The sequence below is a fragment of the Eptesicus fuscus genome, chromosome 7 (genome assembly GCF_027574615.1).
Source record: "Eptesicus fuscus isolate TK198812 chromosome 7, DD_ASM_mEF_20220401, whole genome shotgun sequence".
Lineage (NCBI taxonomy): Eukaryota > Metazoa > Chordata > Mammalia > Chiroptera > Vespertilionidae > Eptesicus > Eptesicus fuscus.
The window spans coordinates 1,868,793-1,940,881 of record NC_072479.1 but is presented as its reverse complement, the minus strand read 5'-3'; positions in this window follow the sequence as shown (position 1 = coordinate 1,940,881).

Genomic DNA, 72,089 nt, shown 5'->3' with positions numbered 1-72,089 from the left:
TTCTCCAGGAAGGGCCCAGCTCACGCAATTGGGCAAGAGTAAGATCCATGGTACCAGCCACCATGAGGCTTCAACCTCAGTATGAACTGAAAACTCAGGCAACAGCTGTGGGCAATTGGATTGTGAGAAGAGGGTCCTCTTGGCAAAAGGAGCAAGAAAGGCCAATATAGAATGCTCAAATGCTTTCCTAGGGGGCCTTCCACACAGTGGAAGGGATTAAATCCCTTCATGTCCTTATAAATTGCTGCCAAACATTCAAAGAATTAATTTGTAAGTTTGGGATAATTGTACAATATGCTGTTGTAAAGTATCAAAAATTATAATGAAATTGTAAAATATCATGTAAGAATATTCTTTGTTCTAGGCCATGGCAATTCAATCTCAAACTGGTTATTAATTTCTTTTTGTATAGAAAAGGTTTTAACCAGTTAAAGTCTCCTAATAATTTCTAAAAGTTATTTAATCTTTTCTTATCTCTACCTTCTGAGAAGGTATATTGGTTATCAATTACAATCCCTATGATATTTGAAGGAAGCCTCTCTTTATTTCCTTCCAAAATAATTTTCAGGCTATAGAGTTTCACCTAAGAATCTTTGTCTTTCCTTTTATAACAAGCAATCTGTATGTTACAGCTTAAAAGGTAAGCCTCAAGCGACTAGCTAGCTATATTACAAGTACTCTTACAGTAAGGCTGACTACTAATTTACTTTCAGATTTAACATTTTAACAATAATCTTAAGTTTACACTGTAAATACTAGTGAAAGAGAATTTAAAATTTTAAATTTCTCCTTTTTATTAAATTCATAATTATATTTTTAAAGTATCCTCTTAAGCTTATTGGCATATACAGATGGATCATGGGAAGACTTCAGTAACTTTCTTAGAAGATTTATTTAAATTGCTTACAAAGACATTGGCTTATTTAAAGAAAGGGGTTGGCCTTTGTTATTTCAAGATGGCGGGCAGTAACCACATGGCCAGAGGGGTAGGCAAGATGGCGGCTGCCTCACGAGCTGCAAATGTTGCTCCTCCTCTAGCTTAATTAAGAATGCAGGCTACTACGAGTCAGGATTCAACTACTTATAAAAACATTGGCTTCTCATGTAACTTAATTTATATGCGATATTGATTATATTTTAAAAATCCAATTTATAAGGTAACTTAAGTAGGTATCTTTAATTTAAAAAAGCAAAGAAACATTCATTAAACTTATTTGATACTTTATTGGTCTGATCCAAAAGTATAAACACTGTCCCACCTCCAGCCGATTCAAAAATGCAGGCTACTTGAGGCTTTTGTCTTTCTATGAAATTCTACTGTTGTTGAAAATTTTGGCTATATTTAAGAAATATATTGTTTTTACCCTTCTTACAGGCAAAAACTTCCATAACATTTAATATATATCTATGTAAGTAAAATATATTAATTAATTTTTATTTGATAAAGCTCTCCATGTAATTTTAAGTATCAATCGGTTTAATTAAAAAAAATATTTATTTTAAGAGAGAATAGACTTTTGAAATACATTTCAAGGGCCCAATGAAATATCCAAAAGCTACTCTCAAAACCTTGAAATACACTTGGAAAGATCAAACATATAATATATATGATTTAAAGATTATATACTTAAATTATCTTAAAGAATATCAATTAAATTTAAACTATATCACAGAATTCCCTTTTTAAAATCAGACCAAGAAGTAACATATTTTGAATTTCTAATTATTTAAGAGAAAACATTTTATTTTCTCAAAAACACGTTTTTATATTTTAGGTATTATTACCACATTTATATAATTTCTCTCAATTTAATTTGCACTCTAAATTTTCAGAGCTTGCAAGTCAAATATTAGCAGTTCTTTGATTAACAACTCCTTTATATTTTTAATAATAAATTTCTAAAACACAAGACATAATCAAATAGATTCAATTCTGTCTTCTAAATTTTTCATGAAGCAAATTTAGATTAATGTTTTAGCGTTTTTTTTTATTTTAAAATCTCTAGATATTTAATAAACTTTTATTATTTATATAATTAAGTAAACTTTTAAGATTTTTAAGCGCCAAAGCCAAACCTTTTTAAAGATGGCGAAATAGGTTTGGTCTATTCAAATGTAAATGACATTCTTAAAAATGGCTATTGGCGGGAACTTGCCTCCCTGAATGCTGGGGGAAGGGCGACTACACCTTCCTGCATTAACAAGGGCATAGCCAGTCTTTATCTGGGCTACTTTATTTTTATATTTTTCAACAATTTTGAGTTTCAAATCCAATTACAATTGTTTTAAGGCATTTACTTTGGATAAATTTTGTCTTGAAGACCTTAAGGTTAAATTTTTAATATTTTCTATTAGCATTTTAAAAATTACTTTATGGAAATGCCAATCTGCTGCTGGAACTAGCTTGTTTTTTCCTTTTGGTCAAATCCGCCATTTTTCTTAGGAAAAAAGGTTCTGGGTTTTTCATTTTTGTAGCCTTTTCATGGTTAGAAAAGAGACTTAAACTTTCAGAGCTTCAATTTTTCAGGTAGCAAATCAAATACTTAGTATTTCTCAAATCAATAATACTTTTACATTTTTAAGGATACATTTCAAATAAAATATAAGGCATATTCAATTAATAGGTTAACTTACAACATCTAGACTTCATACTAGGCATACTTAGATCAACATTTAAGTATTATCAATTTCAATACATTTAATTTAAATTTATCATTTGCTTTAGTAAACTTCCAAGTTCTTTTAAATTTCCAGCCCATAGGCTTGGCCCAGCCACTAAATTTCAAAAGGTCATAATTTTCCTGCTGGGGAAGTCAAGAAGCAAACTCTCAGCCATTCATATGTAAACTTGACTATTTACTTGCTGATTACCTGCCTTGGGCGGGAAACTTCAAAAGAGCTACCTTAGATCGCCTTGGGGAAGTAGTCTGTATTTCTTTCTCCTGTTCATCTCCGCCATTCTCAAGGCCAAAACAGTCTCGGGTTTTTATTCTGTACACAGCAAAGAGTTAAGTTCAGCTCAAAACTATGCGCACTCGTTTTTAAACTGGCCTTTTCCCCTTACATGTGCACAGAAATCCCGGATGCATTTATGAATTTGTAAAAGCTTTAAGTCATTAGCTGGAAAATAAATAAAGATGGCGAAGATGAGGCCTTTCAAAGTGGCTTTCTTGGGGAGTGGCGTCCATATTGGATCGCCACGTGTCTCCCTTCCCCCACCTCCTTCTTAGGGGGAAGATTCAGTAATGGTCTGGCATCTGTTTTTATTTTATTTATTTTTCAATTTTTATTTTTATTTCTTTATTTATTATTAAGGAAAGAAAAAGATTGGCAGTTGCTGATCTTCCGGGGAGAGTTTATCATCTAAGGGGATCTTATTTAAACCTTTAAGTGAGGGATAGATACCGGGGACCTTAGTGCTAGGGGTAGGATGAGTTTCTTTGATTTCTTCCATAAGATCCTTTTGAGGTGGGTTTTCTGGCATATTTACCGCGACCGACGGACAAGCCGAGGGCGGGCGGGAACTATCTTTTAAGACTGTCTCTCCTGTTTTTATTATATCTTTTATATCAGGATCTAGAGGATGAACTTTAAGAATATCATATATAAGGTTCCAGTAAGAAAGGGCAGAGATAGGGATTTTCTCTGGGCCAAAAGTCTCATAATAATCCTGAAGGGCGTCGCCCACTCTTTTCCATCGCTTTGAATCGATGGTGCCCACTAGTGGAAACCAGGGACATGCCTTTCTTTTTACCCTTACTCCTTGCGTCCTGAGGGACTCCTTGAGCCCACCGAGGAATACCTTGTGAGAACAGAGAGGTGCCCATGTTGATGTGGGAGCTTCTCAATTTTTTGCCTCCTCCGCGTAAGCCTCTGGGACGTATAAACCCCGTGCCAGGTCAGCCCTGAGTTTCCGTTGCCTAGGACAGTTGTCTCGTCAACAATCTCTGTTTGCCCAAAGGCCCCTGCTCGCGTATCATAGGTCGGGATGTATAAGCCCCATGCCAGGTTAGCAACCACTAAGACAAAGCGAGCTCAGGGTTTGCGAGAGACGTGACGAGGAACCGACCAGAGACAAATTACTCCTCAGGGTGATTCAGAGTTCTCGCTCAGCCAGATCGCGGTACCCTTAACACTTCCCGGATCGGCGAGACGAGTGCTTATTAGCGGACTGGAGGTTGAATCGAGAAGCTCAAAGTGTAGGAAATCCGTCAAAGGGCACAAAAACTCATTCTCACATGGAATTCACTCTCTCTGAAATCTTGTCTGAAAAGATCATCTGCAAAACTCAACTGCAATCAGATCATACTCACGGACGGGCAGCTCCGTGGCGATCAAGGGACAGAGTCTTCACTCGCGGCGTTCTGCGGCGACTCAAGAGGGTGTCCGGCCGGACCGATGTGCAGATGTTCCCCGGAGAGCCGACTCTCGTGCCCCACGTCTGGGCGCCAATATTTCCCCGACCTGCGGGGTCTTCTAAGGGGGGTACCGAGGCGGCGCACCTAAGAGAATGAGAAACAGACAAGGGACGCAAAGAATGGAGGCAAGTCAAAGGGGTTTCTGATCAAGCCTCCAAATTTTATTTTTACAGCACTCCTTATATGTGGTTTCTAGAAGGGGAGATGTCTGGGGGAGATGGGGGCTGAAAGGGTTATGTGGACTTAGATAATTGACTAAGGTTGTGAAGGGGGCTGACTATAGATAAAGAGTTTGGCAGTTAAAGGGCAACTAAGGAAAGAATGCTTTGTTCTCAGACGAGAGAAGGTGGGCCTGGTTTCTGTGAGTTTCTGTTTAGATAACTTGCTAAAGTAATGTCAGAGTTAACCCTTTGACCAACTCTTGCTCCTGACACAGCTCGGTGCGACCAGGCCTGAAGGGGAGGGCATAAGGGGCCATCCAGTCGGCAGGGGAGGGCAGTTGGGGGCAAGATCAGACTGGCAGGGGAAGGCAGTAGGGGGCAAGATCAGGCTGGCAGGGGAGGGCAGTTGGGGGCATTCAGGCTGGCAAGCAGAATCGGTTAGGGGCAATCAGGCAGGCAGGCGAGCGGTTAAGAGCCATCAATCCTGGATTTTGAGAGGGATGTCCAACTGCCAGTTTAGGCCCGATCCCACAGGGGTCCCCCAAGGGGTCCCAGATTGGAGAGGGTGCAGGCCGAACTGAGGGACTCTCCCCACACCCCATGGATGAATTTTGTGCACTGGGCCTCTAGTTGATGTATAAAAAAGCCATAGATTTCTGGGTGTTAATTTTGTATCTTGCTACATTGCAGAATTCATTTATTAAGTCTAATAGTTTTTTATGGAGTCTTTAGAGTTTTCTATGTACAATATCCTGTCATCTGTAAATAATGACAGTTTTACTTCTTTCCAATTTGGATGCCTTCTATTTATTCTTCTTGTCTGGTTGCTATGGCTAGCATTTCCAGTACCATGTTGAACAGAGTGGTGAAAGTGGGCATCCCTGTCTTGTTCCTTTTCTTAGGGGAAATGGTTTTAGTTTTTTCCCATTGAGTATGATGTTGGCTGTAGATTTGTCATATAAGGCCTTTATTATGTTGAGGTATGTTCCCTCTATTCCTACTTTTCTGAGATATTTTTATCAAAATAGGTTGTTGGAATTTTTGGAATGCTTTTTCTGCATCGATTGATATAATCATGTGATTTTTGTCTTGCAATCGGTTTATGTGCTGTATCAAATTTATTGATTTTCAAATATTTTAGCAGCCTTGCATCCCTGGAAAAAATCCCACTTGGTCATGATGTATGCTCTTTTTAATGTATTGCTGAATCTGGTTTGCTAAAATTTCATTCAGGATTTTAGAAGGTAATGTTCTTCAGGGATATTGACCTGTAGTTCTCATTCTTTGTCATGTCTTTTTCTGGTTTTTGGAATTAGGGTGATACTGGCCTCATAGGAAGAGTTTGGAAGCGTTCCTTCCTCTTGATTTTTTTTTTTTGTGTGTGTGTGTGCAGTTTGAGGATTAGAGGAGTTAGTTCTTTTTTGAATCTTTGTTAAAACTCCCCTGAAAATCTGTCTGGACCAGGCATTTGTTTGCTAGAAGTTTATTTATTTATTTTTATTTTTTTTATTACGGCTTCAATTTCATCAGTAGTTATCAGCCTATTCAGGTTTTCTGATCTTCCTGATTGAGTTTTAGAAGGTTATATTTTTCTAGGAATATGTCCATTTTGTCCAGGTTGTCCCAATGGTTGGAATAAAGTCATTCATAGTACTTTATTACAATCCTTTGTATTTTTGTGGGGTCAGTTGTTACCTCTTTTGTTTCTAATTTTGCTAATTTGTGTCCTCTCTTTTTATTTCCTGGTGATATTGTCTAGAGGTCCATCAATCTTGTTTATCCTTTGAAGAACCGGTTCTTGATTTTATTGATCTTTTGTATTGTGTTTTGGTCTTTATGTCATTTGTTTCCATTCTGATATTTATTATTTCCTTCCTTTTACTTGTTCTGGGCTTTCGTTGTTGCTCGCTTTCTAATTCTTTAAGTTGTATTGTTACATAATGTATTACCAGTTTTTCTAGTTTTTGAGGTAGGCCTGTAGTGTTATGAACTTCCCTCTCAGGATTGCTTTCCCTGTGTCCCATAGGTTTTGGATTGTTGTGGGTTCATTTTAATTTGTTTTCAGGATGTTTTTTTTATTTTTTCTTTGATCTCTTTGGTGACCCATTTATTGTTTAAAGCAGTGATGGGCAACCTTTTGAGCTCGGTGAGTCAAACTTCACCAAAAAACTGAGCATAACTCGGGTAGTGTGTCCCTTTGAGGAAAAAACATTATTTCGTGATATTTATAGTTTAAATAACATAAATGTATAATTGTTACATATAATTGTATTTAATAAACTAAAAACTAAATATTTAACTTACCTGCTTAGTGACTTCTTTGTTCATCCGTCAGTCGTTTTTTTTTTTTGTTGGTCTTGATATTATTTAGCTTGTGTGGGGTGCCGTGAACTAAGATAAGTGAGAGGGAGGGGGAATTCTTTAATTAACCTGCCTATTAGTGACTTTTTTGTTGCTGAATTTCATTGGCTAAATCTTCAATTGAAGGTTGGTATTTTGTACACTTCAGGCCCAAGCTAGTGCTACTAACTCCATCTGTCAATCTGTTTCTTTTGTTGGTTTTGATATTATTTAACACTGAGAATAAGGCCTCACAAAAGTATGTAGAGGGAAAAATTGTGAGTAAAGCCATTGCTATATTTTTCAGGGGGCTAAAAGTGTCTGGTAGTCGGTTCCAGGCACTCCAAATTTCCTGTTTGTAGTGGCACTCCTCTTGATTCTCCAAGCGACACCTTTCCAGATTCTCAAGCTTTGACCTCAAGTTGACAAACACCCGAGCCCAGATACTGTCTTGAAATTCTGCAAGTTGCATCTCCAAATCATCAATTTGCATCCATTGGAAACCATTTAATTCCAAACTACTGTAGACTACTGCATCAGGATACTTAATTATTTTCATGGTCTCTTCTAGACTTCTAAATTGACTAAATCTATCACTAAACTGGTCAAGTAACGAGTCTAAAACATGCTGGTACTTCATATGCAAGAGTTCCATTTCATTTTGTACAGCTGCACTGGCCTTCTCAAAATACTTTGTTACTCGAGGAAAATACTTATAAGTTTTAGTTTCTACATCTCGCTTGAAAATTTTAACTTTACTTTCAAAAGCTTTTAGGTATCCAAACATAACGTCAATACTTTTGCCAAAACCTTGTAACTTTAAGTTCAGTTCATTAATATGAACAAAGAGATCTGTAAAAAACATCAGGGTGTTGACCCACTTATCATCATTAAGCTGAGAAAAGTTTCCCAGATCCTTATCGTCAAGAAATACCTTAATTTCTTCAAAGCACTCCACAAAGCGCTCAAGAAGTTTGCCTTAGCTCAGCCATCTTACATTATTGTACATCAGCAGTCCACTGTAGGTGGAATCAACCTCCAGTAAAAGTGCCAAAAATTCTCGCTTATGAAGGGGGCGAGCAGCTATTAAATTAACTATTTTTGTAACAACTGACATTAAGTCGTTTAAGTTGGTGAATCCTGCCTTGGCACATAAAGCCTCCTGATGAATAATACAATGAAAAGGCACAATCGGATGTCCAATAGCTTCTGTAAACAATTTGACAAATCCAACTTTTTTCCCCACCATATTTTGTGCCCCATCTGTCGTCACTGACACAACTTGAGAGATATCAATGCTTAGGTCACGAAATGTTTGTATAACAACCTTACATATTTCTCTTCCTGATTTACTTGTTGACACTGATACTAACTTTATCAACTCTTCTCTCATTGTGAGACCATCAGAATATTGACCAATAATGGCCAACTGAGCATGTGATGTGATATCAGTATTTTCATCAAGAGAGATCGAAAAATATTTACACTTCCTTATGTCTCTCTTTAATTGATGTTGTACCTTTGTGTTCAGTCTCATTCTTCGGTCTTTTATGATATTTCTACTGAGTGGTAACTCAGATATTCTCTTAATAATTGCATCTTTATTCTGCATATCATGAAATAGAACTGGTGCACATCTTAGGAGAGTTTCTTTAATAAATTCTCCCTCACTGAGCGCTTTTCCATGCTGAGCTATAGAGTGAGCAATGCTCAAACTTGCAGATGTTAAATTTGTAGAGCCTTTCATAAATTTAAAGATGGAATTAGATTGGCTCTTATAAAGGTGTAGCTGCCTGGAAATGTATTCCTTCCTTTCATCCTCACTTTTTTCCAAGAGCTGGGAATTATTAATTTCAAAATGTCTATTTACATTACACGTTCTGCTTACTACCGTTTCAGTACATAGAATGCAAAATGATCTGCCATTTTTTTCTATAAAGCCATACATCTCGGTCCATGTCTCTTGAAAGGGTCGGCCACTGCTACTACCACTTCCTTTACTTAACCTTAGTTTTTTATTTTTTGGGTTCTCCATCAGGGGGGCAGTGACAGAAGATAGAATTATAGATAGCTTGTTAGGCCTTCAGGCAATTAGGGGTTAACTTGCCTAAGTAACCACAAAATGGTGCATATAACTGTGTTTTAGGAAAGGGCAGCATTAATAAGCAGAAATAGGGATTAATACGGATACACAACAGTAATAGTGGTGAAATGGAGTCTGCACTATGGAGCAAGATGGTGTTCCTTATGGGAATTAAAATGGCTGCTGCTATTTCTAATGGTGGGAAACGGCACCCATAGCATGCCACAAACCCTCGCCTCTCCCAGCCTCCCCCTCACTCATCTCAGTAATGATGGATTAGAAATCCATGACACCCCAGAACAGTAGATAATGGTTGCTGTGCTTAACTGTTATTTGATTACTGGTAATGGCAGGGCCCCCAGAGATGCATCCCCTGCTGCGTTCCGCTGCTCCCTGCTCTGCCGGCGGAAGTGAGGGCAAAGATCCTGGCTTAACTGGAAGTCCCAGAACTAGATGCTCTGTGCCAGACTTCTGTTGTTTTGGCCTACAGACTTCCGGCACAGAGTGTCTAAGAGGGGAAGATGAAACTCTAGTCACAAATGTTTCATCCTCAGGAGCAGCAAATGTTTCATCCTTGGCATGTGGCTGCCTCAGCGGCCGCATGTCATCAGAAATGGCTACGCGTGTCACTGCTGACACGCATGTCATAGGTTCACCATCACTGGTTTAAAGCATGCTAGGTAACCTCCATGTATTTGATTTTTTTTGAGAATTTTATTATAGCTGATTTATAGTTTCATGCCACTGTGGTCTGAGAAGATGCTTGATATTATTTCAAACTTCTTGAATTCATATATACTTATCTTATGTCCTAACATGTGGTCTATCTTTGAAAATGTCTCATGTGCACTTGAGAAGAATGTATATTCCATAGCTTTGGGGTGGAATATTCTGAAGGTATCAACTAGTTCCATCTGTTCTCAAGTGTCACTTAAGATTGATATTTCCTTGTTGGTTTGGTGTGGGGGTTTTTGTTTAAACAATTTATCCAGTGATGTAAGTGAGTTATTAATGTCCCCTAGTATGATTGTATTGCTGTAGATCTCTCCTTTGGTATTATACAGAAGTTTTTTCTATATATGTAGATGCTCCTGTATTGGGTGCACATATTTTTACCAGAGTTATATTTTGCTCCCTTTAATATTAGGAATTGGCCTTCCTTATCTCTCGTTATGGCCTTCACTTTGAGTTCTATTTGGTCAGATATAGATATAAGTATTGCCACCCCAGCTTTTTTCTTTCTTTCTTTTTTTTTTTTTTTTCATTTATTTGCCTGAAGAATTTTTTTCCATTCCTTCACTTTAAGTCTGTGTGAGTTCTTTGTTCTGAGGTGGATCTCTTGTTGATAGCATATATATGGTTAATGCTTTCTTATCCATTCTGCTACCATATGTCTTTTGATTGGAACCTTTAATCCATTTACATTTATGGATAAATGTTCCTTCCTCCCCTTTATTTCTTCTTTTTATAAGAGTCCCTTTAGCATCTCTTGAATTGCTGGCTTGGCTGTAATAAACTCCTTTGGCCTTTTCTGTCTGCAAAGCTCTTGATTTCACCTTCTATTTTGAATGACAGCCTGCTGGATAGAGTATACTTGGATTCAGTCACTTGCTTTTCATCACTTTATATACTTCACTAGAGGCCTGATTTATGAAATTTGTGCAAGAGTAGGCTTTCCTTCCACTGGCTGCTGGCACCAGTTTCCCTCTGGCATCCAGGACCCAGGCTTCCCTCCAACACCCAGGACCTGGGCTTCCCTCGCAGCCTTGGCTTCATCCAGAAGGTCATCTGGAAGGATGTCTGGTCTAATTAGCATATTATGCTTTTTTTATTATAGACTAGAGGCCTGGTGCATGAAAATTCATGCACTGGGGGCAGGGTGGTCCCTCAGCCTGGCCTGCCCTCTCTCACAGTCCAGGAGCCCTCAGGAGATCTCCTCTGTGGGAGGTGACCAGGCTGATCAGGGGAAGGTGCAATCCCATCATCCCACTGCTGCTGCCACTGCTGTGAGCCCCAGGCCTCGCAGCTGCTGTGGCTTTGTCTGGTTGGACTTCCAGAAGATGTCTGCCTTAATTAGCATAGTATCCTTTTATTAGTATAGATACCACCCTTTTCTGGCTTGGGGTGTTTCTGTTGAGAAGTCAGCTGATATTCTAATGGGAGACCCCTTGTAGGTAACTTTATGTCTCTCTCTTTCAGCCTTTAAAATTCTTTCTTTGTCTTTAGCATTTGCTATTTTAATTATGATGTGTCTTGGTGTGGGCTTTTTGAGTTCATCTTGTTTGGGATTTTCTCTGCTTTCTAGATTTGTGTGACATTTTTCTTTCCCATGTCAGGGAAGTTTTCTGTCATTATTTCTTCAAACTGGCTTTCCATTCCTTGTTCAGTTTCTTCTTCTGGCACCCCTATTATGCAGATGATGCTTTATTTCATGTAATTTCAACACTTTAAACTATTCTCCAGATTTTAATTTTTTTTTCAAATGCTGCTCTGATTGGGGGTGTTTTTTCTACCTTGTCTTCTGATTCACTGATTTGGTCATCAGCAAACTGCTCAGGGTGTTCTTTATTGCAGTTATGTTATTCTTCATTTCCTCTTGATTCTTGTCCATGTTGCTGTATTTCTCCTTCAGCTCCTTTATTTCTCATTGAGTTGATTTTAATTATCAGTCAGATGTTTGAGCATCCTTATTACCATTACTTTGAATTCTTTATCTGACAAGTTACTTGCCTCCATTTCATTTAGTTCCTTTTATGAAGATTCCTCCTTTACTTTCCTTTAGGGATTGTTTCTTTATCTCCCCATTTTTGCTGTCCCTTTGTATTTGTTTCTATGTTTTAGATCTAACTTCTATACCACCCAGCTTTTTGGAGGTTAGTCTTATGTTGTCAGTGCTTTGTGGAACCCAGTGGTTTAGTGTCTGAGACCTCTTGATCTGGTTCCCCACAGAGCTGGTCCCACATGATCTGGGTGTTTTATGAGAGCCCCCTCTTGAGTTATTTTGTTTCTCCTGATGTAGTTCATCTTGAATGTTATTGTCCTGTTTGTGTATGTAATCTCCTCACAGATTGTCTGACTATGAGGTTCACCCATGATCTCATTGTGCAAGCTGTTGTAGATGTGCTGTTTGCTGCTCCAAGTGATCCACTGACCTGCCATTCTGTCTGTCTCCACAGGCCTTGGCCACAAGTAGGAGGGGTCAATCTGCTCTCGAATGTAGGGTTGTTAGCCACATGGGACTCAGGGCTGGTTCAGCAAAGTTCCCCTGGCTCCCTGGGCTTCTCCTCTGCCCACCTTTTCCTGTCAGCCAACTGTCAATCATAATCACTCAAAAGTCTGTTTCTGACAGGGCTTTAGGATGGGAGATTCTATTTAGCTTTCAAAGAATATGTTGGGTGTGTTTTCCTTCCCACTTGGTTATTCATGTCCTGTTCATGGGAAGGGTCTCTCCTCTGACTTGCTGCCAGTGAGATTGGGGCTCAATGGATTTTGCTCTGATGTTGTCCCTTGATCTGGTCCCTGATATAACTATTCTAAGTCTCCTGGAAGCTGCTCTAGTGCAGGTAAATGTGCATCACTGTCCCATCTGCCCCTGAGCAACCTAGTTGAGGTCCAATAAGTTGAAGTGCCTATTAGTCCAGTGGTCAAGGACTCAGCTCAGAGTCTGGATCTGCCTTGAGACTCACACCTTGATTGTCTCTGTTCTGAGTTGTACTCCATGTACCCACAGAGCTGGTCCCACATGTGTCAGATGCAGGCATTTGGGGTCAACAGGGGTGCTTGCAGAGTGCCTCTAGCATGCGACTCCCTCTGAGATCCAAAATCCCACTGGCATTTGACTCACTGTGCAGTCCTAGAGCCCATGACAGGGTAGTACGTGAAGTCCCTCTATGCTACAGCTTTTTAATCTACTCATCAGCTGATGGGCACTTGGGTTATTTTGAGATCTTAGCTATTGTAAATTATGCTGCATATCTCTGATTATTAGTGACACTGAGCATTTTTTCATATGTCTCCTGGCCTTCTGTATGTGCACTTTGAAAAAGTGTGCACTTAGGTCCTTTACACATTTTTTAAATTGGTTTGTCTTCTTTTCATAAAGTTGTATGAGTTCCTTATATATTTTTGAAATTAACCCCTTACCAGTTGTATCATTGGCAAATATGCTCTCTCATACAGTGGCTCATTTTTCATTTTGTTATTGGCTTTCTTTGCAGTGCAGAAGCTTTTTATTTTGATGTAGTCCCATTTGTTTATTTTATCCTTTGTTTCCCTTGCCCTAGGAGGTGTATTGGCAAACATATTGCTATGAGAGATGTCTGAGATTTTGCTGCCTATGATTTCTTCTAAGATTTTTATGATTATGCAACTGACATTTAAGTCTTTTATCCATTTTTAGCTTATTTTTGTTTATGGTGTAAGGTGGTGGCCTAGTTTTATTTTTTTTCTGCATGCATCTGCCCAATTTTCCCAATACCATTTATTGAAGAGACTATGTTTACTCCACTGTGTGTTTTTGCCTCCTTTGTCAAATACTAATTGACTGTAAGGGTTTGGATCAATTTCTGGGAATTCTGTTCTGTTCAATTGATCCATATGCCTGTTTTTGTGCTAGTACAGTGGTTTTGTAATATAACTTGAAATATAGTATTGTGATCATTCCAACTTTGTTCTTCTTGCTCAAGATTGCTGAAGCTATTCAGATCTCTTTTGGTTCCATATAAGTTTTTGTCATGTTTGTTCTAGATCTCTGAAATATGCTGTCAGTATTTTAATAGTGATTGAGTGAAATCTATAGATTGCTTTGGGAAGTGTGAAGATTTTAATGATGTTTATTCTACTAATCCATTAATACGGTATATTCTTTCACTTGTTTATATCTTCCTCTATATCTTTTTTCAATGTCCTGTAGTTTTCCAAGTACAGGTTTATTACCTCTTTGGTTAAGTTTATTCCTAAGTATGTTAATTTTTTATTGCAATGGTAAATAAGATTGTTTTTTGTTTCTTTGTTTCTCTTTCTGAGAGTTTATTATCCTAATATATAAAAACCCTTGGTCCGTCACATCCACAACGACTGGAGGCTCAACCTAATACCCAGGCTGTGTGTGCAGCAGGCTCTGATGGGTGAGGACTTGTGGCAGCGGAGATGGGGATGGGGGAGGAGGGTCAGCACTCACACTCACTCACAACCACACACACGCACAGACACACACAGTGCCCACCAGCTCACAGCCTTTTCTCCCTTTCTTTCCCTCCCTCCCAGCTCTCTCTTGGAGCCTCTCTCAGAATGAGAAAACAAAACAGACTGGGCCTGAAGAGGCTTGGATGGAAGGGAGGAAAGGCAGAGGGTGTAGCGGCCCCCACTAGCCCCTCCCCCTCCCAGCTGGGAAAGAGGAAGAGACAGGGAGTCAGGGAGGCCTGGAGGACTGCTGATAAAAACAAAGAGAGACAGAGACTGGGCAAGATCAGGCCAGCAAGGGGACACTGTTGGGGGCAGCCAGGCCAGCAGGGAAGAGCAGTTGGGGGTGAGATTGGGCTGGCAGGGAGAGAGCAGTTAGGGACAATCAGGCAGGCAGGGAGACAGAAGCAGTTAGGGGTGATCAAGCAGGCAGGCAGGTGAGCGGTTAGGAGCCAGTGGCCCTAGATTGCAAGAGGGATGTCCAACTGTCAGTTTAGGTGGGATCGAACCTAAATCGGCAGTTGGACATCCCCCAAGGTGTCCCCAATTGGAGAGGCAGTCTGGGCTGAGGGAACTCTCCCCTTTCCCAACCCATGCATGAATTTCATGCACTGGGCCACTAGTTGAGATATAAAAATGCCATCAATTTCTGGATATTAATTTTGTATCCTGTTACATTGACAAATTTATTTATTAAATCTAATAGTTTTTTATGGAATCTTCAGAGTTTTCTATGTACAATATCATGTCATCTGTGATTAATGACAGTTTTATTTTCTCTTTCCCAATTTGGATGTCTTTCATTTTTTCTTCTTGTCTGATCACTTGTGGCTAGGACTTCTAGTAGTATGTTAAATAAGATAGGTTAAAGCAGACATCCCTCTTTTGTTTCTCTTCTTAGGGAAAATGGTTTTATTTTTCTCCCATTGAGGGATGTTGGCTGTAAGATTCTCATCTATGCCCATTATTATGTTAAGATATGATCCCTCTATTTCAGCTTTGCTGAGAGTTTTTATCAAAAATGGGTGTTAGATTTTGCTGAATGCACTTTCAGCATCCACTGATATGATCATGTGAAATTTGTCTTTCAATTTGTTTATGTGAGGTATCACATTTATTAATTTGGAATTTGTACCAATCTTGCATCCCCAGAATAAATCCCACTTGGTCATGCTATATAATCTTTTTACTACATTGCTGGAACCTATTTGCTAATATTTGTTGAGGATATTAGCATCTATGTTCATCAGGGATATTGACCTGTAATTCTCTTTCTTTGTAGTGTCTTTATCTGGTTTTAGGTTACAGTAATACTGTCCTCATAAAAAGAGCTTGGAAGTGTTCCTACCTCTTAGAATTTTTGGAATAGTTTGAGGATAGGTGTTAGTTCTTTGAAAGTTTGCTGAAACTTCCCTGTGCAGCCATCCAGACCAAAGCTGGGAATTTTTTATTATTATTAGTGCTTTGAGTTCATTAGTTGTTATTGACCTATTCAGATTTTCTGATTCTTCCTGATTCAGTTGTGGAAGATTATTTTTTTCTAGTAATTTGTTAATTTCATCCACTTTGTCCTGCTTGCTGGCATATAGTTGTTCATAGTATTTTCTTACAAGCCTTTGCATTTCTGTGCTGTCAGTTGTTACTTTGCCACTTTCATTTCTGATTTTATTTATTTAGGTCCTTTTTCTTTGTTTTTTGATGAGTTTGGCTAAAGTTTCATCAATCTTGCTTATCTTTTCGAAGAACCAGCTCTTGGTTTCATTATCTTTTGTATTGTTTTTCTAATCTCTATAACATTTATTTGTACTCTGATCTTTATTATTTCTTTCTTTCTACATAGTTTGAGATTTTCTTGTTGTTCTCTAATTCTTTAAGTTGTAGGGTTAAATAGTTTATCATCAATTTTACTTGTTTTTTGACGAGATCACCTCTGTGGGGCTAATGCAGGTGCTGAGGTGGGAGCAGGTAGGCAATGCACTTCCCTCTCAGGAATGCTTTTGCTCTGTCCCATAGATTTTGGGTTGTTTTGTGTTAATTTCATTGTACCCAGGAATTTTTTTATTGCTTTCTTTATCTCATTATTAACCCATTCATTTTTTAACAGCATGCTATTTAGCCTCAATGTGTTTGAATGTTTTTGATTGTTTTTATTGCAGTTAATTTCTAATTTCATGCCATTGTGATCTGAGAAGATGCTTGATTTCAATCTTCTTGAAATTGTAGACCTTTGTTTTGTGTACTAACATGTGGTCTACCTTTGAGAACGACCCATGTACACTTGAGAAGAATATATATTCTGCCACTTTGGGTAAAATAATCTGTAAATGTCAATCAAATCCTGTGCTATTTAGAGTCACTATTTCCTTGTTGAATTTTGTCTGGAAGATCTATCCAGTGAAGTCAGTGGGGTGTTAGAGTCCCTTACTATGACTATATTGCTGTCAATATATCCCTTAAAGGCCTTCAGAATTTTAAAAATATATTTAGTAAGGGTGCATATATGAGTGCATATATGTTTATCAGGGTTATATCCTCTTGGATTGATCCCTTTAGTATTATGCAGTAACCTTACTATCTCTTGTAATGCCCTTCATTTTGGATTCTATTTTGTCATATTCTATCTAATAAAGAGGGAATATACAAATTGACCATCACTCTATGACAAAGATGGTGGCGCCCACAGTCAATAAGGAGGGAATATGCAGATTGAGGGTCACTCCACGACAAAGATAGTTCTGCCCTGCCCTGCCCATGGAGGACTGGTTGGCAGCATATGCAGGCACTCTGTGCTGGTGGGCAGCACACTCTGGGCCGGTGGGCAGCACGCTCTGTGTCGGTGGGCAGCACGCTCTGGGCCGGTGGGCAGCACGCTCTGGGCCGGTGGGCAGCACGCTCTGGGCCGGTGGGCAGCACGCTCTGGGCCGGTGGGCAGCACGCTCTGGGCCGGTGGGCAGCACGCTCTGGGCCGGTGGGCAGCACTCTCTGGGCCGGTGGGCAGCACGCTCTGTGTCGGTGGGCAGCACGCTCTGGGCCGGTGGGCAGCACGCTCTGGGCCGGTGGGCAGCACGCTCTGTGTCGGTGGGCAGCACGCTCTGGGCCGGTGGGCAGCACGCTCTGGGCCGGTGGGCAGCACGCTCTGGGCCGGTGGGCAGCACGCTCTGGGCCGGTGGGCAGCACGCTCTGGGCCGGTGGGCAGCACGCTCTGGGCCGGTGGGCAGCACGCTCTGGGCCGGTGGGCAGTACGCTCTGGGCCGGTGGGCAGCACGCTCTGGGCCGGTGGGCAGTACGCTCTGGGCCGGTGGGCAGCACGCTCTGTGTCGGTGGGCAGCACGCTCTGGGCCGGTGGGCAGCACGCTCTGGGCCGGTGGGCAGCACGCTCTGGGCTGGTGGGCAACATGTGCAGGTGCTCTGGGCCAGGAGGCAGTACGCGCAGGCGCTCCAGGCCAGTGGAAAGCGTGCTCTAGGCTGGTGGGCAGCTCAAGGCTGCTGGGAAGCATGCTCTGTGCCAGTGGGCAGTGTACGCAGAGAGCCTCTGGGAGAGTGAGGCGGGCCGGCGAAGGGCGGCCTGTATTCCCCACATGGCGGCCATGGCAGCTGTGAGCGCACCAAGCAGAGCATGCAGCTGAGCTGAAGTAGCACCTGCAGGCCATCAGCACCAAAGAGTGGCTGCACAAGTCCCACCTTCTGGCCCAGAAGGTGCACGATCGCATGGACAGCCACTGTGACAGGCCAGATTGACATCCTCCTGGCCACACCATGGGGGTTTGTGGATCTGTGCAGCCACAGGCCTCTGTTGCATGCATCCTCTCCTCCCCCCTGAAGTGTGAACATCCTCCAGTGCACTGTCACCCACACGTGCCTGCAACAGTCCTGGATCATGGCACATGCAAGTTCTCCCCTCCCTATCCCCTCCACAGCATTTCCCTCAACCCCAGCATGTCTACATCCCCCACAGGACATGCGCACTTCCCCTCCAGTGTGCTCACATCCTTTGGAGAGTGCCTGGGTGTTCTGGGTGCTGGGGGTGGGCATCTGTGAGATGACAGTGAGATGATGGAGTGGTGATGCCCTGTTCCTGTGGAGGCCAGTGAAGTGACGAGATCACCTCTGTGGGGCTAATGCAGGTGCTGAGGTGGGAGCAGGTGCGAACAGACCCATCTGGTGGGCGTGGGAGGCCCTTGCTGAGGTGCCTTCAGTCAGCATTCAAGATCGGGAACCCAAAGGAGGCGAGGAGTTCTGTCCTCTCAGTGAAACAGTGGGATAGTCGGGGGGACTGCAGGGGAGGCATGTGCACTTTGGGGGCTGGCACCCATGAGCGAAGGCTGCCCTGACTGAGTCTCATTCGCTTAGGGCCTAGAGCACTCCTGCCGGGCAGCAGGTGACAGGACGTGCTTTTCTGAGTTAATGAGAGAAAACATCGATTCTCCCGCTGCCCAAGAAGGTGGAAAGTGGAGTGAGGAGACATGCAGGGAGTGAGCGAGGTTCCCTGTCTGGGGGTTCCAAATCCGCCATTGGTTCCTTTCATTGCTGACTGGAGATATACAGGGTGTCCCCCCAAAATGTATACACACTTTGAATACCTACTAATTCCAATGGGTTTAAACATGAAAAGAAAGAAACAACAATGGAGCTGTCATCTGTTAAAAGTGTGGGCACAAACCGGCAGTCGGACATTCCCCAAGGGGTCCCGGATTGGAGAGGGTGCAGGCCAGACTAAGGACCACGCCCCCCCCCCCCCCAAGCCTCTAGTCTATATATATAAAAGGCTAAGCGACTGGCCAATTGGCTGGTAGCTATGACACGCACTGACCACCAGGGGGCAGACACTCAACACAGGAGCTGCTGAGTGACAGCAACTTTGCAGAGTGCCCTCTCACACTCCAGGACCCCTCAGGGGATGTCAAATGGCCAGTTTCAGCTTGATCCCCACAGGCAAGGCCGAGGAACCCCACAGGTGCACAAATCCATGCACTGGGCATCTATTATGATTATATTTTTATTTCAGCTATGTCATTCTTTATTTCTGCTTTTCATTCCTTTTTTTTTTTTCATTTCTATTAGCATAGACATTTTTTCCCATCCCTTCACTTTCATTCTGTGTGAGTTTTTGTTCTAAGGTGGGTCTCTTGTAGACAGCATATATATGGGTCACGTTTTCTTAACTATTCAGTGACTCTGTCTATGTCTTTTGATTGGAGCATTAATCCATTTACATTTAAGCTTATTTTCTATGGATTCTTATTTGTTGCCTTTTTTATTTTTCATGCCTGTGTTCCTTTCTATACCAGTATATATTTTGTCTTCTTATAACAGTCACTTTAGCATTTCTTGTAGTAATGGTTTGAGAGTAATAAAATCTTTTAGCTTTTTGAGGTATCTGAAGCTCTTTATTTCACTTTCAATTTTATTTATTTATTTATTTATTTATTTATTTATTTAGTATACAGGCAATCCTCTGGTTACATCAGAGATCTGTTCCTATGCTGCAATGTAATTTGATTTTCACTGTAAGTCAGAACCCACCTACATAAGCACCTATGTCACTCACATGGAGCACACACACAACAGTAATGAAGTGAAACAGTAAAAATAATTTTAAAAAAGATAACAATTTCTGGCCTTTACTTGTGGTAAATAAATAATAAAAAACATAAAGCACATATGTACATATGTCGAAATGATGAAACTTTTTTTAATAAATGCTGTAAATGGGAGATGGCGACATAACCCTGAAACAATGTAAGTAAAGTGCAACGTAACATGAGGACTGCCTGTATTTCTTTATTGATTTCAGAGAGGAAGGGAGAGGGAAAGAGAGATAGAAACATCAATGATGAGAATCATTGATCAGCTGCCTCCTGCACACCCCCTACTGGGGATCAAGCCTGCAACCCAGGCATGTGCCCTTGGCCGGAATCAAACTCAGGACCCTTCAGTTTTCAGGCCAACGCTCTGCTACTGAGCTACTGAGCCAAACCAGCCAGGGCTCACCTTCAATTTTAAATGATAGCCTTGCTGGATAGAGTAGTTTTGAATTTAATCCCTTGCTTTTCATTAGTTTGCATACTCATGCCATTTCCTTCTGTCCTGAAGCATTTCTATTGAGAAATCAACTGACAGTGTGATGGCATATTCCTTGTAAGTAAGTTTCTGTCTCTCTCTTGCAGTCTTTAAGATTATATCTTTGTATTTAAGTTTCCCATTTTAATTATGATGTGCCTATGGGAGTCTGGGTCTTTGGGGGTTCATCTTGACTGAGACTCTCTGTGTGTCCTGAACTTGAGTGACATTTTCCTTCCCCTGTTAGGGAAATTTTCTGCCATTATTTCTTCAAATAGGGTCTCTATTCCTTGCTCAGATTCTTCTCCTCTGATATTCCTATTATGCGAATGTTATGTTTCATATCACAAAGCTCTCTACGTGCTTTTTAATCATTTTTTTCTAATTGCTACTCTGAATGGGTGTTGTTGTTTTTTCAACACAATACTCTAATTTGCTTATTCAGTCCTTTGCTTATATAAGTTTACTGCTGATTCTTTCCAGGTTATTTTTATTTCAGCTATGTCATTCTTTATTTCTCTTTAGTCTTATTGATGGTTTCTACCTTTTTTTTAATGCTGCTGTAGTTCTCATTAAGTTCCATAATATTTTCATTAAGTTTCTTATAGTCCTCACTAAGTTGTTTGAATACTCTTATAATCATTACTTTGAATTCTTTATCTGATAAATTGCTTGCCTGCATTTCATTTAGTTTATTTTCTGGTGATTCCTCCTTTTCTTTCATTTGGAAGTTGTTTCTTTGTCTCCCCATTTTTTTCTGTCCCTTTGTATTTATTTCTATGTATTATATCAAACTGCTATGCCTCCTCAACTTTTTGGGTCTTCCTGTTATAATTTGGTCTTGAATATTGTGGTCTCATTTGTGGATGGAATCTCCTCTCAGTCTGGATGACTATGAGGCTTATCCCCAACCATGTCATGTGGGCTCTTGTGGAGGTGCTGACAGAACAGAACAAAATATAACACTACAAAACATGAAACAACAGAAACAAAGTAAAAACATACACATGACCACCACAACAACAGAAGCAACCACCAGAGAAGAGAGAATTAGGAAAGAGAAAAGAAAATAAGAATTATAGAATAAAATAAATAAATAAAATATACTAGGAGAGGGGAAAAAAACAGAGTACAAAAATGTGTTGGAGGAATATGAAGGGGTATATATGAAATAAAGAAAATGAGAATAATGAATAGAGGAAGGAAAACAGTTTAAAATAAAAGAGGAAGAAAAATGTTTGAAAAGGAAAACAGGAGAAAGAAGATAGCCCCAAAATAAGAAATGGAAAAAAGATGAGAAAGTAGAAGAAAAAGAAAAAAAAATGAGGAGGAAAGTTAGTGAAAAATTAGATATATTACTGAAACAATAGAAAGTAGAATAATGACAAATCAATAAAGAAGATAAATTAAAAAAAGAAAAGGGCCCTAGCTGGTTTGGCTCATTATATAGAGTGCCAGCCTACAGACTGAAGGGTCCCAGGTTTAATTATGGTCAAGGGAAGGTACCTCAGTTGCAGGTTCCTCCCCAGCCTAGGCCCTTGTGGCCAATGTGTTTCACATTGATATTTCTCTCTGTCTTTCCTTGTCTCTCCCACTCTGTCTAAAAATCATTGGAAAAATATCCTAGGGTGAGTATTAAAAAATAAATAAAAGAAAAGGAATATTAAAAAAATAAAAATAAAGTGAAGTGAAGGTCATCTCAGCAGAGTTTAGTGCTTCCTGAGAGCTCCCTTTGAATCATGTTCTTCTCATCACTACGTCTGACTGTTCTGTCTGCTAATTCTGAGCTTCTGGGGAGGGACCTACTTGCTCACCACTGTCAGAAACTGTCCTCCTTTGGCTCTCAGCAACCTGTTTGAAGCTCCAAGTGATCCACATTTTGTGTGTGTCTCCACAGGACTTGTTATGTGAGCCACTGGTTTCAGGTATACATAGTGCTCCGGGCTGTGGAGCCCAGCCTGGCTTCTGGGCCTCTGTCTTCTCAGGAAAACAGCCCTCCTCTAGCTGAGAGATCCCTCCTCACTCTTGGCCTGCTGCTCATGGAAGCTGGGTCAGTCCCTCTCATGATCTTGCCCTTCCTACCAGTCTCCAGGTGTTTTACGTCCTTCCTTGATATAAGTCTCCTCCTCAGCTGCACCACAGATGGTAATTCTGGGTGTATATTTCCCACTTAAGTTTTATTTTTTATCTGGCTCTGGGAGGAGGTACAAGAAAGGTCTGCTTATTCAACCATTATTTCTCTCTCAAGTTCAATTTTAAGGATCTTCTACTGTGGTTAAAATGTTATCCAACAGAATTTCATGCTATAGAGAAATAATTCAAGAAAGAATGAGTCAATTAATGCAGCAAAATTCATTTTTGTCTTATTTTAAGAAATTTATATAGCCACCCAACTTTCAGCAACCACCATCCTTAACAGTCAATAGCCATCAACTTTGAGGCAAGATCCTCTACCAGCAAAAGGATCATGAAGGCTGAGATGATGGTGAGCAATTTTTAGCAATTAAGTATTTTTAATTAAGGCTTTTACATTGTTTTTTAGACATAATGCTACTATACATTTTAACTACAATTTAATATAAACCTAATTTTTATATGCACTGAGAAATCAAAAATTCTGTGTTAATAGTTTAATTGGATTTATTGTGGTGGACTGTAATTGAATCTACAGTATGGCTGAAGTATGGCTGCAATGGCATATTAGTTCTAAGAGAGTTTTGTTGTTGTTGTTAATGCTTCAATATTTCCTATATTGATCTTCACATTATATCTTTCTGCTCTAATTTTTATTATTTTTTATATTTGCTCTATTCATAAATTATTATTTTTCTCTAATTTCTTAAGGTGGAAGCTTAGATTATTGATTTTAAATATTTTTCTTTTTTAATATATGACTTTAATGTTATAAATTTTTTTCTGAAGAATGCTTTTCCTGCCATAACCAGTTTGGCTCAGTGGATAGAGAGTCAGCCTGCGGAGTAAAGAGTCACAGGTTTGATTCCGGTCAAGGGCATGTACCTTGGTTGAGGGCACATCTTCAGAAGGGGGTATGCAGGAGGCAGCTGATCAATGTTTCTCGTCGATGTTTCTAACTTTCTATCACTCTCCCTTCCTCTCTGTAAAAAAATCAATAAAATATATTTTTTAAAAAAGAATGCTCTTCCTGCACCCTACACACTTTGATAAGTTATATTTAAATTTTTTATTTAGTTCAAAAAATGTTTAAATTCCTTTGACTCTTTTTTACCCATGTGTTATTTTAAACTGTACCACTTAATATCAAAATATTTGGAATTTTTCAACTATTTTTTATTTATTTTTAATTTAATTCTAATATTTTGAGATAACATACTTTATATGACTTCTATAATTTTAAATTAGTGAATGTGTGCTTGTGGCCTAGAATAGTGTCTATATTAGTGCATGGTCTATATGAGTTTGAGAAGAAAGTGTGTTGTGCTGTTGTTGGATGGAGAATTCTATAAATGTTAATTAGATATATTAATTGGAGTGCTATTTAGGTCAACCATATCCTTGTTGATTTTCTGCCTGCCTTATATATCAATTAATGAAAAAAGAGTGTTGTGTTCTACAGCTATGATGGTGGATTTGCCTATTTTTCTTTGCATTTCTATCAGATTTTGCCTCACATATTTTGATTTTCTCTTGTAAGATGTATACACATGAAGGAGTGTTATCTTCTTGGAGAATTGAACTTTTATCATGACCTAATCTCTCTCTTTTCCCCTGATAATTTTTTCTTGTTCTAAAATCTGCTTTGTTTGAAATTAATACGGCTATGACAACTGTCTTTTCATTAGTATTAGTATGATGCACACATATTTCTCTGAAAGAATTTCTTGTAAACAACAAATAGAAATCAATGAAAAACAGTCAGAGTATCAAAATGTGCTGAATCAGCCCTAACTGTTTTGCTCAGTGAGTAGAGCATCGGCCTGCAGACTGAAGGGTCTCAGGTTGGATTCCAGTCAAGGGTACATGCCCTGGTTGTGGGCTCCATCCCAGTAGGGGGTGTGTAGGAGGCAGCCAATCAATGATTCTCTCTCATCATTGATGTTTCTATCTCTCCCTCCCTCTTCCTTCCTTTATGAAATCAATAAAAATATTTTTTTTTAAATGTGCTGAATCAAAGACTGAAACAGTGCAATGCAGAATCATATTGGAGCCTAGGACACAATGGAGAATCTTGATAGTTTACTTTTTTAGTGCTTAAATTTTGTGCCCTAGGGAAGTGTCTCAGGCCTGGAGGAGAATGTTCAGTCATCAGACACTGGAAAAAATACATTTCCATGTGCATTATAGATAGAGGAAATTTGAGTTACACCAGTCAGGATAGTTTTCTTCCATACATACTTTAATATGATTATCATATGAAACTTAATATAATGAAATAGAATTTTTATTGATTTTTTTTAAATTAAAAAACTATTACTTCACTCAGTAAGTCTTTCTCATTTGAAAATAATATCGATATACTATTCAAATCTATGTATTTGTCTCCCTCATTACCCACACACAAACACACACATTCACATACACACATATAAATATCACAATAGTAATCGGAGACTGAAAACTAGACATCTCCATCAAAAGGAGTTTTCCTTGCTTACCATTCCTCTAAAGCTTCTGGTCTACCCATGCTGTTGTACTTCCCTTTTCCCTCAAATCCTATAAATACCTATTCTTTTCCCAACTTGTTCTCAACCTTAAAATATATGTTAGCTTTTTTATCCAGAATACTTTAACCATTTCTGTGACTTCTCTCTCTCCCTTCATAACTAAAGATTGATAATTTATATTAAAATATAGTTTTTAGGCTGGAGAGACCAAGATGGCAGCATAGGTAAACACCTATACTTGCTGCCTCTCACAACCACATCAAAATTACAGCTAAAAGGCAGAACAACTACCACCCAGAACCACAGGAAAGCTGGCTGACTGGAAGTTCCACAACTAGAGAGGTGAAGAAAGCGCATTGAGACTGGTAAGGGGTGTGGAGGTGCAGAAAGGGCTGGCACCTGGATGTGCTGCTCTTTTAATCAGAAAAAGATACAACAAGCTCCTGCTTGCTCTGAACTCCAGTTCAGAGACTCTGGGGGACCCAGGCACATATGGGGAGAGACTGGACTGTCTGTTGGGACAGGAACGCGAGGGTGGTTTTCTCCCAGAGGTGCTAGTAGTAATCATTGTTCCTGAACAGGGGCGCAGGACGTGGAGACCCGGAGACCTCTTCGATGCAGGGTTAACTGGCAGCCATTGCTGTTTGCTTCTCCATGGCGATTCCAAGAGACCCTGCCCCACCCAATTTATAACCCCACCCAAGCTGTTTGCATCCGCTTTTGCATATGAATGGCCTGTCCTTTCTCCTCCTAAATCCTGCCAAAATGCAGCTGGGTAAGAGAGTCCCAGAGCTTCCAAAAAAAGGCCCAAGGCCCAGCAGCAGCAGCCGGCCTTGCTTCACAGCTGGGCCTCGTCTGGACACTTCCAAACCCCATACAAAGAGGAGGAATCTGCAGATGTCTCTGTAGCTCCTCTGGGCAGCCCCAGACAATGGCTGACCTTGCATATCCTTGGAGACCCAAGAGCCAGTGTACCCAGTGGTCAGTGTGAGACCATACTGGACTACAACTCTTCACATCCATAAGAGACACACTCAAGGGGCAGACTCAGTGAGCACCAAAGCCCCACTGAAGCAAGTCCTGCCCCATAAGGGTGTCTCCTGTGCAACAGATCTTCCAGTGTAGACACAGCTGTTCATCATGGCCAATTGGCCTGGAGGTCAATTCCTCCAAGTGATATCAACAGCAATCAAGGGTTAACTACAACAAGATTGTGCACACAGCTCACAAAGGGGTGCACCAAGAGTGTCTACCTCAGGTAATTGGGGAGGCTGAGCCACTGGGCCCTATAGGACACCTACCACACAAGGCCACTCTATCAACTCAAGGAGACTTAGCAGCTATTCAGAACATAGAAACAAACATAGGGAAGCAGCCAAAATGCAGAGACAAAGAAACATGTCACAAATGAAAGAAATGGATGAAAGCAAAATACTGGATATAGAGTTCAAAACCACAGTTAAGGTTACTCAAGAATCTTCTAGAAACCTCTGAGAAATTTTTTAGACCCTGAATGATATGAAAAAGGACCAATCAGAAATTAAGCATACACTGACTGAAATAAAGAATAGTATACAGATTCAACAGCAGACTAAAAGATCCCAAGAGTCAAGTCAAAGATTTGAAATACAAAGAAGCAAAAAACAACCAACTGGAAAGGCAAAAGGAAAAAAAAATCCAAAAATCTGAAGGAGCTTCTAGGACAACTTCAAATGTACCATCATCTGAATTATTGGGGTGCCAGAAGAAGAAAGAGAGCAAGATATTGAAAACATATTTGAAGAAATAATGACAGAAAACTTCCCCCACCTGGTGAAAGAAATAGACTTACAAGTCCAGAAAGCGCAGAGAACCCCAAACAAAAGGAATCAAGACACATCATAATTAAAATTCCAAGGGTAAAAGATAAAGAGAGAACATTAAAAGCAGCAAATGAAAAACAGTTAGTTACCTACAAGGGAGTACCCATATGACTGTCAGCTGATTTCTCAACAGAAACTATGCAGGCCAGAAGGGACTGGCAAGAAATATTCAAAGTGATGAACAGCAAGAACCTACAACCAAGATTACTCTACCTAGCAAAGCTATCATTCAGAATTGAAGGGCAGATAAAGAGCTTCACAGACTAGAAAAAGCTAAAGGAGTTCATCACCACCAAACCAGTATTATATGAAATGAAGAGGGGTATTCTCTAAGAAGAGGAAGAAGAAGAAAAAGGTAAAGTTAAAAAAAATTATGAACAACAAAGTGACAACAAATACATATCTATCAACAAGTTAATCTAAATATCAAATTAATAAAAAACCAGATGAACAGAACAAACTGGTGAATGTAATAGAATCAGGGGCATGGAAAGGGAGCAGAGTGACAATTCTTGGGGGGAAGATTTTGTGGGGGGTGTGGGAAGAGATTGGATAAAGAGCTTACACCTACGGATTAGGTCAGTGGAGGGGGGAAGGCCTGGCATGGGGTGGGAACTAGGTGGAGGGGAGCTATGGGGAGAAAAAAAGAGGAACATCTGTAATAACTTGAACAATAAAGATTTAAAAACAATAACAAAAAATATATAGCTTTTTATACAAGAGAAGGTTTTAAAATTATATTCCAAACTAGAAGCCCGTTGCACGAAGTTTCGTGCAAAAGACCTTCCTTCACCTGGGCTGCTGGCACCAGTTTTCCTCTGGCCACCCGCTGATCGGAACGCCTCCCGCCAACGTGATCAGCCACCCCAAGTTCCTCCAGCGCCGTTTCCTCTGGCCACCCGCCGATCGGAGCGCCTCCTGCCAGCGCGATCAGCCACCCGGAGTTCCTCCACCAGCAGCGCTGGAAGAACTCAGGGTGGCTGATCGCGCTGGCGGGAGGCACTCCGATCGGCGGGTGGCCAGAGAAAAACTGGTGCTGGTGGAAAACTGGTGCCGACAGCCATGCAATCAGCTACCCCGAGTTCCGCCACCGGCGCCTTCCGCCTTCCGCCCGCCCCATGTGTCCTGCAGTGCCGGCCGTTGGGGCCGGCAGGAGGAACAGCCCTGCCAGCCCAATCAGCCATCCTGAGTCCCGCCCCCAGCTTCCCAACGGCCCAGTCGTGGACGTAGCGGAGTGATGGTAATTTGCATATTACCATTTTATTAGGTAGGAGGATGCATCCTATATAATAAAGAGGTAATATGCAAATTAAACCTCACACCCTCACAAGATGGCTGCCTACGACCAGGCTGACAGGGGGGTTAGTGAGGGACGACCAAACAACTGAACAAGCAGGCTTCGTGGGGCAACCAGGCCAGCAGGGGTGTTAGTCAGGGATGACCAAATGACTGAACACAGGCTTCGTGGGGTGACCAGGCCGGCAGGGGTGTTAGTCAGGGATGACCAAATGACTGAACACAGGCTTCGTGGGGTGACCAGGCCGGCAGGGGTGTTAGTCAGGGATGACCAAATGACTGAACACAGGCTTCGTAGGGTGACCAGGCCGGCAGGGGTGTTAGTCAGGGATGACCAAATGACTGAACACAGGCTTCGTAGGGTGACCAGGCCGGCAGGGGTGTTAGTCAGGGATGACCAAATGACTGAACAGCAGGCTTTGTGGGGTGACCAGGCTGGCAGGGCGGCCATGAGGGGCGACCAGGCCGAAAGGGGGGTAGTTAGGGGTGACCAGTCCAGTAGGGGGGGCAGTTGGGGTTGACCAGGCTGGCAGAGGGGGGCAGTTGGGGTGACCACGCCAGTGGGGGGGTCAGTAAATGGTGACCAGGCTGGTGGGGGGGGCAGTTAGGGGTGACCAGGCTGGTGAGGGGAGTCAAGTTGGGGGTACCAGGCCAGCGGGGGTGGGGGGCAGTTGGGGGCAATTAGGCTGGTGGGGAGGGTAGTTAGGGGCAACCAGGCCAGCAGGGGGTGGCAGTTTGGGGTGACCAGGCTGACAGGGTGGCAGTAAGGGGTGATCAGGCCTGCGGGGGGGCAGGGGTGTTAAGAGCAACCAGGCCGGCAGGGAGGGGGCAATCAGGCTGGCACACAGAGGCAGTGAGGGGCAATCAGGCAGGAATGCATATGAGCGATTAGGAGCTAGCAGTCCAGGATTGTGAGAGAGATGTCTGACTGCTGGTTTAGGCCCATTCCCCAGGATCAAGCCTAAGCAGTCACATCCCCCGAGGGGTCTCAGATTGGAGAGGGTGCAGGCTCGGGTGAGGCGACCCCCCCGTACCTTGCAAGAATTTCATGCCCCGGGCCTCTGGTGTGTAGATATAGATAGATATAGATATAGATATAGATATAGATATAGATATAGATATAGATATAGATATAGATATAGATATAGATATAGATATAGACATAGACATAGACATACACATACACATACACATACACATACACATACACATACATATACATATACATATACATATACATATACATATACATATACATATACATATACTAGAAGCCCAATGCATGAAATTTATGCAAGAGTAGGCCTTCCTCCACCTGCTGCCCGAACTGGTTTCCCTCTGGCACCCGGGCCTGGGCTTCCCTTTGGCTGCTGGCTCCTGGGACCGGGATTCCCTCTAGCCGCTGGCAGGCACCAAGGACCCGGGCTTTCCTTGCAGGCCCAGCTTTGTCCAGAAGGTCATCCTGAAGGACGTCCAGAAGGATGTCTGGTCTAATTAACATATTACTCTTTTTCTATTATGAACTAGAGGCCAGGTGCACAAAATTTGTGCACAGAGGTGTGTGTCCCTCAGCCTGGCCTGCACCCTCTCCAATCTGGGACCCCTTGGGGGATATCCAACTGCCAGCAGACATCTCTCTCATAATACGGGACTGCTGTCTTCTAACTGCTCACCTGCCTGCCTGCCTGATTGGCCCTAACTGCTTCTGCCTGCCAGCCTGTTTGCCTCCTAACTGCTCCCCAGTTAGCTTGATTGACACCTAACAGCTCCCCTGCCAGCCTGATCACCCTCCAACTGCCCTCCCCTACCAACCTGATTGCCCCCCCAGTTGGACCAATCGCTTCCAACTGCCCTCCCCTGCTGGCCTGATCACTCCCAACTGCCTTCCCCTGCCAGCCTGGTTGTCCTCAACTGCCCTCCCCTGCCAGCCTGATGGCCCCCAACTGCCCACCCTGCTGGCCTGGTCACCCCACACAGCCTTCTGTTTGGTCGTTACTGTTACTGTGATGGTGTCCCAGACAATTTTCATATTCCTCTATTATTAGTATAAATATATATCCTATATAATGAAAGCCTAATATGCTAAGTGTCCAGTCGTCCAGTCAGCCATCCAATTAATCCAAGGGTAATATGCTTATTATATGCTAAGGCCACTCAAACCTCGCTATGACATGCACTGACCACCAGGGGGCAGACAGTCAACCAGTCAACCAGCCTCTATGACTTGCACTGATCACCAAGGGGAAGACACTCCAACTGGTAGGTGAGCTTGCTGCTGGGGTCCAGCTAATCGGGACTGAGTGAGATGGGCCAGACATGCTCTAGAGCCTTCACGCGGTCCCTCCACAGCTGGCCAACCTCTCGCATCCCTCCCTGGCCCCAACCATGCACCAGTGGAGTCCTGTTATAGTAATAATGATAAGAACAATATAGAATAAGTATCAAAGTGTGGAATTACAGTGTGATATTAAAAAATGATGTTAAGAAGTATTAAATGTAATGTAAACAAGTTGATTAAACACCCCTGAACGGCCTGTATGCAGAAAAAAAAAGTAAAGTGATCTGTTCCCCATATGTAAAACCAGATATGCAAGGCTCCTGGGACCCGCTGATAAGACACACTGAAGACGCCCATCTAGGCACATAAAAAGAGGAAGCACCAGAGGAAGATCAGAGAGGCCTGCTCTGCTCCTCCACAGACGGTCACTCTCCACCCCCCTTCCTGCAATCTGCCCAAGCTCTGCCGTGGACTGTGAGTCCAGACAGTGAGCCGGAAACTGAGGCCTCAAGCAAGACGCCGAGCCGCAGCTGCAACGTCCAACGTCCAGTGTGTGTGTCTGTCGGCGCGGATCCCCGGGTGGCCTGCCGAGGTCTGGAAACCACCAGGACTCTGGTAAATAAACCGTGTGTGATTCGTGCATTGCATGTCTGTCTCCTGTGTAATTTATGCTCGGTCAATATTAAGTAAGTACCTTGGGTTGTACGTGTCAGTGTCTGTTTAGAGACTGGCTGAGGCACCCTTGGTCACCTGTGCTTACGTCCCTGAAGGAGAAATTGGGACAATTGGCGTAGTCGGCAGTTGCTAAATTAAAATTGGACATTAAGGGGTAAGTGAAACAAAATTTCCTAAATTAATTTTTTCTAAATTGCTCCGGGCACAGCGGAGATTAATTTGGACAAGAGAGAAAAGGGGAAGCTTCTAGCCAAATCTGAAGTCAAGTGCTGGGCCTGCTAAAAGCAGATAATGTCGTCCACCCAAACCCGAAAGTAATCAGGCATAGAGAACCGATCGGTGTCACTTCTGAAAAACCTTGAGCTTGCTTTAAACTAAAAGTCGTCCACCGTAAGGGCACGCCCAGGAGAGGCTGACTCCCGAAGGCAAAGCCGGAGGGTCCTAGCAGTTTCTCTGTCCAAGCGGAGCCGTGCAGACGGGTTATATCTGCCGACCGTTTACGCAAGCAAGGGGCTGTGGAGGCAGCCAAGAGGAAGGACACGCGAAAGGGGAAACTACGCTTGAGAAATCGGTGGAGGGACCCGAGTTGGCGGATTATACCAACCGACAGCTTACGTAGGCAGCACAACCGTGGCATAAACGGGACGGAGGAATTGTGGTTGGAAGGAATAATTCTCTCATTGCAAATTAAGAAAAGAAAGAGGAATATATATAAATATAGATTTTATAAATGAATGGCAGAGCATAAATTACAAAACAGGATCCTGAATTTCTTAAGAAAGGCTCACAATTATCTCTTTCTTTGTAATATATACCTGACTGAAGTCCAGAGGGAAACTTCCCCTTGTGCCATCTATCCCTTTGGGAGAGCAGGTCCTAAAATAATAATTTGTCCGGACTGCCTTCGAGATAGGAAGGAAGATTAAAATGGAAAAACTCAGAAGCTTCTGGCAGAAACTAAGGAGGAATAAAGAACAACTAGCTAACATACCGGCCGAAAGTAAGTGGCGCACCCTAGAGGACAGCCTCAGGGAGAAATGCAAGGTCGGATACACTCCCAGATTGGGAGAGAAAGTAACCAATAACCCTGACACATTAATACCAGTAATTCAAAGGGCTTCACCTGAAGAGGTGATCCCAATACTTCTACATACAATTCATAATCTTCAGGAAGATAATGATAAAGGCAAAAGATTAGCACAAAGGGTGATAGGACAATATTCTAGCAAACCAGCCATAGTAAGAAAAAAGGTGGTGAGGAAGGAAGGAACAGAAGGTGAAGGAGAGACAGTAGAATTTTCCTCCTTCACTAGACAAGAAATGAATGAACTTAGAGGCCTATTAATAAAGGGAGAACTGACAGACATTGATTGGTTGCTACATCTGTATGAGAAAGGAGGCCACACTCTTATGGTCAGTGCAGATGAATTATCACAAGTAATGGATGCAATAGAACACCCAAAACTAAGAGAACAACTACTAAAAGACATAGAACAGCAAGGAAGACAGGCACTGGCGTCTATATGGCACTGGGTGTCTAAGGCTTGGAAAAAGTCTTTTCCCCATATAGATTTCTCCTCATCACAATTTTCAAAACCATGGAATAATATAGGCCAGCTCCAACATCAATTGAGGAAACTTACTATCCTTAATGGAATATACCATGGAGATAATCCCTGGGAAGCCACTGATGTGGATGGCATCATAAGATGTCTAATTAAAAATGCACCCGAGGGATATAAAATACAAATGCAAAATTTATTAGCAGGGTCAAGAACCCCAAATGAGATTAAGGAAAAAATCACCCTCCATCAGGACATGATTACAGATAAAAAATTCACCTTTGTAGCAAAGGAGAAGAGAACACAAAATTACTCTTTTTTCACAGAAAAAAGGAAGGAAATAAGGGGACCCCAGAATATGTATAGAAATAATAATAATTTCCAGAACAAGGGAAGAAATTGGACACAACCAAAGCCATACCTAGCACAGCAAAAACCTTACTGGAAGGTGAATAACCCTTTCTTTAAAAGGGGACCCCCACAAAACCCATTTACAAAAAATCAATCTGGAAATTCATTTAATAAAACCCAATCCAGAAACCCCTTCCCCACTTACCAATCTAAGAATAACCCATTTCAACAACAACCCAAAAATAATCCATTCAGACAACAGGGAAACTACCAAGGCCCCCGCCCCCACTGGAAGGGCAACCAAGGGGGCATAAGAAGAAACTAACCTCTCTTGCTCTAGCAGATGAGTTCTATAGGGAAAATGATAACAGGCCATATATTACTTTGAATATAAAACCCCGAGATGATTTAATCTTACCCAAAACATTTTTAATAGACACTGGATCCCAAATCTCTTTAATGGCTATAGATAATATACCCACAAAATCCTGTGAAAACACAATCTCTATTGAAGGAATCACGGGAAATATTATTAAGGCAAATCCAATAGATTGTAAAATACTGTACAGAAATAGACAGATTAAAGCTACATTTTATACAGCTCCTAATGTAACTAACTTAATAGGAATGGATATTATACCCATAATATATAACTCCCATATTAAATCATTATCCATCACAAAATATATGACAGATTTAGCAGCAGTAGAAATTCCCCCTGTAATCCTACCCACACCAACACAGGCATCATTTACTCCTCAATATCCACTGAAGGGAGGACACCAAGACATTACTAAAGCCATACAAAAACTTCTAGATGAAAACATTATAGAATTAGGAAGATCACACATCTACAACAGCCCAGTGTGGCCAGTAAAGAAACCTAATGGAACATATAGAATTACCATTGATTACAGAAACCTCAATAAAGTCTCACCTTTAGTTGAAGGAATCTTGCCAAATGCATCAGAAGTGATTAATATAATACAAGGGGATGCACCTAAATTTATGGCAGCTATTGATCTATCTGACATGTTCTTTGCAATTCCAATTGATAAAGCTTCCAGGCAATTTACTACCTTTGCATGGCAAGGAAAACAATATCAATTTACAAGATTGCCCCAAGGATATAAGAATTCTCCCACCATTGCCCACAACATTCTTGCTACTTATATTGATCCAAAACAATACAATTCAAAAATCATCCAATATATAGATGACATTTTGCTCTACAACAATAATCTAGACACCTTACAAAAAGATCTAAATAGTCTCATTAAGGAACTTAGATCTCATGGATGGACAATTAATCCTGACAAAATACAGCCTGCAGGTACAACTGTAACTTTTTTAGGAATACATTGGGATTCTACAGGAAGAACAGTACCAAATAAGGTCATTAATAAATTAGACTCACTTAAAAGCCCCACATCAAAAAAGGAAGCACAACAAGCTATGGGATTATTTATGTTTTGGAAACAACACATACCATATCTGTCAGACATAGCAAAACCTATATACAAAGTAACTAGAAAAGCAGTAAACTTCCAATGGAATAAAGAACAGGAAGAAGCTTTCCAACAATTAAAACACTACATCCACCTCTTCTCTCAACTACAAAATATACAACCAGGTGACAAGGTAGTTCTAGATATTGCTTTTATATCAGAACATGGTAATTGGGGACTATATAAAAAAGGGAAAGATGACCATAAGCTAATGCCAGTAGGATTCTGGTCCAAGAAATTTCCATACTCTCATTTTAAATACTCATATTTTGAGAAATTGATTTGGACTTTATATGCAGCACTGCTACACACAGAACCTCTGACAGGACAACAGCCAATAACAGTCAGGAGCACCCTGCCTCTTAAGGCACGGTTAAATATGTCAGCGGAAGAGTTGGCAGGTAGCCAAATTGAAGAAAAGGTACTCGCGTGGAAGTGGTACATAAACACGCGTAGTACCAGCGGCTCCGGAGAACCAGCCCTCCTCACCGAGGAGGTAAACAAACTTGAGGTGGAGCCACCCACCTGTGCCAACAAGTTTGAACCTATAGAGACACCTATAGGTGTACAGGGACCAAAATACACCCCTGTACTAAAAAATGCCTGGTTTACAGACGGATCAGCCCCCGTATCCGGTGACCGCAACATCTGGAGGGCAGCAGCCTTCAATCCCGCGACACAACAAGCTCTGACTGCATCTGGTGAGTCCAATTCTGCACAACATGCAGAACTTATAGCCGCATATATGGCTATACAGGAAGCAGTGCGAACACAAAAACATAAAATATATATATTTACAGATTCTTGGGCAGTATATAATGGCATTATATTATGGTCAGGAAAATGGAAACAAACTAATTGGCAAATTAATGGCAAAGATTTATGGTCTAGAGAATATTGGGAAAAGATATATATTTTATCACAAAAGATAAAAATATATGTAACACATGTCAATGCACATGCTAGTGACAGCTCTAAAACAACACTATACAACAAAATAGTAGATCAGCTAGCAAAAGGACTAACACCAGGAAATAACCTCACTATCACTGACAAATCTAAATCTTTAGCTATAACATTAGCATTAAAAAAGGAAGATAACAATTCTTACTCCTTGCCACCAATTCCATCAATTAAATTAAAAAAGGAAGATGGAAAATACAAAATACAACCTCCAGAATTAGAAATGAAATTGACCATACCATTTATCACACAAATACATCAAACATTAGGACACATAGGACAATCAGCACTTATAAACTGGTTTCTAAAAAGAAACATAAAAGCCCCAATCAGAGACATTAAATCAGCTATAAATACATGCACTATTTGCAAAGGAACACACATGTTCCGCACACTTCAGCCACCTAGAATGAATAAACCATATATACCCAACCAACTCTTACAGATAGATTTTATTGGACCTTTAAAAGTACCATATTCACAAAAATATGCATGCACATTAGTGGATGTAAATACAGGAATCCTTGCTGCCACAGCATCGTCACATCCAGATGCAAATACAACATTACGCTCCCTAAATACCTGGATGATGCATTTTGGCCCGCCACAAATCATAGAATCAGATCAAGGATCACACTTTACTGCCACATCTGTACAAAAGTTGGCAGCAGAATATGACATAGATTGGAACTTTCACTTATCATACAACCCAACAGCAGCAGGAACAATTGAAAGGCACAATGGACTCCTCAAACATAAAATGCAAACACTATTGATGGATAATAAATATCCATCTTTACAAGTTCTTTTAAATAAAGCATGCCTTTTATTAAATTCTAGACCTAGACAGAACAGACCCTCCCCCCTAGAACAACTGTATCTTCCACACATTGAAAATATCAAAGAATACCAATTCAGCCCTCCACCTAGAATAAATAGGAAAATTCCTTACAAAATCTTAACAAAAAACTCTAAAGATAACTCCTTGTCCTTGCAGGAAATCATAGCTGACAGCGGAGCCTCACTTTACTGGACAGTAAATGATAAGGGAGAACTACAACAAACCAAAATCCAAAACACACAACCAAGATTTTAAATTAACATTATATTATTTATTTATTGTCTTATCTCAGCCATAATCACTCTTACACTCCTCCTACCATTCATATCATATATTGAACAAAATGTGCAGAAAAATAGAACGCCTCAGTTTTATTACCTTTATGCTCCTTTTACTATTGATTTCCACTTGGACAGCCTTGTCATTGACATGGTGTAAATATAGACATATTACAACCAATAATACCATAAACATTAGTAGCATAAGTAGCCTAACCAAAACCCCATTCCTTAAAACCCTGATCCAAGAATTATCAAACCCACTATCCAAGTTCTATAATTACACGATCTGTGCTCCCACAGGACTATCATGGAACAATGGGAAGCGGACCTAGAGAACTTTATGGAAGAAGCCAAAATACAAATAGTGTCCCCTACCCAACAACCTTCACCACCCCCATATTATCCCACACCCCCAAATTCACCAGATCTTCCCCAACTTCCATCACCACCAGCTACAGCTTTGCATATTCCTGATTTACAAACTTCTACTCCCTTGTTGCCCAATCAATACACGCATAGACCAGGATACCGCAGATTTTATCCTGATATCTGCAACCCAGCATGGTACACTAGATTTCAATATGATCCACATACCCAATACCAAGGAATATATCGCCATGTATTTTCAGGAGGAGTCATCGAATCTATCCTAAACATACTGGATGAAACTCAATCTATTATAGAATATTTGCCAGGAGAAACGGCTGTACATTTCCTTGCTCTACTTAGAGACTATATTGCCATAGGAGAACAAGCAATCTATTCTGCTTACAGATACCCAAGCTCACTTCCACCATTAACAACCCCAAATGAATTACTGAATATAATTTGTATAGGAGACCTAAATGCAGAATATTTGACACCACCTTGGAACTATATCCCTGCAATTTCTCAGAGAGAACTTGAAGACAGAGAAAGATGGGAACATATGATGGAACTAGATGGCCCAGAGGAATTTTCCACTGGACATTGATTTTACTCTTTACTAATATTCTTGTTGATGATGTTATTTCTAGTGCTTCTAGCACTATAACTACTTTTAGTACCTCTACTAATGCTGATATTACTACTGAAGTGCCTGCTACTGCTTTACCTACTACTACTTTACCTACTACTATTACTACTACTAATACTGGCAAGCCAGATACTATAAAACCAGCTATAACCCATAAATTATCCATACAACTAACTAAACCAAACAAACATTATGTTTTCCACCACCCAGTCACACTCACAGCAAATAACTCAATCTTTTCACTAACTATAGGTGATTTTTCTTTCAATACTTCTTTACAATATTATTCCACATATAAGATGTGTCCATCATATTACCACCCAGATTTTTGCCAACTTAAAACATTGAATTATATACAAAATTCTATGAGAACATATGGTCACACTCAGTTGAAAGAATGCATTTCCCAACAATGGTTTCAGGACTCTCTGACTCTGAGATCAGTTTCCATTATAGATGTCCAATCAAGAGATCCTCCCACATCAACTTATCATATAACTACTGATACCCTTATAACTCTCAATTCCAAATTTATAAACATAGTTCAAAATGTAGATCCATATTTAAATATAGAAAATAATTCATGCATTCAGAGAGCACTAGTTAATGTAGTTCCATTTCAAGAACATCTCATGCATTTTTGGTATACAGGAGAACTAGGTGATGAATTTGAGGATTATGATGAATATGAGGAGATGATGAACACAACAGAGACATCCACACCTACACTCACAACAGAAGCACCCATATCAACCTATTTTAACAGACAACCATTCTTTTCACCACCCACCACGAACCCAACCCTACCAGAAGGCTTTCCTATCTCACCATATTATAACATGACACACATTGTAAAAGAAAATGATATAACTTATTATCATTATTATTTAACAGGCTTTCCAAATTTTCCAACATTTGGCAACTTTTGTGTAGGCATTAAATGTCACATGTCAAAGTCTGAATATGGCCCTGTGATGATAACCTCTTTAACTGATGCCATCACACCAGAAGAATATTTAGCTCATGATAACAACTATTGGCCATTTAGACACATACCTCAGATGATGACGGACCTCATTAGTCCTGTCAATTTTGACTCTGGCGAAACTATGTATAAACTTTGGAATTCACCTATGTTTGGCACCATACATCAAATTTGCTTTCCAGCAGCTATATCTAATAATTCCCTTCATATTAATACCACTGGGACAAACTTTACTCATTTTTATACCAAACTAGAACCAGCTATATATTGTGTTGACCCCAACAAGAAATTGGCCAAATCTGTTCTAAATCTATTACAAAGACTAACCCCCAATATGCTATATCCAAATTCTTACAAATTAAGATCACAGCAATTTCTAGGATTCTGGAATATTAATTATACCACCCTTTATTATCCAGATATAATTACACATACCTTTACAGAAATCCCACAAGGAGAACAATTTGTCATGAATTCAACCCACATTTGTTCTAATACCATAGCCATTGGTAAAATCAACCCACCAATTATGCCCTCCTATAACTGCTCTACATTATCCACAAAAATGACAATGGCTATAACGGATTGGTTACAGTCTAAAAGATACATACTAGAACAGGCTAATTCCTTAGCAAATGTAACTATGTTTTTCTCTAACTACACACAGAAATTTTTTCCTTTATTCATGTTTAATTCCTCCACAACATCATATCTATTAGATTGCTCCCCAAGTGTCACAGAAATGCTCACCTATGCAATTATTCCTAAACATGATCAACAAGCACGACAACCTACATTTTTAAACCACCCATACTCATATGGACCATTCCCCATTATAAGCTATAGAAATTTTACATTTAGCTACACCTCTACAAACATTCTTTCAAATCTTACCACAGGCCAACAACACCAAACAACCTATACAGTTCTTTATCCCAACTCAACATTAAGACCTACCCCTATACCACTAAATCACTCACATTTTGCTTGCAGAGGATATGACCCACTCATTAGTTTACATTATAATATTTCTTATGGACTAAAACCTACTTCTTGGTTTACAACCTTTGGAGCCTATATTAATCCATCAAAAGCAAAACGTATAGCTGGATCCTTCACTACTGGTTTTCAATCATATATGCTACATTACTTAGACGGCGGATGGAAAAAATTATTCCTCCACCACCATTCACCCATGACTAATCATTCTCTTCTACCCTTCACTGATTTCTACTATATACCTAATATAGCTGATAAATGTTATAATAACCTATTAGAACCATGTATCATACAAAGAGGTTGCTACAATTCTACAACATGCCTAAGAACCTTACATTTCTCACCTGTCTATTCTTATGGCATTACAAAACCTGCACCTAAACTTCTTGAGGCCCCATCAGTAATTACACAAATCAATAACCCAGGTAGACTAATTTTCCAACCACAGATTCAGAGAACTACCATATACTTCTCACCAGATGATTTTTTAGCCTCCTCATTAATCAAAGCTTGTGCAGATGTAGAACCCCCAATTCCAATTAGAAATGCACCATTCCCTCAAAAATTTAGACAACATTCAGGAAGGAAACTCTTACAACTAGATGCAGCTTCCTTTGCATTGGCATCAATCGCAGCATCTGTATCTATAGCAAATTCAGTTAAAATTAATCAGTTAACTAATGATTTAAATAAATACTTCCACCATACAACCGAATTTGAAACTAAAACATTAGAACTCATTTCTAAATCATTTGACAGTGCCTATCAACTGGCAGCACAAACCCATCAGCAAGTTATGCTCTTATCAGACATAGTTAAGGAACAGGATCACTATATGAACACATTACATCAAGACATAGAGGACATTAATCAAAGATTCCAAAAATACCAATTTAGACAACAATGTCAACTTATACAAAATTCCCTAACACAAGCCCAACGAGATCTTTTGTCTCTCATTGTCAGGGGACAAGGACTGAACCCATTGTGGAATGATGCAATAGCTGCAATTGACTTTACAAAACCTATAGGATGCTCCTACTCAGATTGTGAACTTTCAATACTCACAGCAGTAGGAGGAGAAAACTTAGTGGCATATCCTACATTGAATATACCAATACACATAAACAATAATGAATATGCAATGCCTAATGGAGACATACTATATGTGGAACCTTATTTCTTCTTAAAATCTTCACTAATACAATTCACTCCAAATATCTTCATTGCATTCCAACCACTATCTGTAGATGCATTTCCTATATCACTTCTTCCACATGACCCAAGACCACTCATGTATAATATAGGCAGACATAACTTTGTCGCCTGCTTTACAAATATCTCTGTATATGATCACACAATAAGAAAGAATGTGAATTACTCCTTCCCTAATTCTTGTCACTTAATCACTAATGCTATGAACATCACCTTTAATAATAAAATATATTATTCATTCTTTGACACCAAAACCTCTCTATACTTCTCACCCTCTTTACCCTTATACCAACGCTTGCAAGAAAAACATTATACTGCACCCCCTACTCTTAATGAATCTTTTAACAAGCTTAGCTCTTTAGAACCCCTCGTAAAAGATACCATGAAGACCTTGAAGTCGCAAGCTGAACAACTACATCACTTAGCCTACATCCCAAACGCCGGAACCATCACAACCTTGGAAGACTTGAAAAAACTACACCGAAATTGCAAGACAGCAGATACTCTCCTATCCTTATGGAGGACCGTCCCCTGCACTCCTGATTGGAATTTCATCAACCCCATCACATGGATTCAGCATGGACTCTCTTCATTTGAAGCTACATGGACTTTAATTAAGGAGATATTATTTGCATTGGCTATTATTTTCCTCTTTTGTTTATTTGTTAAGATTGCTAAAATCATTATATGCCTTATCCCCAATAAAATAAAAAATAATTGATTCCCTTGGGGTAAACCCTTCAGGAATCACCGGGTGGAATGTTATAGTAATAATGATAAGAACAATATAGAATAAGTATCAAAGTGTGGAATTACAGTGTGATATTAAAAAATGATGTTAAGAAGTATTAAATGTAATGTAAACAAGTTGATTAAACACCCCTGAACGGCCTGTATGCAGAAAAAAAAAGTAAAGTGATCTGTTCCCCATATGTAAAACCAGATATGCAAGGCTCCTGGGACCCGCTGATAAGACACACTGAAGACGCCCATCTAGGCACATAAAAAGAGGAAGATCAGAGAGGCCTGCTCTGCTCCTCCACAGACGGTCACTCTCCACCCCCCTTCCTGCAATCTGCCCAAGCTCTGCCGTGGACTGTGAGTCCAGACAGTGAGCCGGAAACTGAGGCCTCAAGCAAGACGCCGAGCCGCAGCTGCAACGTCCAACGTCCAGTGTGTGTGTCTGTCGGCGCGGATCCCCGGGTGGCCTGCCGAGGTCTGGAAACCACCAGGACTCTGGTAAATAAACCGTGTGTGATTCGTGCATTGCATGTTTGTCTCCTGTGTAATTTATGCTCGGTCAATATTAAGTAAGTACCTTGGGTTGTACGTGTCAGTGTCTGTTTAGAGACTGGCTGAGGCACCCTTGGTCACCTGTGCTTACGTCCCTGAAGGAGAAATTGGGACAAGTCCCTCAGCCTGGACTGTACCCTCTCGCAATCCAGGACCTTTCAGGTGATGTAGGAGAGTTAGTTTCAGCCCAATCCCACATGCCAGGCCAAGGGACCTCACTGGTACACAAATTTTGTGTGTGTGTGTGTTTGTGTGTATGTGTGTGTGTGTGTGCGCGCGCACGCGCGTGTGTTGTATACATAGAGTAAATTATTCAAATATATATTAAATTAAATACTAAATATAATAATGTTATATATACAGCAAATATATAATAGTATGTATAACATACATTTATGTTATACCAGAGGGTATCTTTATTATTGCTGAAATTTCCTTTTTTTCTTTTGATCCCATTAATGATCAAAAAATATTTGGACATGAGAGTTGTTTCTTAATCAGTAGTGGTAGTAAGAACTGAGCAGCTGTTCTCCTGCAGTTATTGGTGGGCCAGAAACACACCGAATAAGTACTGAGCTCACCAAACAGCCTGTGAAGCCCAGGTGTTAGGGAATAACTACAAAGAATAGTCCCTTCTAAGTGTTCCCAGATGATAATCAGGACAACTAGGACTGAATATTTTTCATAACTTTAATATCCATAGAATTTTTGATAGCAATAATGGGAAGAGGCTGTAATTATCAGCATTTTATAGGCATAGAATACTGAGAGTACTTTCACACTCACACATTAAGTCATGGATAACGTAATCCACTTAAAAATATATGGTTTTTCAAGTCAGATGATTAAGTCTGCATCTAAAACCAGGAAAATGGAGGGTTCTCTCTCAGTAATCAAATCTATTGATTCCACTCTATATCAAGCATTCTTTTATCTATTTCTGTTATGTTTTCTTAATGTTCTGTAAAGAATATGGTGGTTTTCTATTTTTAAGAAATGTTTATCTCTACTCCAATTTTTCCATTATGAAAAACAATAAAAAAGGACTTTAGTCCTGGACATATGTCATGTTATTTAGGCACATAAACCATATAGAATGCAAATAAAACATTATTATTGACATGTGTAAAGGCAAGAAGCAAAGATGTTGATTACAAATTTTAAATTTCATCTTTGTTGGTTTGTTTGCTTAGTTTAGGCTTTGACTAAGCATGCTGCTTTCAAAACTATCTCCAGAAGCTGAAAAAATGACTTAAAGGCAAAGTATGGGAGATGAGGAGGGGAGCAAAAATAGGTAGGGCATGCGGCCTGAGATAAAATGAATAAATTCAAGAAGAAATCAAGTTCAGAGCAGAGGCCTTTTTATTTCATAAATTACCTTCTTGATATACATTCAATACTAGAAAATTCAGTACACAGTAACACAAAGAATTTTGTGGGTAAAAAAGTTTGAAAAAATAAATGAAGCAGCAGTTTTTGGGTAGCTATGGATAGTTTGATAATGGTCACAGACTTCAAATGGATAATTAAGTACATTCTTCGCATAATTTGGAGTACCTGGTGTTACAACTTACAGAAATGGTGTATGCACTGTGTTGTTTTTATTTCTAAGTAGAATTTTGAAAGATCTTTCTAAGTAAAATGTTGGCAAAAAAACAATTTCTTCAATAAATGTCCCTGTCATTTTGTCTTTGATGTGATTGGTTGCAGATGTTCCTTTGAAAAAATACTTCAGAGTTTTTTCACTCCACCTACCATCAGTGCACACTAAGCCACCACTCAGGAGAAATAGTGAATATACCACTTGGCTATTTGTGAGGTAGTTTTAAACTTACATTTTTTTTTTAATCTTCCTGGAGCTTGTTTTGTAAAATAAATATCCAAATTATCTTAGATTATAAAATAAAGTAATAATGAATTACTTTGCTAACTTTATTAAAATGAGATTAAGTATTAACATGTTTTTATAGAAATATGAGAAATAACAAAATAAATAAATCTGAGACAAAGTTTAATTGAACTTGAACTGGGAAAGCATAAATTTTAATTTAACAGAAACACAAAAGTGAAGGTTGTAACTACTGGATGTTTTCTTAACTGAGAGAAAATCTAACATAAGTGTTTAAAACAATTTATGTAGGCATCTTGAAAAGTTCTCTGAAGGCTATTTTATTACATACCATATTTGAAAGCATAGAATTTTACATATGATAAACAAGAGTTTTATTTTAATTAATATTGCATAATTAAAAGTTGTACAAGAAAGGAATCCTATCTAATAAAGAGAGAATATCCTAATTGACACTCACGCTGTCGCAAAGATGGCGGTGCCCACAGCCAATAAGAAAGGAATATGCTAATTGCATGCCCCGCCCTCAAATATGGCAGTGCCCACAGCCAATAAGGAGGGAATATGTTAATTGACTGCTTTGCCCTCAAAGATGGCAGCACCCACAGCCAATAAGAAGGGAATATGCTAATTGACAGCTATGCCCTCAAAGATGGTGGTGCCCACAACCACAAGATGGTGGCACCCAGTCCCTCAGCCCCGCTGAGGCGCCTGCCTCCATAGTCCGCCAGTCCTCTTAGCCACACAGCCGCCCAGGGCCGGCCTGAGGAGCAGGCAAGCCTCAGATGGCGGCTGCCCAGCTACCCAGGGCCGCCCAAGGCTCAGGTAACCAGGGCCAGCCAAGGCTTGCGCTGTTGGCAGTGGCAGCAGCAGAGGTGTGATGGGGACATCGCCTTCCCCTGATCGCTGGGTTGCCTCCCGTCCCTGAGGGCTCCCGGACTGTGAGAGGGGGCAGGCTGGGCTGAGGGACTGCCCCCACTCCAGTGCATGAATTTTCATGCACTGGGCCTCTAGGGTAATCATAATGCATTATATAGCTTAACACACATAAGTCATATTAAAGTATCCTCTGATTATTGATTTACCAAAAAAGGGCAATATAAGTATATTGAGGGTAATTTATGTTATTATGGCTAGAGAGAATTGTATACAGCAGGCTAATTCTTAACCTCAACATAAGGAAAGTAATAAATATCATTTAAAAGTTTAAAATCAAGAAACAGCTATTAGAGCATTTTAATTAGAAATGCTATATTACATTAGAAACAGTTGAAATATACAAACAGGTAGACACACAATTGGGAGAATAGGCAAAAGACCATCATTTTCTTGGACAAGTGTTTTTAATTATCACTCTAATAATACAGTTTAAATACATATACTTTGTATTTACAAAGTATTAAATTAAACACTTTGATTAAATTGAACACTTAAAGGGTGTTTAAAGAAATTAAGTCCTCTATTAAAAATTTCTCTTTAGTTAATGTAGAAAAGTGGAAGTATTAATTAACCAAAATTATTATTTTTGCCATAATATTATAACACCATTCAGAATAATAAAAATTTAAGGATATAGCCTGCGATTTGACTTCCCATTTAATAAAACTATCTTTATTTTCCTATATAAATTTTCAAAGAGCTTTAGCATCATGATCAAGACTGAAAGCTTTGCATCAGACTGTCTTGCTTTGAATCCTAGTTATACCTCTTATTATGTGATTTTGAATGAGTTGATTAAGCTATTTAACAAACACATATACATCACTACATTATTTAAAGGTTAAATAAAATAATAAAGGCAAAACACTTCCCTTGGTGCTGAGCACAATTTCAGGTTCAATAAATGTTTCTCTTGTCCACAGTTATAATCACAGAATGGGTACATTTTTGTATCTCTCCATGTAAACTCAGTTCACTCTCCATCTTCCAACACTGAAACACCCTGGTCACATCCTCCAGTGTCTACTAACTCACAGCCATTCTATAGAAATTCCTTCACTTACTGCTTTATATAAATTAGATTGTTCCTTTCTTCATTTTTATTTTCTGTAGCATCCTGCTTATATTCTTAATAATACTCACTAAAACAAAAACAAAAGTTATGTAATTATTTGTTCAATATCTATTTGTGTTGGATAATGAACTCTAAACTCTTTGGGGCAGGGGCTATTTCATCTTGATCACTTACATTCTTAGCTCTGAAAAGTGTTAGACACATAATAAGTGTTCATGAAACAATTGGTTCAAAGAATGATTGAATAATAATTATATTGCTACATAACTCTTCATTAGGTTACTGAGCTATTTCTTCCTTAACTATTTCTTTTACTATTCGAATGCCTCCAATTTTCAACTACTTCCATTTGTTTGTGGTGCAATAATATATACTTTAGGAACAGTGATTTTTTTTTTATTACGTATGTTTAATAAACATAAAAAGTGGGAATATTTCTGTCTAAATTCTCAGATTATGCTTTTATAGTTCTACTAGAGGCCGAATGCATAAATTTTGTGAAAGAGTAGGCCTTCCTTCCCCCGGCTGCCGGCACTGTCTTCCCTCTGGCACCCTACCCGGGCTTCCCTTGTAGCCCTGGCTTCATCAGGAAGGTTGTCGTGAAGGACATTTGGTCTAATTAGCATATTATACTTTTACTAGAAGCCCGGTGCATGAAATTCGTGCACGGCGGGGGGTTGTCCCTCAGCCCAGCCTGTACCCTCTCCAATCTGGGACTCCTGGAGGGATGTCCGACTGCCAGTTTAGGCCCGGGATCGGGCCTAAACTGGCAGTCGGACATCCCTCTCACAATCCAGGACTGCTGGCTCCCAACTGCTTGCCTGCCTGCCTTCCTGATTGCCCCTAACCACTTCCGCCCGCCAGCCTGATCACCCCCTAACCACTCCCCTGCCGGCCTGGTTGATGCTTAACTGCTCCCCTGCCAGCCTGTTTGCCCCCAACTTCCCTCCTCTGCCAGCCTGGTCCCCCTAACTGCCCTCTCCTGCAGGGTTGATCACCTCCAACTGCCCTCCCTTGCAAGCCTGGTCCCTCTCAACTGCCCTCCCTTGCAAGCCTGGTCCCTCTCAACTGCCCTCCCTTGCAGGCCTGGTCCCTCACAACTGCCCTCCCTTGCAGGCTGGGTGCCTCCCAACTGCCCTCTCCTGCTGGCCATCTTGTAGTGGCCATGTTGTGTCCACATGGGGGCAGGATCTTTGACCACATGGGGGCAGCTATATTGTGTGTTGCAGTGATGATCAATCTGTATATTACTCTTTTATTAGATAGGATAGAGGCATCGTGCATGGGTGGAGGCCAGCTGGTTTGCCCTGAAGGATGTCCCGGATCAGGGTGGGGTTCCCTTGGGGCATGGGGGGTTTGCAGGCCGGCCACGCCCCCTGGCAACCCAAGGGGAGGCCCTGGTATCTGGAATTTATTTTCCTTCTACAATTGAAACTTTGTAGCCTGGAGCAGAGCCAAGCCTGCTGCTCCCTCCAGGGCGGCAGCCATTTCTGTGGCTATAAATTCACCTTCTACAATTGAAACTTTGTAGCCTTAAGCGGGTGAGCCCGGCCAGGGTGTGCAGAAAGCTTTGCTTCCCCTGTTGCCGCCGGCAACCCTGGCCTGCTCTCTCAAGCTCCATTCTGCCGCCATTTGTTTGAATTTGTTTACCTTCTATAATTGAAACTTTGTAGCTTGAGTGGAGGCTTAGGCCTGCAACGGCTATGGAAAGCTTGGCTTACTCTGTTACCTGGGAAACCTTGCTCTCTGTGGCTGTAGCCATCTTGGATTGGGGTTAATTTGCATACTCGCCCTGATTGGCTGATGGGCATGGCTTGGCTGGTGGGTGTGGCTTATGTAGTGGAGTGATGGTTAATTTGCATATTACCATTTTATTAGAGAGGATTATTATAGATATCACTATAACCACCTACTCAAATGGACAACATATGTTTGGAAGTATGAGTAAACATATGAATTAATGAATAAATCCACCAAGGCCATGTCAATCAGGCAATTAGATTTCCTGAAGTGTAATTCTTTTTATGTTGTTTTTCTTAATCCATCTCCTAATGATAAACAATTTGCATGATTGATGCCTTATCTTTTGAGAAGAATACAGCAATAAGTACTCTTGGTTTTTTTATTTAACATTTTGATAATTCTTTCTAAGCCCACATATATCCTTCATAAATGTGATTATTTACCTTATTGAAAAATGACTTACTGGAGAAAGAAGATGGCTGCCAATGGAAATGCAGACTGCAAGATAGTGTGTGAGTGAGAAAACAAAGGGAGAGTGTGTGGTCACACAGGGAGTGTTTGTTGTTGAGTTGAGGGACAGCTATACTCCAGGAGACTGTTGGGGAATTCTGGATGGCGCTCCCCTGACTGGGCAGCCCCCACTGCTGCTGGGTTCCCTCCCAGAGAGACCGGCTTGGACGCAGAGAGTGCACCATCTTGAAGGGGAAAGTGGATGTTACCAGAAGCCTGAAAAGCCCAGGGAATCTACAACTATGGCACCCACCGAACAGCTGTGAACCTGAGAACACCGGTCCCCAAGTGGTGCAAGCACGCAGATTCAGAGGAGTTCTACACTCCCTCAAGGAAAGGTCAGATTGTGCCTGGGATAAGGTGAGGTCTGTGGTCTTGGCAGGAGAGAGAAATGTACACGGTGAGAGTTGGAGAACCTGGGGAAGTCTGCGCCTAGAAAAATCCATGGCTGTTGGGGCTGGCGTGATCCATGAATGTGGAAGGAGGTCCACAGAGATGCTAACAGAAGAGAACTCCAAAAAGCAACCCATTTTGATCTGGGTGCAAAAGGACAGCCTAAAAATTTTAAAAGTGTGCCGGCTGCTTAGACCCAAGGGGAAAAAAGACTGCACAGACTTGTGCACAGCCCGAGTTTACACACTCACTCAGGCTTTTTTATTTTCTTCCTCTTTAAATCCTTGCTTCTGATTACTAAGCCCAATACATAGGATCACCCAATTGGAGACACTCTAAGAGACTGCAGGGGAAGTTGTTTTTCTGGAACCTGGGGATCAGAGTGGGGAATAACCATCAGAGAACCAGCTCTGGAGCAGCCCACTCCCCAAAACCAGTATTAAGTGCCACAGGGAAAACAAAATCTACTAGAGAGAACCTATAGACCTAGAGGTCAATCCAGAAACACTACCACCCAGGGGTTGAATCACAAATTGACTCCTGTGTAAACACAAATAAAGGAATATAAGAAATAAAGACATACTGCCTGCTTAAAAATCAGGACTGGTTTACAACACTGAGGAGCAATGGAACGCAGGGAACTTCAATACTGTCCTGAACAGGAAACAGGCGTGCCAAACAGAACAGGAGAGGAAGTGAATGACCTTCACTACTGCACATTTTTATTTTTTTCATCTTTTACTTAAGAAACTAAATTTTTTTTCTTTTTTCCTCACTTGATTTTTACCTTTTTAATTATTATATTTATTTTCAATCAGTATTATTACTACTACTATTTTACCTCTTTTTTTTTAAAAAAAAAAAGTATCCTTTTATTTTCTCTTTAATTTACTTTGGGATTAGTGTTCTACATTCTATTTTCATCTTTCCATTAGCATCATTTTACTCTATTTCAACTTTACCTTTATACCATCACTCTCTTCCTCACTTTTCTCCTTTTGTTGTCCTGTTTCTCTTCTCTATTCCTGCTTTAGATTTTCCCTATTCCTTCTTTTTACCCCCCATTAAAATTTCACCCAACATAAAGAATATATTATGAAGGATATATATCTAATTTCCAATTCCCTGCTCCAAGTCCACACACACCTCTCTCTTCTCTTTTGTCATTATCCAAAATTTTTTTTTCTTTCTGTCCTTTTGTTGTTGTATGCTTGATTGTTGATTATATCGATTTTTTATGCTTGTTTATGAGATTGTTTTGCTTTTTCTCATTGTTTTTGTTTGCTTTTTGCTTCTGTTTTCCCTAACTTCACTTGATATTAGTTGTTATTTGTAGTTTGCATTCATCTCCAGGTACTTGTTGTAGGCATTTGTTGGGATTAGTGGCTATTCTATTGGAGTTTTCTCCCCATATATATAGTTTGTTCACCTCTTCTTTCTTATTCTCTTTCTTTTCTCTCTTAATTTTTTCCTTTTCCCAATTTCAATTTTGCACTCTTTTTTTCCCCCTCTTCTTCTTTCTCTCCTATCCTCTAATTTGCCTTTCTCTGGTGGTCACCTTTATTTGGGGTTATTAATATCGTTAACACATTTCTATTCAGTGCTTTGTGTGTTGTACCTTATTGTGTTGTATTTTGTGCCTTTAAATCAATGCAGGAGAGAGAGAACTACATAACCAGACACCCAGAGAAGAGAGATCATGGGGAGACAAAAGAACAGCTGCATATGAAAGAAAAGCAGTCATCACCAGAAAAGAAAAGTAAATGCCATTGGAAAGATGACGACCAGCAGGAAGGTAGGGAGAGAGAGAGTGTGAGTGAGGAACCCATAGAGGAGAGTGTAGACGTGTGTGGTGTGTGTGTGTATATGAGCTAGGGTCAGTTAAATTCTGCAGGTCTTCCAAGGGGCTGCCTAAACGGGCAGTCCTAGGCGGCGGAGCCCCGTGCACAAAGCGGACACTTCTTGGCAGCTGGTGCGGATGCGGAGACCACGCCATCTTGAGAAACAGAGCTGCCTGAGACTTGGATCCTGGCTTCAGACACAAAGCAGGACCCTGCAGCCACTGGGGACAGAGAACTGCTATCACAGCTTCAGACCAACAAACAATAAGAATCCAGACTTCCCGGAAGATTTCAGTGAGTCAAAGAGCCTATCCCCCTCCCCGCAGGCGCTCGGATAGCGCCATAGTAACTGATAGACCCGCCCCTCACCCAAGCTGCAGAGCTTTGCGCAGAGACACGCTCCCCGTTAGGGAATTTGCTGAGTGGGACAGAAGCAGCCCCCCTCGGGGAAATCTGACAGTGCGTACAGAGGGTTCCCCTTCGGGGAATTGGGGGAATTTGGCTTGCGGGTCACAGCTCCCCTTAGGGGAATCTTAGAGCGCTCACAGAGGGGCATTTGGGGAATTTGGCACGCAGGACAGACTCAGCTCCCCTTCGGGGAATCTGGGAGAGTGCACAAGGCAACTCACCTTCAGGAATTTGAGAGTGTGCGAAGCCCTAGCAGGTTTGGCTCAGTAGAGAGAGCACACACAGGTCGCAGCTCCACTTCAGGGAATTTGGCACGCCGGACACAGCTGCCTGGGATCCCTGACTCACAGCGCATTCACACTAAGAGCCAGCGACCCCAATTGTTGGTGCATGCACACACAGGGACCCTGATTCTCAACGAGAAACAACACAAGGCAACAGAGACTCTGACACTCGATTCTTGGTGCAGACACAGGGAAACTTTGACTCCTGGCACATGCTAAGGATCTAATTTTCAGCACATACCAACAGTGTGGTGCAAACAGGGCCCCTGATTCTAAGTGTGCACACGAGACCACACGGAACACTGGGGACACTGACCCTGGGCAAGTCTGGTTCCCACCAACCAAAGGCAGCCACACGTCCTAGTGTCAGAGCACTTCAGTGAAACTCGGGTGGAGTGAAGTCCCCACAGAACACAGCCCAGGTCCATGCAAAGAGAAGCTTGAGCTTTCTGGTGATAGCCAGAATGGGGAAATGAAATAACTCACAGAGGAAAGAAAATGTGGAGTCTCCAAGAAAGGAAATTAGTGAAACGGAAGCTTGCAACATGACCGAAAAGGAGTTCAGAGTAATGGTCGTGGAATTTATACATCGGATGGATGAGAAAATCAACAACTTATGCAAGAATCAGGAAGAAATGAAAAGTGATATAGCTACAATCAAAAACAGCATGGAAAGTTTCAACAGTAGACTACAAGAAGCAGAGGACCGAATTAGTGAGTTAGAAGACCAGTACAGAAACAAGCTCAATCTGAACAGCAATTTGAGAAAAAAATTAAAAAGCAGGAGGAAAGCCTAAGGGAGCTTCGGGACAACATAAAACGAAGTAACATGCATATAATAGGGCTGCCAGAAGGACAAGAAGAGCAGCAGGGATTAGAAAATCTATTTGAAGAAATAATGACAGAAAACTTCCCGGATATGGGAAAGATAAAAGTTACGCAAGTACAGAGAGTCCCAAGCAGGATCAACCCCAAAAGACCCACACCAAGACATGTCATAATTTAAATGGCAAATATAAATGATAAAGAGAGAATCTTAAAGACGGCAAGAGAGAGACAGAGAGTTACCTACAAAGGAACACCCATCAGATTGTCAAATGATTACTTAACAGAAACACAACAAGCTAGAAGAGAATGGAAGGAGGTATACAAAGTGTTGCAAAGCAAAGGACTGAATCCAAGAATACTATATCCAGCAAGGCTATCAATCAAAATTGAAGGGGAAATCAGAAGCTTCGCAGACAAAAAAAGGCTCAGGGAGTTTATCACCACCAAACCAGCAATGCAAGAAATGCTAAAGGGAATACTGTAAAAAGAAGAAATAAACAGGTAAGAAGGAATACAGACACAAAAATAGATATGACTACAAACAAATACCTTTCAGTAATAATTTTAAATGTAAACGGAATAAATGCTCCAATCAAAAGATATCGAGGGGCTGAATGAATAAAAAAAACATGACCCATATATATGCTGTCTACAAGAGACCCACCTCAGAACAAGAGACTCACACAGATTGAAAGTGAAGGGATGGAAAAATATCTTTCAGGCAAATAGAAATGAAAAAAAAAAAAGCTGGGGTAGCAATACTTATATCTGACAAAATAGACCTCAACGTAAATGCCATAACAAGAGATAAGGAAGGCCACTTCATAATACTAAAGGGAGAAATCCAACAAGAAGAAATAATTCTGGTAAACATATACGCACCCAATATAGAAGCATCCAAATACATAAAAAAACTCCTGGAGGATATCAAGGGAGAGATTAATAGCAATACAATCATAGTAGGAGACTTTAATACCTCACTATCACCATTGGACAAATCCTCTAAACAAAAAAATCAGCAAAGAAACATCAATCCTAAATGACTCACTAGACCAGATGGAATTAATTGACATCTTCAGAACATTTCACCCCAAAGCCACAGAATATACATTCTTCTCAAATGCACATGGGTCATTTTCAAAGACAGACCATATGCTGGGTCACAGGCAAAGTCTCTTCAAATTCAAGAAGATAGAAATCATATCAAGCATCTTCTCAGATCACAGTGGCATAAAACTGGAAATGAACTACAATAAATACAATCCAAAGAAATCAAACACATGGAGACTAAACAGCATGCTATTAAACAAGGACTGGGTCACCAGAGAGACCAAGGAAGAAATAAAAAACATCATGGCAACAAATGACAATGAAAACACAACAATCCAATATCTTTGGGACACAGCGAAAGCAGTCTTGAGAGGGAAGTTCATAGCTCTACAAGCCTATTGCAAAAAACAAGAAACAATGGTAATAAATTACCTAACCCTACAACTCAAAGAGCTAGAAAAAGAGCAGCAAGAAAAGCCCAGTGTAAGCAGAAGGAAGGAAATAACAAAGATCAGAGTGGAGATAAATGACATAGAGACCAAAGAAACAATACAAAAGATCAACAAAACCAAGAGCTGGTTCTTTGAAAGGATAAACAATATTGATGGACCTCTAGCCAGGCTCACCAGGAAGCAAAGAGAGAGGACCTAAATAAACAAAATCAGAAATGAAAGAGGTGAAATAACAACAGACCCCGCTGAGATACAAAGGATTGTTAAAAATACTACGAACAACTCAATTCCAACAAACTGGACAACCTGGAGGAAATGGACATATTCCTAGAAAAATATAATCTTCCAAAAAACAATCAGGAAGAATCTAAACAGCTCAACAGGCCAGTAACTATGGACGAAATTGAAGCAGTCATCAAAAAGCTTCCGGCAAACAACCCTAACTGGTTTGGCTCAGTGGACAGACCGTCGGCCTGCGGACTGAAGGGTCCCTGGTTCGATTCCGGTCAAGGGCATGTACCTTGGTTGCGGGCACATACCCAGTGGGGGGTCTGCAGGAGGCAGCTGATCGATGTTTCTCTCTCATCGATGTTTCTAACTATCCCTCTCCCTTCTTCTCTGTAAAGAAGCAATAAAATATATTTTTTTAAAAAAAAGCTTCTGGCAAACAAAAGCCCGGGCCTGACGGCTTCACAGGAGAGTTTTACCAAACATTCAAGGAAGAACTAAAACCTATCCTCCTCAGACTATTCCAAAAAATTCAAGAGGAAGGAACACTTCCAAGCTCCTTCTATGAAGCCAGCATCACCCTAATACCAAAACCAGATAAAGACAACACAATAAAAGAGAATTACAGACCAATATCTCTCATGAACATAGATGCCAAAATCCTCAACAAAATTCTAGCAAATCGGCTCCAGCATTACATCAGAAAGATCATATACCATGACCAGTAGGATTTATCCCAAGGATGCAAGGATGGTACAATATCCGCAAATCAATTAATGTGATACATCACATAAACAAATTGAGAGATAAAAATCACTTAGTCATATCAATTGATGCAGAAAAAGCATTTGACAAAATCCAACACCCTTTGGTGATAAAAACTCTCAGCAAATTGGGAATAGTAGGATCATACCTCAACATAATAAAAGCCGTACACAGCCAACAGCATACTCAATGGACAAAAACTAAAACCATTTCCCTAAGAACAGGAACAAGACAGGGATGCCCACTCTCACCACTCCTGTTCGACATAGTACTGCAAGTATTAGCCATTGCAATTACACAAGATGAAGAAATAACAGGCATCCAAAGTGGAAAAGAAGAAGTAAAGCTGTCCTTATTTGCAGATGACAAGATATCATACATAAAAAAAACCAGAAGAATCCATCAAAAAACAATTAGATTTAATAAATGAATTCGGCAATGAAGCGGGATACAAAATTAATGCCAAGAAATCTATGGCATTTCTATATACCAATAGTGAACTTACAGAAAGAGAGACTAAAAAAGTAATCCCATTTAACATCACACCAAAAAATGTAAGATATCTAGGAATAAACTTAACTAAGGAGATAAAAGACCTATATGCGGAAAACTACAGGACACTGAAAAAAGAAATAGAGGACGACGAAAACAGATGGAAGAACATACCATGTTCATGGGTTGGTAGAATCAACATCATTAAAATGTCCATACTACCCAAAGCATCTATAGATTGAAAGCACTCTCCATTAAAATACCAACGGCATATTTCACAGACCTAGAAAGAACTCTCCAAAAATTCATAAGGAATAAAGAAGACCTTGAATAGCCACAGCAATCCTGAGAAAGAAGCACAAAGTAGGTGGGATCTCAATAGCAGATTTCAAGCTGTATTACAAAGCCACTGTTCTCAAAACAGAATGGTACTGGCAAAAGAACAGACATATAGACCAATGGAATACAAAAGAGAACCCAGATATCAACCCAAACCACTATGCTCAATTATATTTGACAAAGGAGGCATGAACATACAATGGAGTCAAGACAGTCTCTTCAATAAATGGTGTTGGGGAAATTGGACAGATATATGCAAAAATATGAAACTAGACCATCAACTTACACCATACATAAAAATAAACTCAAAATGGATCAAGGACTTAAACATGAGACAGGAATCCATAAAAATACTAGGAATCCATAGGCAGAGAAATCTCAGACATATGCCAAAGCAATTTCTTCATTGATACCGCTCCTAGGGCAATGGAAACTAAAGAGAAAATAAACAAATGGGACTACATCAAAATAAAAAGCTTTTGTACAGCAAAAGAAACCATCAACAAAACAGCAAGAAAGCCCACTGTATGGGGGAACATATTTGCAAATGTTATCACTGATAAAGGTTTATCTCCAACATGTACAGGGAACTTATACAATGTAATAAAAGGAAGATAAATGATCCAATAAAAAAATGGCCAAAACCGGTTTGGCTCAGTGTCGGTCTGCGGACTGAAAGGTCCCAGGTTCGATTCCGGTCAAGGGCATGTACCTTGGTTGTGGGCACATCCCCAGTAGGGAGTGTGCAAGAGGCAGCCGAATGTTTCTCTCTCATCAATGTTTCTAACTCTCTATCCCTCTCCTTTCCTCTCTGTAAAAAATCAATAAAATATATTTAAAAAAAAAAAATGGCCAATGGACCTAAATAGAAAATTTTCAAAAGAGGACAGAAGGAAGGCCAAGAGACATATGAAAACATGCTCAAAGTCACTAATTATCCGAGAGATGCAAATCAAAACAACAATGCGGTACCATCTCACACCTGTCAGAATGGCTATCATCAACAAATCAACAAATGACAAGTGCTGGCGAGGATGCAGAGAAAAAGGATCCCTCGTGCACTGCTGCTGGGAATGCAGACTGGTGCAGCCACTGTGGAGAACAGTATGGAGTTTCCCTAAAAACTAAAAATGGAACTCCCATTTGACCCAGTAATCCCACTTCTAGGAATATATCCCAAGAAACTAGAAACACCAGTCAGAAAGGATATATGCACCCCTATGTTCATAGCAGCACAATTCACTATAGCTAAGATTTGGAAACAGCCTAAATGCCCATCATCAGATGAGTGGATTAGAAAACTATGGTACATCTACACAATGGAATACTACACTGCTATAAAAATGAAGGAATTCTTACCATTTGCAGCAGCATGGATGGAACTGGACAGCATTATGCTAAGTGAAATTATTATAACCTGATGAGCAAAAAGATAGATACAGAGGCAGTAAATCACTGAACAGACTGTCAAGTTACAGTGGGAAGGCTGGGGAGTGTTGGGGAGGGGGGGAAAGAGATCAACCAAAGGACTTGTATGCATGCATATAAGCACAACCATGGACACAAGACACTGGGGACGGTGGTGGGATCAGAGCATGCGACAGGGGGTAGGGGAGACTGGGGGAAAGTAAAAAAAAAAAAAAGAAATAAAAAAATGACTTACTAGAAATATTTCAAAAATCTTATTTTGTGAGTTACTTAGTTTTATTTTTTATTGAATTTATTGGGGGTGATTAGAGAAGCTTTTCTTGGTTGTCTAAGCCTGATTTCAATGCCCCAGCCCAAGCATCATCATGGTCATCTTCATTACTATCATTATCATTACTATTACCATCATATTATAACAAGTTCTGAGTGCTTATATGCATGACTATATAAACACGTTACATGAATGATCTTGTTTAATCATCTAGAAGCAAGAACTTCCAATGATTTCCTTTTCACAAAACCAAGCACCAAAATGTGGCTTTAACTCAATTTCGGTTTTATTTTATTCAGTAAATAATGGTGCCCTCCTTTTAACACATGTGAAAAGTGAGCCTTAGGACATAGAAATAATTAGTCCAAAGTTGAAAAGCAAAGAATGATGGTTTTTTTGTCCCCAGTTCAACACCCAACCCTTTCTCTACTTCTATTGTGGGGAACACTGGATCATACACTTGCACCCCTCAACTGTGAGTTCTGTCTTATTCACAGTGGGTGATTTAGCATCAATCACAGGGACCAACAGGTAACAGTCATTTAATGATATTGATGTTTGCTAAATGAGTAAAATTTATTTTCACTCATCATTATAAATGATGTCAACTTAAGGTCATATAAAAAAACTCTTGTTCAAATCAAATTCTATATGTATATTTCTGCATTTCTTGTCTATTTTGCAGAAATCATTTAACTTACTTTACATTTTGTATTCTGTTCTTATTTTAATATTCTAAGTGAAATACTATTTATGCTTTCTAGGTTCCATTTGGAATACCGTAGAAATATGTTTAAATATAGCTATTTTTAAAAATTCTTCTGTCAATTCATCCTTTCCAATACCATGATGGATGTCAACATCCCCTAAATCTGAACAGTGGAATATTAGCCATCTCAAGATTTAAGGAATGTCAGAAAATTCTGAAATATTCACATTGTAGTTTCCTAGTGGTTTGGATCTACAAAGAAAGACGCTTTATTTAACTTTTTATTACTGTAACACAAGTGCCAACTAGAGTTGCCCTAACACTTAAGACTTAATTGAAATTGGCTCAAAATTCCATCTCATGATCCCCTTGTACTCCCCAGATATCTGTGAATTCCTAGAGCTTACGTTTCCCCTAGTTTCTGGCTCATATTCCTATTTTATCGCTGACATGAAGCTGATATAAATAGACTTCATTGAGAATTTGGGTAAAGGGATCAAGAGATTGCACTGCTAATACCTCTAACAAATTAAATTGGAATGATAGTTGTTCATGTTTGAAAGTCTCTTGACAACTTCTTACCAACCCAAGGTTCCTTCCATCCTGTAGCTTATCCCCTTTCTCTCCTCTCTTTCTAAGAATCATTCCTATGGGCTTTTAGATCTTCCAGGTCTAGTTGTTATACTTGAGGTCTTGACATTTTGCTCTGCTCTCCTGTCACAATAGAGCTTGGGCTTGCTCATCACTTTATTTCCCCTACAACACTGTGCAGTCCCCAGACTCAGTCAAGTCTTAGATATATATGGCCACCTCTTTCATTGCAAGGACAGGTCAGTAGGCCTCAGCTCTGCACAGAGCTGGGAACATATTGAACTTCCATGTGAGGCAAACAAAAAGTATTAAGATTTTCTCAAATACTCTGAGTTATTTTTCTTCGATTTTGTGGAAGCATAGAAATTATTAGTTCTTTAGTACTGGATAAAAAAATCATTTTTAATCATATAGTACTGTATATCTAGATGTTGGCTATCAACTAGCTTTAAAAGACATGTGTTCATCTATATATATTATACTTATATATAAATATGCATTTATATAGGTGATATAAATACATTATAATTACAGTATTATAAAATTACTAGAGGCCCAGTGCATGAAATTTGTGCATAGAGGAGAGGATGTCCCTCAGCCGAGCCTGCACGCTCTCCAATCTGGGACCCTCAAGGGATATCTGACTGCCAATTTAGGCCCGATCCCACCGGGCAGTCGGACATCCTTCTCACAATCCAGGATTGCTGGCTCCCAACCACTCGCCTGCCTGCCTAATTGATTGCCCCTAACCGCTTCTGTCTGCCAGCCTGATCACCCCCTAACCACTCTCCAAACTGATCAGTGCCTAACTGCTCCCCTGCCAGCCTGATTGCCCATAACCGCCCTCCCCTGCTGGCCTGGTCACCCCAACTGCCCTCCCCTGCAGGCCTGGTCACCCCTAACTGCCCTCCCCTGCTGGCCTGGTCACCCCTAACTGTCCTCCTTTGCAGGCCTGGTTGCCCCCAACTGCCCTCCCCTGCTGGCCTGGTCACCCCTAACTGCCCTCCCCTGCTGGCCTGGTCACCCCTAACTGCCCTTCCCTGAAGGCCTGGTCCCTCCAAACTGCCCTCCCCTGCATGCCTAGTCCCCCCCAACTGCCCTTCCCTGCAGACCTGGGTCCCTCGCCACTGTCCTACCCTGCAGGCCTGGTCACCCCCAACTGCCCTCCTTTGCTGGCCTGGTCCCTTCCAACTTCCTCCCCTGCTGGCCTTATTGCCCACAATTGCCCTCCCTTGCCAGCCATCTTGTGGTGGCCATCTTGTGTCCATATGGGGGCGGCCATCTTGTGTGTTGGGGTGATGATCAATTTGCATATTACTCTTTTATCAGATAGTATGTTTTATATAAATAGTATACATAAATATATATCAGCTCTCAAAATTGATAACATAAAATACAATATGTATAAAACCATTTATAAAGGTGTATACACATGCATACACATATATTAGATTACATGTATTAAAATTTATATAAATGTATGCATATACATATATGCATGGCTCTATTATGTATTAAGACATATGTGTAATCTATCTCTTCTCTCCTGTAAGGCACATTTCAGGTGGGAACATTATCTTGTTTATTCATATATGCATTTATTCATGAGTTAGTAAATGCTGGCCTGAAACAAAAATGTATTCAGTAATGCCTTAATAACTGGCAGGTGTCTATTCTTTGGCACTGTTAGGTAGCTGTTTTCAAAGCCATGTAAGGAAATTATGGAAATTTCTGGAGTTTATAAGAGTATATACTGAAGTCAAAGATGAAACTTGGATGTGAACTTATACACAAGCAACCTTGTTATTGGTTTGTCACATCATAGAAAGCTGCCTTTCCTCCTTTGAGTGGTGATAAAGCAGACTTGTCTTCTAATGTAATTTCAGTGTACAAATATGATTCAAGATGATTCTTCACTGTAGAAAATTATATTTTGAGAAACCATAACATTATAATTTTTCTATTTCTCATGCATTTGAAAGCTTTAATATCATTGCTGTAAATATGATTGTGCAAAACTATAAATTCTTCACTTGATCTTTTTAAATCACTCTTACATGTGACCAACTATTAGAAATATATAACTGTTACATTTTGTGCTTTTTTTCCAAGTTACCATAATCTGTTATTCTAGTATAAACTGTCACCTGTTACCTAATCAAAGGAAAATGGGTAAGAGGTGCTTATTGTAGCCCAAGGAACATTCCTTTTTGCATGAATTTATCAACTTTAATAGGTTGTAGGCTGACTAGAGTTTTAAATGGTATGACTGTGTGGGAAAGGAATGTCTCACCTCCCCTTGCTTTGCTTCTTCCTAAACTCAGGATAAAAATATCTTATTTACAATCTGTTTGGGTGCACTCTGTCACCAGACATATTTATCTTATGATTCAAGTATATTTCCTTCTGACTTTTATAATTCAAAAATTGAATTCAATCTTAACGGCTTTTTATCCCAGATGAAGATAGCACATACTTTGGTCAAAAATGCACTTTTTTAAAAAAATATATATTTTATTGATTTTTTTACAGAGAGGAAGAGAGAGGGATAGAGAGTTAGAAACATCGATGAGAGAGAAACATAGATCAGCTGCCTCTTGGGGGATGTGCCCGCAACCAAGGTACATGCCCTTGACCTGAATTGAACCTGGGACCCTTCAGTCCGCAGGCCGACGCTCTATCCACTAAGCCAAACCGGTTTCGGCAAAAATGCACTTTTTTTCATAAAAGAGAGGATGGACACTCTGGTTTCAACAGAACTATTTTACTCTAACTGCCCTTCACTGTGGTTAAACATAAGTGAGCCAGCAAATTGCTATCAGGGCTTGCTAATATTTTGTTTTGGTTCTTGCAAGGTGGGAGGAGTCAGGTTTTACTAACTGCTTCTTTCACTAATGTGAAATCTTGGAGAATGATTTGCTCTTCTTCTTTCCTGTTTTCTCCTCAGTAAAATGGCAGAAAGAACACTCACTGCAGAGGTTCCACTGATGTTTCCGGACTTAAATAAGTTCTTAGTGTCACACCACAAACAGAGGACTATAAATCATTGGTACATAGCATCATCAAGTACCTTTGGTTCCCAAACTAAGTTTGAATCATCATTTCAATATTTTTCAGTACTCCTTGAAGAAGGGGCTGATTTCCAACTGCAGCAGAGAAAATACAAGAAGAGCCTGGAACATCTTGTGGGACCAAAATGAGAAAGGGCTTAAGAGAAGATAGGGGCTTATTAAAAGGCTTAGAAGCCAACTTGAGAGAGCACCCAATGGCCAACGTTGGAACAATCTGAGCAACAAAATAGAATTCTGAATTATAGTCCACAGAATAAATAAATGCCCACATATCCAACATACTGGTATAAGTAAGTAAATTAATCAACTAATACATATGGAGAAGAGATATCTTTTCTCTACAGAATTTCAACTGAAGAATGTAAAATAAATGTGGAAAATACAAAATAGGCATTAGACCACCATAGTAATAGCTGTAGGCAAGATTCATCAAGGGATATGAGTAAAAATTTGAGGAGAAACGGAATAGTTGTGTAATTTCAAAGTATCTGTCACAAGATCTTTATTAAATAGAAAGGGAAAATAGTACCTTTATAATGGAAAAAGCCTTAGATGCCACCTTAACTAAGTAATCAAGGTTAATATCATTAATATCACTGGTTATAAAACAACTCAGTATCATATAACCTTGACTTATTGCACTGAAAAAGCCCCTTCACTTCTTAATCTTCTTGAAATAAATGACTAACTTCTATGTAATAATTTAAAAATATAGGACAAACTCAAATTAGAGGACATTCTATAATGTAACTGTGCACCTTCAATGCCAAGGACCTGGCATAATAGGGAAGATGAAGCAAATGGAGACTGGCAACTAAATTTGGGCCCTGGAACAGAAATATGGATGTTAGCAAACATTGGCAAAACAGGGCAATCCAATGAAGTCAGTAGTTGTTAATAATATGACACTAATGTTAATTTCTTAGTTTTGATCATTGTACTATGCTTATGCATGATATTAACATTATGGGATACTGGGTAAAGGGTATATGCAACTATTCTGTGAGTCTAAATTTATTTTAAAATTAAAAAGTTAAAAAAATCTGTTAAGACCATGTTATCATTTTCTTTGAGAGTATACGTATCTAGTAATATCAATGAAAATGGCTTATTTCTAATTGTGTTACTTCTAATTCTACAAAAATGTGAGGCCAATGACATTTTCCAAAGCTAAATATTGTTGCTCTTCATCAACAGTAATTTTATTTTTGGTTTGGTAGCTTAAAATCACAGTCACAGGAAAATTTGGAGAAATGGAAACCCATATGAATTCATGACTTTGCATCTGAACTCAGAGTTGATATCCAGGAATTGTATGTAAATCTCTGAGTACAGGCTCTTCAGAGAGCAGACATTCAGGATGGAAGGACCACCACCAGGCTGATTATAATTCTACTAGACTCTCATTTCAGGATTGTTAATCTGTTTGAAGAATGAAAAAAACAACAACTTAATTTCCCTTCAGGACAAGTGCAGTATAAGAAGCATGGTGGGTCAGAGCAAATATCAGAGTGCCAGACAGGAAGACAATTCATGCAACTGTCAGAAGTATAATGGAACTGTCAACATAACTATGGAATAAGGCATGGACATTGATAAATTACAAGTCTATTTATTACAGAAACTGCAAAAAATCACATATACTTTAATCAAAATTAAACACTTACAAATTTTTTTTATTTAGATGATTCCACCATCTTGCCACAACAATCACAGGAATTCTGTGTTTCAATAGTATGAAAACTTTAAAAAAAATAAATAAATGTTGAGACTTAGCTAAATACCTCAAAAATGGTTGGGTTTGGATTAAAAATGGTGGCAGAGTAAGTGGATGCTGCATGAACATGCTCCCAGGAACAAGCTGGAATTCAAATAAAATACAAAAAAAAATTTCCTGAATAATCAATGGAAAACTTGCAGGAGAGAACCTTGATACCCGAGGACCGAAAGTGGAGACTGCATAGAGACTGGTAGCGGGGGGGCGGAGGCACAAAAGGGCTGGCTAGGCACCCATATGCAGCAACTAAAGTCCCGGAGAGATATCTCAGCTGTGGGGGGTTGCCACTGAGAACCCTGGGATCTAATCCCCAAGCTGGACCCCCCAGCAGAGAGCACCAAAAGTGAGAAGGGTAACCACATAACATCCAGCTGTGTAAAGCAGTGGGGTGCTGTCTGCCAGGAAGTGACAGCTGAAAATTCAGGCACCCTCTTAAAGGGCCAATGCACAAAATTCCCTGTGGATTCACCCACCTTGTGCTCTGGCAGAGGGAGGTGAAGCACACTAGAATTGTGAGAGCAGAAGCCAGAACTAGGGACTCAGAAGCTAGAGCTCAGAAGGCAGACACCCCCAGTTTTCTGGGCTGAGTCATTTCCTCATGCAGCAGAGGATATCTTTAACACATAGATATTTGCCTTGCCTGGGGGGAAGACAGTTGACACACCATATTGGAAAACACCTTGCCCTGAGGCCACTTAAGAGATTAAAAATAACAATTAGCTTAAAAAAACTCTCACCACACCTGAGGACGATGGCCTGGGGGGCAATTCAAGTTTGAATCCTATCAGTCTGTAGGCAGAGGCAATCTCTGGAAACTTTGAGTTTTGCCCGATCTAATTAGTCAGAAACAGCCTTTAACACTCTCCTGCACTAGAGATTGAGAGGTGTAGAGTAGCTACCTAATACATAGTCACAAATCCAAACAGAAAACCAAAATAAGGAGACAAAGAAACAATCCCCAAATGAAAGAACTAGAGAATTCTCCAGAAGAAGAGATAAATGAAGTAGAGATAAAAAATTTATCTGAAATAGAGTTCAGAATAATGATTGTAAAGATGCTCAACAGCATGAAAAAAGATATAGTAACTATGAGGGAAAAAAAGAGTCTGAGATAAATAATGCCATAACCCAAATAAAGAATACATTAGAAGAAATAGGCAGCAGATTAGGGGAAGCTGGGGATCTAATCAGTGAATTAGAAGACAGTTGAAATTATCACTCAATCAAAGAACTAAAAAAAAAAAAAAAAAACAATTAAAAAGCAGTAGGACAGCTTAAGGGAGCTGTGGAACAACATGAAACTTAACAATATTAGAAGAGCAGGGGTGCCAGAAGAGGCAGAAAGGAAAAAAGGAATAGAGAACCTGTTTGAAGAATGTCAGAAAACTTCCCTACCTGGTAAAGGAAAAAGTCACAGAAGGTTAGGAGGCACAGAGAACACCAAGCAAGAAGAACCCAAACAGGCCCATGCCCAGACACATCATAATTAAAATGCCAAAAATTAAAGACAAAGAGAAAATCTTAAAGGCAGCAAAAGAAAAGAAAACTGTTACCTAAAAGGAGTTCCCATAAGGCTGACACATAATTTCTCATCAGAAACTACAGGCCAGACAAGAATGGCATGAAGTACTCAAGGTAATGGAAAGCAAGGATCTGAGACCAAGATTACCATATCCAACAAGGCTATCATTCAAAATATATGGTTAAATAAAGAGTATCCCAGGCCAAAAAATAAATAAATAAATAAATAAATAAATAAATAAGCTATAGGAGTAAATCACCACCAAGCCAGCATTACAAGAAATGCTAAAGGAACTGCTATAATGAGAAGAAACAGAGAGAGAGATACCTAGCAATACAGAATTAAAATGGCAATAAATAAGTAACTATCAATAATAACCCTAAATGTAAATGGATTAAATGCTCCAATCAAAAGGCATAGGGTAGCTGAATGGATACAAAAACATGACCCAATTATATGCTGTCTACAAGTGACCCACCTCAAAAAAAAAAAAAAAAAAAAAAGACACAGAGGATGAGAGAGATGGAAAAAAGTATTCCATGCAAATGGAAAAAAAGCTGAAGTAGAAATACTCATATCCGACAAAATAGAGTTTAAAATGAAGGCCATCACAAGAGACAACAAAGGTCACTACATAATACTAAAGAGATCGATGTAACAAGAGGATATAACCCTGGTAAACATATATGTACCCAATATAGAGTATATATATATATATATATATATATATATATATATATATATATATCTTTTATAGTACTTTAATGGAGAGATCAGCAACAATACAGTCATAGTAAGGGACTTTAACAAATCTCTGACTTCATTGCATAGATCTTCTAGACAAAAACTTAACAAGAAAACAGAGATTCTAAAGGACACACTGGATCAGATGGATTTAATTGGCATTTATAGAACATATCACCCCAACGAAGCAGAATATACATTTTTCTCAAATGCACATGGATGATTCACAAAGATAGACCACATGTTAGGACATAAAACAAGTCTCTACAAGTTCAAGAAGATTGAAATCGTATCAAGCATCTTCTCTGACCACAGTGGAATGAAATGAGAAATCAACTACAGTAAAAACACCCAAAAACATTCAAACACATGGAGGCTACATATCATGCTATTAAGCAATAAATGGGTTACCAATGAGATCAAGAAAGAAACAAAAAACTTCCTGGAAACAAATGAAAATGAATACATAACAACCCAAAATCTCTGGTACACAGCAAAAGCATGTCTGAGAGGGAAATTTATTAGCTCTAATAAATTTTTTTTAAGCATACCTAAAAAAAATAAAAAAATTAACACACACACACAAAAAAAAAACAAGAAAAATGAGCAACAAACTACTTAACCCCACAACTTAAAGAACTAGAAAGAAAACAACAAAAAAAAATCCCAAAGTAGAAGGAAGAAAATAATAAAGATTAGAGCAGAAATATATATATCAATGACACCAAGAACTGGTTATTTAAAAGGATAAACAAAATTGATAAACTGTTAGCCAGACTCCTCAAGAAAAAGAGAGGACACAAATAAATAAAATTAGAAATAAAAGTGGAGACGAAACAATGGCACCACAGAAATACAAAGGACTATAAGAAAATACTATGAACAACTACATGCCAACAAGCTGGACAATGTAGATGAAATAGACAAATTCCTAGAAAAATATAATCTCCCAAAACTGAATCAGGAGGAACCAGAAAACCTGAATAGGCCAATAACAACTGATGAAATAGAAGCAGTCATCAAAAAACTCCCATCAAACAAAATCCCAGGTCAAGACAGCTTCACAGAGGAGTTTTACCAAACATTCAAAGAAGAACTAACACCTATACTCCTCAAGATATTGAAGAAAATCCAAGAGCAAGGAACACTTGCAAACTTTTTATGAGGCCAGCATTACCCTAATTCCAAAACCAGATAAAACACTACAAAGAAAGAGAATTACAGGCCAATATCCCTGATGAACATAGATGCTAAAATGCTCAACAAGATATTAGCAAATTGCATCCAGCAATGTATTAAAAAGATCATACACCATGATCAAGTGGGATTTATTTTAGGGATGAAATTCTGATACAATATTCACAAATCAACAAATGTGATACATCATATAAATAAATTGAAAGACAAAAATCACATGATCATATAAATAGATGCAGATAAAGCATTTGACAAAATCCAACATCCATTTTTGATCAAAACTCTCAGCAAAGTGGGAATAGAGGGAGCATATCTCAACATGATAAAGGCCATATATGACAAACCTACAGCTAACATCATACTCAATGGGCAAAAATAAATCATTTCCCCTAGGAACAGGAACAAGACCAGGAGGCCCACTTTCACCTCTACTGTTCAACATAGTACTGGAAATGCTAGCCATAGCAATAAGACAAGAAGAAGAAATTAAAAGCATCCAAATTGGACAAAAAGAAGTAAAACTAATTATTTGTAGATAACATAATATTGTACATAGAAAACCCTAAAGAGTTCATCAAAAAACTACTAGACTTAATAAATGAATTTGGCAATGTAGCAGGATACAAAATTAACACTCAGAAATCTATGGCTTTTTTATACACCAATAATGAACTCACAGAAATAGAAACTTGAAAAATTTCATTTACCCTTGCAACAAAAAAATTAAGATACCTTGGAAAAAACTTAACTAAGGATGTAAAATGCTTGTACTCAGAAAACTACAAGACATTGAAAAAGAGGTAGAGGACAATATAAGCATGTGGAAGAATATACCGTTTTCATGAACAGGTAGCATCAACATCATGGAATTGTCCATACTAACCAAACCAATCTATAAATTCAATGCAATCCCCATTAAAATACCAAGAGCATATTTCACAGATCTAGAAAGAACTCTCCAAAAATTCATCTGGAATAAAAAAAGACCCCAAATAGCCACAACAATCCTGAGAAAGAAGAACAAAGTAGGTGGGATCTCAATAGCAGATTTCAAGCTGTATTACAAAGTCACTGTTCTCAAAACAGTCTGGTACTGGCACAAGAACAGACATATAGATCAATGGAATACAATAGAGAACCCAGAAATCAACCCAAACCACTATGCTCAATTAATATTTGACAAAAGAGGCATGAACATACAATAGAGTCAAGATAGTCTCTTCAATAAATGGTGTTGGGGAAAATTGTACAGATACATGCAAAAAAATGAAACTAGACCACCAACTTACACCATATACAAAAATAAACTCAAAATGGATAAAGTACTTAAACATAAGTTGAGAAACCATAAAAATCTTAGAAGAATCCATAGGCAGCAAAATATCAGACATATGTCATAGCAGCTCCTAGGACAATGGAAACTAAGGAGAAAATAAACGAGTGGGACTATCCTATATAATAAAAGCCTAATATGCTGTGTTCTGTTGACTGATCGGCTGTTCAACCAATCGAAGTGTAATATGGTAATGATATGCTAAAGCCACTCAACTGCTTGCTATGACATGCACTGATCATTAGGAGGCAGAAGCTCCAACCTGCAGGTTAGCTTTCTGTTGGGGTCTGGCCAATCGGAAAAGAATGAGATGTGCCTGACACACCCTGGGACCCTCACACAGTCCTTCCCTGGCTGGCCAACCACCATGTCTCTCCCTGGCTCTTATCATGCACCAGTGGGGTCCCTTGGGCTGGCCTGCACCCTCTTGCAATCCAGGACTCCTCAGGGGATATTGGAGAGCCAGTTTTGGCCTGATCCCACAGAAAGAGCAGCGCTCAGCTAGAAGCCAGGCTCACAGCTGGTGAGCTCAGTGGCAGTGGCAGTTGGACATCCCCGGAGGGCTCCCAGACTGTGAGAGGGCACAAGCTGGGCTGAAGAACCCTCCAGAGTGCACAAATGTTGTGCACTGGACCTCTAGTATCAAAATAAAAAGCTTCTGCACAGAAAAAGAAACCATCAACAAAACAAAAAATCCCACTGCACAGGAGAACATATTTGCCAATGTTATTTCTGGTAAGGATTTAATCTCCAAAATTTACAAGGAATTCATACAACTTAACAAAAGGAAAATAAACAATACAATGAAAAAATGGGCAAAGGACCTAAATAGACTCTTTTTGAAAGAGGACACACAGAAGTCCAAGAGACATATGAAAAGATGCTCAAAGTCACTAATGATTGGAGAGATGCAAGTCAAAACAAAAATGAGGTACCATCTCACACCTGTCAGAATGGCTACCATCAACAAATCAATAAACAACAAGTGCTGGCAAGGATGCAGAGAAAAAAAGGAACCCTTGTGCACTGCTGGTGGAAGTGCAGACTGGTGCAGCCATTGTGGAAAACAGTATGGATTTTCCTCAAAAAATTAAAAATGGAGGGGAGACAAAATGTGGCAGAATAGACAGACGTGTCCTGAGCCTTGTCCCAGAGCAGATAGAACGAGCAACTAAATCGAATAACATCCACCACAAATTGGCAAAGCAGACACAGCTGGTGAGACAATTTGCAGCTGGGAAGGGCAGAGGACACCTGGAGAAGAGTAAAATTAGGGATCTGGGCTGGAGAGAACTATGAGCCCTTCAATCCCAGAGGGTCAGAGGGAAACTGCATGGCACTGAGGCCACATCCCTTGGGTCAGGCACCACATCTGACTGTGGAAAGGAGGTCCGCAGGACTGCTGGTCCTGGGTCCACAGTCACAAGAGATCTGGGTCCACAGTCACAAGAGACTGAGCCCAGACGGGTATTCAGGACGGCTGCCCAGGACTCACAGTGCTGGGAGGAGAGGGACATGCAGAGGCACAGCTCTTTCCCCTGTTTGTGGTCTTTGCTTTTCTACACTGAACCTAGTTCATAAGACCTTTAGGATATGGACACTCACCCGTGGCTGAGGTGTAGGAGGAGGTGCAGACTTGTAGAATCTGGGGAGAGGCTGGGGTGAGGAAAAGACCTGGGAGAGGTGGCCTCAAGTCTGGTGCTGAGTCATAACTGACGCATGAGACCAAAGTAGCTATTTTCTCCTGAAGAGATAGCCCCTCCCTGCAGTCTCCAGGCAACCAATACAGCCACATCCAGACTATGCCCTGAGTGGTACAAAGGGAAAAAAAATCTGAATAGTCCCCGAGAGTCCACAGGACTGGCCTAAAGAGAGGCCTTCAGTCCCAGCAACAGGAAACTGAGAAGTCACAGACAATACAGAAGAGTGGGATCTTAAACCAGCCAAAGGAATGACACTTCATTTTTTCATTTTTATTTTATTTTATTATTTTGTTATCTCTTTTTTCTTTATTTTCAATTTTTCATTTATTTCTTTATTTTCTATTTCTTTTTGCACTAATTTCCCATCATTCTAATTTATTTTATGTTTTATCCTATTTTTAATCAATTTTTTAAAATTTATTTTATTATTATTATTATTATTATTATTATTATTATTGTGTTCTTCCTTTTCTCTTTCTTCTTATCCACTCATCCTTATCTCCTTTCTACTTCCTCTGTACTGAACTGAAATCCTCCCCATATTCATCCAATTCTTAACCTGACTTTCTGTTTATAAGATTCTGCCCCCACCCTCTTTACTGGGAATTTGGTGTTTATATGTTTTGGTTTATCTGTTTGTTCTCTGGTGTTTTCTCCCCATATATATTTTTTTCCCTTTTCTCCCTTTTTCTTCTTTTTCTTTTCTCTCATACCATTTTTTCTCTTTGATATCATTGGTGCTCTCTTTTCTCTCCCCTAATACTCTTTTCTCTGGTTGTCCCTTATATTGGGGTTATCGGTGTCATGAGTACATTCGTGTTTTGTTCCCTTTGTGTTGTGTCTTACTGAGGTGAATTTTATCTTGTTTGGTTAATGTGCTAGAGAGCAAGCCACATAACCAGACACCCGGAGAGAAAACTCCATCCATGAAAGAGCCAATAACACTCCAGATGCAACTACAGAGGCAGGAAGAAGGCAGCAGTGAGGGAGAGAGCATGAGTGAGAGAGGGAGCAAAAGAGGAGTGTGTGGTCACATGGGGTGTGTATATATGTGACTGAGGCACAGTAAGATCCTGCAGGACATTTGAGGACAGACTAACAGTATTCGCCTAACTAGGCAGCCTCTGCTACCATTTCACAAAGTCCCAGAGGGGCTGGCTCTTCCTCAGAGCCCTTGCCTTTTTGAAGGGGAGAGCTGCTGTGACTGGGAGCCCAGCCTCACCTCCATCCAGGGTGCCCTCAGATAAAAACCTGGAACTCTACAGCCACCTCCGCCAGGGATCTGCTACCTCAGCTGCGGTCCCATGGTCATAAAAACTCCAGACATCCCAGGCACAGGTTCCTGTGAGTTCTGAAGTGTGCTCCCCTCTGACTGGTCCAACAGTTTTTCCCAGGGCACTGTAACCACGCAAGCAGCAGATACGTGAGCAGTAAACTCCAGCTGAGGAGAAGCAGCTGCCCAAGCAGCCCACCCCAGGCCGAGGAGCAACAGCCACACGAGCAGCATGTCCACATTTGAGGAGTGGTAGCCCCAAACAGCCCACACTGGTCCAAGGAGCAGCAGCCACACACAGCCCACACCCATCCAAGGAGCAGCAGCTGTGCTAACATCCCTCACCTGTCCAAGAATCAGCAGCTCCACAAGCAGCCTGCCCCCATTTGAGGAGAAACAGCTGCCCAAGCAACCCACCATGGTCCGAGGAGCAGCAGCCACATAAGCAGTGTGCCCACATCCAAGGAGCAGCAGCCCTGCGCAGCCCACCCCGTCCAAGGAGCAACAGCCACACGCAGCCCACACCCATCCAAGGAACAGCAGCTGTGCAAATGGCCTGCACCATCCGAGAAGCAGCAGCCACACAAGCAGCCTGCCTCTGTACAAGGAACAGCAGGTGTGCAAGCAGCCTCCCACCATCAGCCAGAAGAGCCAACACTGCTGCGAACGGCGCCCACCAGAAGAGCCGCTGCCAACTGAGGAGCAGGTGCAGCCTGACTGCCTGAGAAGCAGCCTACGCCCGAGGAGCCACTGCCACCCAAGGAGCAAACCCTGCACGACTTGACACCTAGATCCTTCAGTGAGAGCAAAAATGGGTAGACAAAGAAACCCCCAAAGGAAAAAAAAAAGAAGAAATCACCAGAAAAGCAGCTAAGTGAAATGGAGGCATGCAATATGTCAGAAAAAGAATTCAGAATAAGGGTTACACAGTTCATAAATCAGATGGTTGAAAAATCAATAACTTATGTAAGAATCAAGAAGACATAAAGAGTGATATAGCTGCAATAAAAAACACAATGGAAACTTTCAACAGTAGACTAGGAGAAGAGGAGGACAGAATTAGCGAATTAGAAGACAGGGAAGCAAAACACACCCAAACTGAACTACGAGTGGAGAAAATAGTTAAAAGACTGGAGGAGAGCCTAAGGGAGATATGGGACAACATGAAACAAAGCAACATACAAATAATAGGGGTGCCAGAACAACAGGAAGAGGAACAAGGATTTGAAAACCTATTTGAAGAAATAATGTCAGAAAACTTCCC